The 69,212-nt window shown below is 33.1% G+C and overlaps 11 protein-coding genes and 1 long non-coding RNA gene across 18 annotated transcripts in view; 3 read left to right on the forward strand and 9 right to left on the reverse strand.

Moving 5' to 3' along the window:
* Window positions 1-2,051: 2,051 nt before the first annotated feature.
* Window positions 2,052-9,917, reverse strand: PIG-L (phosphatidylinositol glycan anchor biosynthesis class L). Its single transcript, XM_040721770.2, has 2 exons — window positions 9,563-9,917; window positions 2,052-3,163 (listed from the first exon to the last, which is right to left on the reverse strand). Exon 2 carries the CDS (start codon window positions 2,905-2,907, stop codon window positions 2,140-2,142), a length of 768 nt encoding a protein of 255 aa, XP_040577704.1. The 5' UTR covers window positions 2,908-3,163; window positions 9,563-9,917; the 3' UTR covers window positions 2,052-2,139.
* LOC121126442 (gamma-aminobutyric acid receptor subunit beta) lies at window positions 4,760-14,288 on the forward strand. 3 transcript variants are annotated; one of them, XM_040721768.2, is made up of 9 exons: window positions 4,760-4,900; window positions 12,608-12,708; window positions 12,766-12,830; window positions 12,877-13,082; window positions 13,177-13,259; window positions 13,321-13,449; window positions 13,504-13,782; window positions 13,859-13,938; window positions 14,026-14,288. In XM_040721768.2, the coding sequence occupies exons 2-9, from the start codon at window positions 12,657-12,659 to the stop codon at window positions 14,131-14,133; spliced, it is 1,002 nt and encodes a 333-aa protein (XP_040577702.1). In that variant the 5' UTR covers window positions 4,760-4,900; window positions 12,608-12,656; the 3' UTR covers window positions 14,134-14,288. The 3 variants fall into 3 exon arrangements, with proteins under 3 accessions (XP_040577702.1, XP_040577701.1, XP_040577703.1); XM_040721767.2 differs by lacking the exon at window positions 4,760-4,900 and adding an exon at window positions 12,380-12,551; XM_040721769.2 differs by lacking the exons at window positions 4,760-4,900; window positions 14,026-14,288 and adding an exon at window positions 12,391-12,551 and having other exon boundaries at window positions 13,827-13,938.
* On the reverse strand, window positions 13,944-16,717 carry LOC121126440 (zinc finger Y-chromosomal protein). Its single transcript, XM_040721765.2, has 6 exons — window positions 16,460-16,717; window positions 15,737-16,359; window positions 15,146-15,679; window positions 14,845-15,093; window positions 14,605-14,786; window positions 13,944-14,539 (listed from the first exon to the last, which is right to left on the reverse strand). The coding sequence occupies exons 2-6, from the start codon at window positions 16,196-16,198 to the stop codon at window positions 14,314-14,316; spliced, it is 1,653 nt and encodes a 550-aa protein (XP_040577699.1). The 5' UTR covers window positions 16,199-16,359; window positions 16,460-16,717; the 3' UTR covers window positions 13,944-14,313.
* A 1,009-nt stretch (window positions 16,718-17,726) lies between these two features.
* Window positions 17,727-18,184, reverse strand: LOC139906635 (uncharacterized). The gene is made up of 3 exons (XR_011782275.1): window positions 18,047-18,184; window positions 17,947-18,003; window positions 17,727-17,866 (listed from the first exon to the last, which is right to left on the reverse strand). It is a non-coding gene; the product is annotated as an uncharacterized lncRNA (long non-coding RNA).
* A 1,120-nt stretch (window positions 18,185-19,304) lies between these two features.
* Window positions 19,305-21,565, forward strand: frj (membrane bound O-acyltransferase domain containing farjavit). Its single transcript, XM_040721766.2, is given in 8 exon segments — window positions 19,305-19,658; window positions 19,735-19,861; window positions 19,951-20,047; window positions 20,111-20,262; window positions 20,319-20,369; window positions 20,371-20,510; window positions 20,590-20,772; window positions 21,195-21,565. Coding segments are annotated over 8 exon segments (1,332 nt in total). The 5' UTR covers window positions 19,305-19,434; the 3' UTR covers window positions 21,553-21,565.
* LOC121126445 (calmodulin-like protein 4) lies at window positions 21,563-22,456 on the reverse strand. 2 transcript variants are annotated; one of them, XM_040721776.2, is made up of 3 exons: window positions 22,259-22,456; window positions 21,857-22,202; window positions 21,563-21,763 (listed from the first exon to the last, which is right to left on the reverse strand). In XM_040721776.2, exons 1-3 carry the CDS (start codon window positions 22,259-22,261, stop codon window positions 21,675-21,677), a joined length of 438 nt encoding a protein of 145 aa, XP_040577710.1. In that variant the 5' UTR covers window positions 22,262-22,456; the 3' UTR covers window positions 21,563-21,674. The 2 variants fall into 2 exon arrangements, with proteins under 2 accessions (XP_040577710.1, XP_040577711.1); XM_040721777.2 differs by having other exon boundaries at window positions 21,563-21,813; window positions 22,259-22,400.
* A 587-nt stretch (window positions 22,457-23,043) lies between these two features.
* LOC121126473 (uncharacterized) lies at window positions 23,044-28,595 on the reverse strand. Of its 3 annotated transcripts, XM_071891820.1 has the most exons (5): window positions 28,468-28,595; window positions 28,134-28,413; window positions 27,816-28,081; window positions 27,509-27,753; window positions 23,044-27,164 (listed from the first exon to the last, which is right to left on the reverse strand). In XM_071891820.1, the coding sequence occupies exons 4-5, from the start codon at window positions 27,747-27,749 to the stop codon at window positions 23,482-23,484; spliced, it is 3,924 nt and encodes a 1,307-aa protein (XP_071747921.1). In that variant the 5' UTR covers window positions 27,750-27,753; window positions 27,816-28,081; window positions 28,134-28,413; window positions 28,468-28,595; the 3' UTR covers window positions 23,044-23,481. The 3 variants fall into 3 exon arrangements, with proteins under 3 accessions (XP_071747921.1, XP_071747920.1, XP_040577740.1); XM_071891819.1 differs by having other exon boundaries at window positions 27,816-28,413; window positions 28,468-28,528; XM_040721806.2 differs by having other exon boundaries at window positions 28,134-28,485.
* Window positions 28,596-29,290: 695 nt separating this feature from the next.
* Window positions 29,291-33,452, reverse strand: LOC121125966 (golgin subfamily A member 1). The gene is made up of 6 exons (XM_040721237.2): window positions 33,260-33,452; window positions 32,631-33,196; window positions 32,386-32,561; window positions 32,177-32,314; window positions 30,664-30,990; window positions 29,291-30,588 (listed from the first exon to the last, which is right to left on the reverse strand). Exons 2-6 carry the CDS (start codon window positions 32,857-32,859, stop codon window positions 29,599-29,601), a joined length of 1,860 nt encoding a protein of 619 aa, XP_040577171.1. The 5' UTR covers window positions 32,860-33,196; window positions 33,260-33,452; the 3' UTR covers window positions 29,291-29,598.
* A 1,199-nt stretch (window positions 33,453-34,651) lies between these two features.
* On the reverse strand, window positions 34,652-37,227 carry LOC121126217 (uncharacterized). Of its 2 annotated transcripts, none has more exons than XM_040721529.2 (6): window positions 36,684-37,227; window positions 36,028-36,580; window positions 35,599-35,975; window positions 35,259-35,547; window positions 34,947-35,204; window positions 34,652-34,880 (listed from the first exon to the last, which is right to left on the reverse strand). In XM_040721529.2, the coding sequence occupies exons 2-6, from the start codon at window positions 36,439-36,441 to the stop codon at window positions 34,782-34,784; spliced, it is 1,437 nt and encodes a 478-aa protein (XP_040577463.1). In that variant the 5' UTR covers window positions 36,442-36,580; window positions 36,684-37,227; the 3' UTR covers window positions 34,652-34,781. The 2 variants fall into 2 exon arrangements, with proteins under 2 accessions (XP_040577463.1, XP_040577464.1); XM_040721530.2 differs by having other exon boundaries at window positions 34,652-34,896.
* A 4,313-nt stretch (window positions 37,228-41,540) lies between these two features.
* Window positions 41,541-47,838, reverse strand: LOC121126334 (targeting protein for Xklp2 homolog). The gene is made up of 7 exons (XM_040721663.2): window positions 47,662-47,838; window positions 47,292-47,606; window positions 45,658-45,953; window positions 45,195-45,604; window positions 43,755-44,268; window positions 43,345-43,602; window positions 41,541-41,876 (listed from the first exon to the last, which is right to left on the reverse strand). The coding sequence occupies exons 1-7, from the start codon at window positions 47,750-47,752 to the stop codon at window positions 41,712-41,714; spliced, it is 2,049 nt and encodes a 682-aa protein (XP_040577597.1). The 5' UTR covers window positions 47,753-47,838; the 3' UTR covers window positions 41,541-41,711.
* Window positions 47,839-51,196: 3,358 nt separating this feature from the next.
* On the reverse strand, window positions 51,197-58,442 carry LOC121125950 (TLC domain-containing protein 3A). Its single transcript, XM_040721220.2, has 3 exons — window positions 57,309-58,442; window positions 56,831-57,232; window positions 51,197-53,011 (listed from the first exon to the last, which is right to left on the reverse strand). Exons 1-3 carry the CDS (start codon window positions 57,425-57,427, stop codon window positions 52,621-52,623), a joined length of 912 nt encoding a protein of 303 aa, XP_040577154.1. The 5' UTR covers window positions 57,428-58,442; the 3' UTR covers window positions 51,197-52,620.
* A 7,544-nt stretch (window positions 58,443-65,986) lies between these two features.
* Window positions 65,987-69,212, forward strand: part of capu (formin protein cappuccino) — a 4,639-nt gene continuing 1,413 nt past the window's right edge. The window contains exons 1-2 of the mRNA XM_040721031.2: window positions 65,987-66,150; window positions 66,271-69,212. The exon at window positions 66,271-69,212 is cut by the window's right edge and continues 1,413 nt beyond it. Of these exons, the coding sequence (XP_040576965.1) occupies window positions 66,324-69,212 (2,889 nt within the window). The 5' untranslated portion in view covers window positions 65,987-66,150; window positions 66,271-66,323. The remainder of the gene's footprint in view (window positions 66,151-66,270) is intronic.

Consider the following 69,212-nt stretch of genomic DNA (forward strand, 5'->3'; position numbering starts at 1 on the left):
CATACATTTCACGCTTATTTTTCTGAATTTATAATCAAATTCTAAGTCGTGAACGTTACCACAAACAATTTTCGGAATTTTCAATATTTATAATAAATAAACAGATAATAAAGTTAATATATATTATTCATATAGTCTAGAACACCTGAAAACGAGTTAGCTCCATTTTTGGGACCATCGAGCTCAATTATTATGTGGCATAGTGGTAATTACTCGGTAAGACGTTCACACGCTATTCGAAACATGTCTAAAGCTCAAGAGTTTCTTAATTAGTTCTACCATACCACTATGAGCCCTTGTGTTTACAACAACTTAATATCCTCCAATATAGTGCAATGTTTGTTAGATTCCATATTCGGATAAAAATGAAAATGTAGAACTAGCCCTTGATTTGGCATGTTTTCCTTCGGGAGCAAGATGACCAATATATTACCTTCTTGATTCTAATGTTAAAGTTACACGTTCTTGTGTTTCTTTCGAAGAATATATTTTTCCAATATTATCCGACACAATAATATTTTTCATGTCCAACGGGCTATTAAAAAAATACAATCAATTGCCTTATTTGAATCTAATTTTAGCTCTTGATTTTCTTCAATATATTTTGAAATTTCTCAACCAATTTTACCTTCTGATATTATTTTACTTTTTTGGTCTGGTGTAATAACTTTGTAATCAATTAAAAGCCTTGTAGCAATGGGAGCGGAAGCTCGTACGGTTATGCCATATCTAATGATTATGTGAATAAACTATCGATAGTAGTGATTGAAAAACTGACATCAATCATAAGTATGTATGTAGATCATTATAGGTCGTATAAAGAGTTACATAGGACAGTTTTCGTTGTTCAAAATTATAAATTTGTATAATAGGGTGACTTATTTGGCATAAATGAAAAATAAAAGTATATTTGATAAAAATATATTATACACTTAGTATTAAAAAAACGAGATTTGAGTAGTAAAAATGAAGAGAAACATCAAAATAAAGGCGCGTAATACGCGGTACTAAAATATAATATTTATTTATTGATGTCATTTTTGGAACTAAAATACTCATATATTTATATCACTTGATTTTGAAGGTCATTGCCGATGTGCGAGCCTCACTCTCCTCTTATACCTTTAACATTGGTGATCAGAGATTCAAATAATATTAAACACCTGTATTTTGATCATTAAAAAAAATGGTTTGGTAAACCTGACAATTTGAAGAATGTTTGGGAAAATAGCAGCTTAGCTGTCATGAAGTTTCATTAAATTAACTTCACATATCTATGAGATTAAGGAGTCACTAAGGAGAGATTATTCCCTAACTCCACTACGTACCTAGCAATGATATAGGCAGGAATTACTCCGTTGTCGATCTTCAATACTATTACGATTCCAACAAGGATTTACACTTAAAACTCCATAAAAAATATTCATAGATACTCTACGCCTTTCATGCTTAGTGATTGTTATATAATTACTGTGTTCTCTCCAAGAATAAAAGAATAATAATAATGATAGCATTGGTAAATCAAAAATTATTTTGAGCCAGCAATTACAGAGAGCGTGATCTTCAAATTTCATATTTTTTAAACCTCTGTTGACGATGTACACAATCCTTGGTTTCAAGTAGTGCTGTGTCAGTCCTTATTTATTCAGTCCAGGCCAGCCTTAGGACCAATCCTTCGGACTGCAAAAACTAAAACTGATTTTTAAAAAGAAATAAAGATGTGTGACGTCATGACTGCAGTCCTTTGTGCTAAATAGGAACCGACACAAACTTAGTTTCAAGATCAATTTGAATAAGAGTTCTTGGATTCCAAGAAAACAACTTATTTGTACGCATTTAATATAAAAAAATGACATTAATAGAGTAGACTTAGTTAATTTCTACTAATGATTAATCATACGTGGATTTGGAACAATAATACACTTCTTTGAGCATCAAACATGACAATGAAACCATTAGGACTAAAACATCAATTTGTGTAACAATGAGCATTCACAAACTATATAGACAGCACAGATCTATAATGTATACAGATTATATAAGGCTCCAAGGAATTATCATTATTTTATTTGAATATAAATTAAGTTTTCGTGTGAGTCTTTTCGTCTCTTTCATCACAATTTCAACATAAAACTTTTATTATTTAAGAATATCATATGTATTAATAAGGATATAACGAGAGAAAATCATATAGATCTTCCGAAACCAAACATACTGAGACCCATAACACATCATTGCTTTTTGAATGTTAATCCAATCCTTTGGACTTGCTATAAAGGAAATGGGTGAGAGAGCATAGCTCATGGGGAGATCAAAAATTCCCGAATATTTGCGTAAAATATTAACACTATTTAAAACAAGTATGCGAGTATTGTTAGAACGAAAGGATTGGCTCCTCTCTTCACTCGTGAGAAGTAGGAGAGCATTGTATATAGAGGAGTGATTCTTGTGTCCTGAGACTCCGAAGCGGTCGAATGACAGAATGACTCCTATGTCCTGCGATTCAACATACTGATAAATAATATCTGCAACAAGTTCTTCACTCCAACGGGCCTTGGGATTATCCTGGAGTTTTGTGTAGTTGAGAAGTGTTATATTATCCTTGGATATAGACAAGGCCTCTGCAGCTTTATATAGCTCCATCTTACGAAGATTTCCTTCACCACGGAAGTTACCCCGACTCAGAACCAACAAGTGCACATTCATTTCGTGGTCGCGTGTGAGATTTGCAATGGTAGGCCCAAAGAACATAACTTCGTCATCGGGGTGAGCAATAACTATAAGAGCACGTGATGAAGGAGGGATTACCTTGGATTTGGATCCGTATAAGCTAATGAGAATATATAGTAGGAAGCAAAGGGCGGCAAAAGTATGGAGAATGAGGAGAAGTGTCAGTTCTTCATCCATGTTTGATCGATGTCCTCTTAGTCTTCAAGTATTTTGTATTTATATTTGTTATTGTGGTGTCGAAATAACCGATGGGTTGATTTAATCGACTCTGTTTCCTTCTAGATAAGAAACAAAATTTAAAAAGTCTTTAGCTTTGAGGAACCCTCATTACGATGTCGTTTTGATTTTTATTAAAAGGGGTCCTTTGATTGATTGCATGGGAATAGAGACTCCGTCTTCTCCAAAAGTGATTTCCTCGAAACGAAGACAATTCCTAGAAGAAACATTTAATTAATACTATGGAATATCATTGAATAGTCATAATTTGGGTTAGTAGTGATGTTAGTAAACAATTATAATTAATTATGTAGAATAATAATCAAATGTCTCTTAATCAAAAGTTTTCTTCCGGCGGAGTTTGTAGCTACATATTATTCAAATTATCCTCATTCATTATCTTTCTTTCAACAACAGACATTAGAATATTTGAATATCTTAATATTTCTATTATATTCATCCCACAAGCCAGGGAGCACTATATTTCTGAAAAAAGAGTGCACTTCTTTTCAGAAAATACATCATCTTTAGTATATCTACGTATAATCTTTTATCCAATCAAACGCCACGTAGATATACTAAAGATGATTGTTTATGTCGGTGTACGGTAACTTCGTATAAAACATAATCGTATAAGGACAATTTGTATAAAACATTTTCATATAAGGACATTTCGCATAAAACCATTTCCTATAAATTTATAAGGAAACGGGGATAGAATACGCCGAATATTGGAGGTGTTTTCAGGTACCACCAAGACTTAAGTAACTTCTAAGAACCCCTCACAACCCCCTTCCCAAATTGTACCCCAAATGTTGGGTTTGTTTTTGGGTACCGTCAAAAAAAACGTACCCAGCGGTACTTGATCAAGTATCAATGGTGGGTTGCATCTCGTTTTGGGAAAAATACCCCTAACATTCGGGGTACAATTGGGGGATGGTGGGGGGGGGCTCCTATTAGTTTCTTCAAGTATCAGTGGTGAGTTGCATCTCATTTTGGGATCCAGCGGTATCCGAAAATACCCCTAACATTCGGGGTACAATTGGGAGATGGCGGGGGACTCTTATTAGTTTCTTCAAGTATCAGTGGTGGGTTGCATCCCGTTTTGGGATACAGCAGTACTTGAAAACACCCCTAACATTCGGAGTAAGGGGCTCTTTGTAGTTACTTAATTATCGTCAGTACCCGAAAACACCCCCAACATTCGGGGTATAAAATGGCAATTCATTAAGTATATCCCCCGAATGTTCCTCATAAATTTATACAAAGTGGTTTTTTACAAAATTGCTTTTATACGAAATGTCCTTATACAAATATGTTTTATACGAAGTTACCTATTACCATTTATGTCAACCTATGTATTTTCTGAAAAGAAGACTCCCTGCAAAAGCTTATTCAAGAATCCCAACCTTTCCATGTCTCTTCAGTTCATATACCATTAATCATTATTAGTGTTGGATCGGATGTATTAATCAATTTGTTTTTATTGCCCCCCCCCCACCCAACTTTGAGTTTATTTTCATATCGGTCTGATCCTTTTTACCATTACACGATCCTGAGGACCGATTAGTTGGTCTATCAGTCCTATGGTCCTAGCTATCTTTTTATTTTCTTCATTCCCAGCTAATTGTTATGGTAATAATATATAATTAAACTAAGAAAATAATAAATTTTAGCCACACACCTCCTACTTCAAACTTCTATCTTTCTATCAATTATATCTTGTCTCTTTGAAAGCGGTTATAATGAAACTAAAATAGTTTAGTTAGTAGCTACGTCATTTCAGCTGTTGCAGTTACCATAAAAGATCGATAAGGACCTGTCCTAGGACTGACAAATTTTAATAGGGCCGGACTGGTAGAACTGCAAGTCTTTTTAGAGCGATCCAAGACTAATCCTTATTCAAGTTGATTGATATATGATTTCAATATGATTCAGGAAGAAATTACTCGAGGTTAAGTGTTTTGAAATTTTTAAAATTCCGTATTCCATATTGGTTTTGGAAATGAAGCTGTTTGAAAGTTGATATTTGTAAAATGTATCAAATATGATACATAAAAGCACTCTTTCCTATACAAAAACAAATAATTGCAATGTGTCACTTGTAACGCTTTTGCTCCAGGGCCACAGTATGTTGTGTACGAGTTGCAACTTGTATAAGAACATTGTACAAGTTGCAATTTCTTTGTCTTAATATTCATTACTTAATTACAACATTGATGATTCTAATTACCAACTATTAACTGATACTATCATTTCTTTGGTATCAATTACATGGTTATTATGTATTTATGAGTAATATAACTGTGGGCATTTGAACTTTATCATGTACCACAGAATATTTATATTTGAGTAATTTGTATTTAAATAGTCATAAATTACAACATTAATATATCGATCATCCATGGAATGTTCAATTGTTGCATTAGCCTCATTCCAAGTACTTTAAGTCCTTAATTTAACGTTATTCATCTCATTTTTGGTAGCAACTGGGACAATATGCTTTTACAAAATTGCAACTTGTACACAAAATATATCCCACAAATTAATGTAAGAATCCTAACCTTTCCATGTTCCTTCAGTTCCTATACAATTCATAAATCATAATATTCAAATTGATTGATTAATTTGATTGAGACAGAAATTACTCAAAGTTAAGTGTTATAAAATTTTTAAAGTTCCATGAAAATAAAAGGATATAAATATATTTATATACAATTGAAATATACATAGATCTAGGGTAACTGTGGAGTTTCTCAAGTTTTGACTCAAAATAATTAAGATCAAATAAATACTGCTGCTGAACAAGACCCTCAAGAAACAAATCCTTTTAAATAGAGCGTTTTCACGAACGTCAGCATTATTGATGTACTTCAATCGAGTTTTATAATAATCAAAGAACTTCTTTCACTAATATTAAGGAAACAAATGAACTTTGTGATGTAAAAATGGGACAAACAAATAAAAGGACTTAAACCTTACTGTTTATCTAAATTGTATCCCTCTATTGCATAGTTTTATTATATATCTGACCCTAAAATGTATTCAAAATAGGATATTATATCGTTATACAATCTTATTTCCATATTGTAGATCAAAATTAACTATTACAGTGCAAAGAATAATATATTTTTCTATAATTTTCCAGCTTTTCTCATTCCTAGTCGATTATAAACAGTGATATTTGAATAAAATCAAAGTAATGTGTACTAAAAATCCCTCAAATCTAGCCATTTTAAGGTATTTTTAGTAGACATTACTTTGATTTTATTCAAATATCACTGTTTATCATTTGCATCAACTAGTATTCTTTTATTCTTAAAGCAATTTGATTGAAGTTTCAATAAGAGTTATAGGAAATAAATTCATTTCATGAAGTAAAAATATCAACTTTGAGCCGCTAAGATGGGGTTCACTTCAAATATGATGCAATTTATGATGTCAGTGAAAATACTCTTTTAATAAAATCTCAAATAAGTTCATTTTGCTTATAATAAACAAATGAAAAATCTAGATGCTATATATCACCGAACAAAAACCTTATAAAATAGATCTTTTGTTTCAGGATTGAATCCTCTCACATGAAATATAATCATATTTTTAAAGGCAATGTTTATTTTGTAAATGATTTCAAGTAATTTACTTATTTAAAAGTTGGCCAAAACTTAAATACAATGTAAAAATACTTTACATGTGGGAATCCTCGAAAATCAGATTTGATACGAAAGAAAACAAATATCCATGCGTGAGCAAGACGTCAAATACTATTCGAATTAAATAATGTGACACATATAAGACTTTTCTTTATTCAGTTTTGTGAGTGATTCCCAATCTTTTAATTACTTCGGAGCCTCTAGGGGGATTTTTAAATTGACCCGAAATATTTACCTCCGCCAACGAAGTTGAATAGACTCAGAGGTTATGATTTTACCTATGTTTGTTTGTCTGCTGATCTCCAGTAGTATGGCTAAAGTTACGGATGGATTTAGATTTAACTTGGTACTCTACCGAGTGCTTATTCCATTTGAGTCTAAACTCTTTTGTATACCTTTTATTAGACAAGACATTTATTGTAGACCTTGATAAATTCACGGAGCCCTGGTTGGAAATCCCTGATTTATGCGATGAACAGCAAAACTTGAATATATTATTTGGGAGTACACATTGAGCATAAACTTCGAGGAGACTAATCGGAACTATGGGATTTTATAATGTATTTATGACTTTGTTGCTCCTTAGGGAGCCATTACTTTTTCGTCGTTGTATACCTACTATGCAATAGTATAGTACTTATATACATCACACGTCAAATATACATATGTGTACCGTCAACACAAAAACAAGCTAGAATGATTTTTAAAGAGTGGATTGATTACATTTGTATTCTTATACGAGTGATCGTCATTTTATATCAACAAATTATACATATTAACCCTTTGGGTGTACCGCACATTGCACTAAAAAGTATCCCAAATTGATCGTCACAATTAAAAAATGACAAATTGATAGATTTTATATTAAAAGAGACATATCGGGGCCAATAACTCCTCCCACAAATTTGAATACAAAGTCTATAATTGACTCAAATATGTCTATGAAATATTGGGATGTATGTATATAAGAAGTAAAAATTAATTGGGATTTTCTCTAGATTTTTGTTTAAAATTGTTTTTAGGTTGATGCATCAAATATATATGTATGTGACCTATCTATGTACATTTACAATCTTCATATTTACCAACCACAAAAATAATCTTAACCTACTTTAAAAAAGACTTTAAGACTGAGTTTCAAAAACACTCGTCATTTTTAACCAAAAATAATATTTAAAAAATTAAAATTATCACTTAGATTCGAATCCTATAGATGGTTCATACAGTCGTGTTCCAATGTACAACACATTGTTACCCCACTCATTTTGCATCTCCAAATGTTAATATGGGTTTTATGAGGAATTAAAATATTGATTCTTAGTAACTCTTTGGGTGTACCGCAAATTTCACTGAGGAGTAGCCAAAATTGATTGACCCAATAAAAGAATGAGAAATTGATGGATTTATGGTTGAAAGGAGCCATATCGGGGCAAATATAAGTCTTTTAAATCAAATAAAGTTTCTAAACTACAGTTAAATATTTGGGGTATCATAAATCATCCCACAAATTTGAATAGTAAGCATATAATGGGCTCAAATATGTCTATGAAATATTAGGATCTATGTATATATTTAGTAATAACAAATCTGGATTTTATCCTCTTTTTTTTTTGTTTTTTGTTCAAGATTGTTTTTATATTGACGCACAATATATATGATTCTCCTTGTCGAGCCGCTATTTTATGGTGAAACGACGGGCAATATATACATTCAACATTTATGATATGTAAAACCCATTCAAGAAATGTTTTCTAATCATTATGTGGAGTAAATTAAAAATATAAAGAGCAAAATGAAGTATTAATTAAATGAATGATTTCAATGTTAACATGGGCCCTACTATTCACAAACACGTTTAGCAGTCCATTGATAACATATAAATCCATATAAATCCATTTAAAACCAATTATAAAATATATAAGTAATATTTAATAAATTCAAATCCATTTTGTCAAAAAAATATTTTGATTCCTCATAAAGCCCATATTAACATTTGGAGATCAATTCCATAAATGTGTTCCTCGTCGTTTCCCCAATCTCCGATTAAATATTACGAAATGAAAGATGGCTATTGGATTATGATAATTCATTCAATATACAATATGAATCTAAGGATCATCCAGGATTTATAGATGCAATATTTATTTCATTGTTCGCCATAGAAAAAAAAACATGTACTTCATTTTGAGTTCCGTTTAACAAATGTACTCCTTTAAGTCAAATGAAGCAATAAGGATTAACATAAGTTTAAAATGAATTCCTTTTTCTTTTTGCAATTTTGAAATCCATGGGCTTTCAATTGCATCCAATGGATAATATGTTAATCATTAAGATATAATATACTAAAGGATTAAATATAATTAATCCATGAAGATTAGTCATTAAATTAAGTATTAGAAGACATCCATTGCCATTAACAGAAAATATTATCTAAGCAATATCCATACTATTAACTATTATAAGAAGTAATTATCATTCCCATATTGATATAAAAATGATTAGTCTATTTATAATCCCTGCTTTTCTTTCTTATTGCCTATGAAGGCAGCTCCTTAGCTAGGTGCAGTGCCGCCAGTGTCACTTATTAATGGCCAATAAATCAGCTGACATTAAAAAAATAAAGATTCCTCATTAATTAGGGATGATTTGCTAATTGGCTCAAAACCTTAAAATGGATGGCCTTTAACCAATTAGAAAGCGAATAGGGAGGGATGAGACTCATTTATAGGGTTATAATAGCCAATAGGGCGCCTATGAATTCCATCCCCTTCCAATGATATTGAGAGATCTAAAAGTATCATTCAAATAAGTGTCATGATGTTTTAACTCATTTACAAGGATGAGTATTTGAATATAAAATACTTTTGAAGGAGCTATTTATCATTACATGCTACATATTAATTAATAATAGTAGTACTAATACAAACGATACATGAATATATTCTATCATAAACTTTCCTTACCCAAATGCAAGTAGTTCAACGTCAAATCCCAACTATTAGTTGATGTTTGTTTATTAGCACAATCTTGACGTCATGTTGATCCTTTGACTAAATTCAATAGTACTCCACTCCTCCTAATAGAAAATCCACGTATCCTCATGTAATGTGAGAGAAGCAGGATTCTGGATATCCTTCATAGAGAAGTCGTAGATAGAAGAGTGTTTCTTACAAGTATTACTATTAGTGGATGGACAATAGTAACACTACATAGTAAAATAATAAAAGAAAAAAGAAAGAGGAAAGGGATGTTTTGACTTTCTCAACTAAACCACGTGAGCGTGGTACGTCATACATCTACTTATTTTACGTACATCTCTCTTTTTTTATATTGTAGATTGTAATGTAATTTTTAGGACGTATATTGTATGTATGTGATGCGTCAACATAAAAACAGTCTTGAACAAAGATTCAGAAAAAAGAAGATCATACTAATAACATTTTTTGACGTCACTTATTTTATTCAAATTTGTGGGATGACGACCAAAAATTTTAGTAATTGTTTGGATCCTTTAATAAATGAAATGACTTATAATAGCCGGTTCAATTCTTTCCATTGTAATAGTTAATATTTGTCTACAGTATTGGAAATAAGATTGTATAAGGATGTAATAGCATATTTTTAATAGATTTTAGGGTCAGATATATAACAAAACTAGGCAAAAGAGGGATATGTTTTCGATAGAGGATAATGATTTAAGTCCTTTTATTTATTGGTCCGTTATGACATCCAATAGTTTATTATTTTTCTTAATGTTAGTGAAAAAAGGGTTTCATTCATATAAAACTTGGCTGTATGACCCCCCAAAATGGCCCACATCAACAATGTTGATGTAACGTGAAAACATTCTAAACACAAAAAGTTAAATAAAAAAATTAACTAGTATGAATATGTGGAGTACAAGTTTCAACTTGTACACCAGATAATATAATATATTCTTTAGTACACGTAGAATAAAGACACTAATTATCTACTCTTTAAATACACGTAAAATAAGGACGTGAGAGCATTAGAACATATTAAAATTTCTATAAAATGGCCACATAAGGATTTTTCTATTCCTTATACAATATATTTTATTACTAATACTTTTTGAGTTTGATCGAGGAACCATTGGGAGGAAATCTTGGGTAGTAAAAAACCAGTCGGGATAGTAGAGAGTGACCTGTATCTAGCTCGTTATACCGCATATACACAAGCCATTTTGGGTTCAAATCATAAGTATTATTACCTTGTGTCAACGTCTCAACCGTTGAATAGAGAGTGAGAACAAATATAATGGGTGATTTTTGAAGACACATTTCATAATATTTCACTTCCTTTGTAGTTTGCAAATGTTGCTTTTTCTAAGGGCGGAACATAATTATCCGTTCCAGAATCAACAAAGCTATTTAACATATTCCGTAAACGCTTTGTATTCTCCTTTCTGATTGGGCAAAACAGTATTGTGTAGGGGTTGTTTCCCTTCGAATCTAAGCCAATAATATATCCGTATGTATACATAGCACATTGTTAGTTTATATTTTGTGTAATTCTGGGGTAGTTAATTTTTCATAGGGCCAGCAAAATAAATAAATTAACTAGCCCTTTTGGCTAATGCCTAATTTTAAGGAACGTTGAGCCCTGCCTAGTTATAATATTAATATTACTAATAAAAGCATAAAAACACATCACAAGTACAACATCGATACAAAAAAAAAATATACATATAAAAAATGGCGTTTTATTAAAGCGGTCAATCCATATTTAGCATCGTTTTTGATATGTAATTCTGTAAAATGTATACTATTTTATCCCCAAGGAAATGGATTTTCTCTTATATCGTTGACTTTGATATTAGAACTTTTGATATTTATCCTCTTAACTAGCAAAATAATACTAATAGTACATAATTAAGATGATTTTGATGTGACCAGGACGGGTGCATGGGTTTGGAATTTTTTTGAAAAAAAATCTACAATTTTTTTTTTCTTAATTTCAAAAATAAATTGTTATTCATAAAAAACTTAATTTTTTGTAAAAAAATAAATTTCTAAAATCCATAGCTTCTTACAGAAAATTAATTTTTCTGGAAAAAAATTTAAAAAATGAAATTACGAATATTAAATTTTTTGGAACAAAAACTCCAAAATAAATTGTTATTCATAAAAAATTTAATTTTTGTAAAAAATAAATTTCTAAAATCCATAGGAAAAAATTTTAAAAAAATTAATTTTAAAAATCCATAATTACTCAGAAAAATTTAATTTTTGGAAAAAAATTCAAAACTGAAATTACTAATATTTAATTTTTTGGAAAAAAAAATCAAAAATCCACTGCTTCTTACAAAAATTAAATTTTTGCGAGAAAATTCAAAAATTAAATTTTGCAAAAAAATTCAAAAATTAAATTTCAATTTTTTCTTCTGCTGCATAAGTTGCCTGAATAAGGATATAATTTCTCGTAAAATGCAAAAATTCCTTAATTTGGGGGGGGCTACAGCCCACCCCTTGCGAACGCCCCTAATGAGTACACTGGCAATAATTAGAATTGCCAACTATTATAAACTATATTAAGTTAAATTTTTATATGTAACACATCCTTTGGGATTTAAACAGTAATCATTATTTAAGGACGAAAAAAATCCATCTGAAAAAACATTAGTTGATTTAGTTTTTTTTTTAATTTAGAAAAGTTGCTTGAATAATATGTATGATGTGTCAACTGTCAAGCAATTTGTTTTATTTAATATACTCGAATATTAATATTATATACAGACAATATATGACCCTCTTCATTCAAATTCCGGTTTTCATCGTGTTCTCATCCTTAACGCAACACTATTAATTTTGTGAAGTACAGTCTACGCTCTACATTTCCTTAAGATTGTATTAAAATTGAGAACTCCTTATTTTTTAAAATGAAAAGGATATATTTTGGAATAATTTCCTCACTATTGTTTGTTCAAATTGGGTAGTCCAAATCTATTCAGTTATTATTAATGTATGCTATTCATTATTTCTGTTTAGGCAAATAAGCGGTGAAAGAATTTATCAAACGTATACTCATGCTACAAAAATGATCGATAGTATAGAAACTTATATAGATCATAATATCAGACCACATTATGGTAAGTTCAAAACGTTTCTAAGAAGCCTATTGTATGTTTTATATTATTAAAATTTAGACCAAAAAGAGGACGTTGAAGTTTTATTCGATATCAAAAGTCTCTATATTAATGAAACTTCACAAGTAAGTTACTTCTTTATTATAAGAGGTTTGTCAATGCCCTTAATAGACAATGACCCTAGACTTGTCTCTTCTTGAAACTTGGGTGGATCCAAGGATTGCGAATCTTGGAATGAATACAACACTCATTCTAGACAGGTTAATTCATGTTTGGAATCCTAACCCACATTTTATTAATGGTCGTGTGCTTCCCAAAAAAATCCCTCGAATAAGTATGAGGATTCAACCTGATGGAAGAGTTAGAAAGAACAGCAGGTACTTAAGGATTACGTCGTATAATTTGATATCTAAATGTTACCATTCTTTTAATTGCTCAAAAATTAAACTCTATATTACTATTTTTTAATAGATATCTTCTTGAATGTCATTGTAATATGGATTGGACTTATTTCCCAATGGATCAACAAAAGTGTAGCGTTGTGATACAAGGCTGTAAGGATTATTTACTCTCCCCTTATTTTTTCACGAATTCACGAGTTCAATATACCTTTAGCAACATTGGAGCCAGAAAATATACATTACTACACGAATCAAAAGAATCTATCTATTGGAAGAACATTAATGATCGAATTTGGAGTAATTCATACATCCATCAAATCAATTGATAATCCATATACAACTGGTAAGTTACATGAGAGATATATAATATGTCGAATCTAAAATTGCTACACTTTAGATCCATCTACCCTCCTGGTTTTGCAATTTACACTTAATCGTATGCCCAACTATTATATAATTAATTATTATTTACCTTCCATCATGATTGTGAGTTTTTCCTGGGTGTCCTTTTGGAGTTGCTCTGTCTCTAATAGTGTGGGATGCATTCTGTTTTCCTTCCTATCCTTTATCTTCGTAATGTTTAAAACGAACAAGGAAGCACTGTTTAATCACTATTTACGAGCCATTGATATCTTTAGCATCGTATCTCTTGGTTTAATTCTGTTGTCATTCTGGGGTAAGTTATCGATGACGTTTCTTTGGTAGTTTAAATGAGTTTAGGATATCTTTCTTTGCTTGCTATCCCTGGGTAGATATATTCAGAAAAAACGTGAATAAACGCAGAGACATTCTGAGAAGGCAAATGGACTGTGATAAAGTGTGGACAAAGCCTGTAAGTTCCTTTTTATTAATTTTATTCTCAGTATTATTTCCAAACATTACTTATTAAATTAAAAAATACATTACTTTATCCCTTTAGGAAACCCTTAAGAGATTCACTCTGGAATGTCGTACCGTATTTCCAACATTTTATATTGGATTCTTAATTATATATTGGGGTACACTTACCATAAACAGAAGTTTGTAGTTTTATTTATCAACATGGATCAATGGATCATATGTACTATTCATAAAAAATGTCACTTTCTAAATACCGTAACGAATAAGGATATAATTTCGTTTGTATATAACCATCTATTGTAATTGTTTTTAAAGTGAATTATAAAGTACATAATATATTAATTGGTTAAATATATAATTAACAAGATTAAAGGTAAAAAGGCTTGGGAATAAAATCAGAAATATTTTCTTTAGGCATCAAAACATTTGAATTTTCTCGAGCGTGAACTTTTAATTTATGATAGTTGAGGGATGACCAGAGTCGAAATTTAATTTTACAAATACCACAACTATAAGGGAGACGGCCCGTATGAAGAGTTCGATGCTCACTTAAATTTGATGGAGAACCGAAGCGTTTATCACAGTCATTACATCTATAAAGATCATATGGGCATAATTATTTATGATTCGAAGGTTTCGATTTGAAATGACAACTCACTTGTATGGTTTATCTCCTGTATGAGTTCGATAATGCCTAGTTAAATCCTTACTCGCTCTGAATTTCTTATGGCACACATCGCAATCAAAATTTTTGATTTCCGAATGATTTTTTTTGTGATCCTTTAGATAGGATAGTGATGAAAATTTGACACCACAGACAGAACAATCGAAAGGTTTATCCTAAATATATAATTATTTAACTTGTTAAAAGCACATCAATCATTTTCAACAGAACAACCTTTAAATGAACGTTTCGTAAATGTGATCGCTTCGCTTTATCCGTTTTAAACAATCGATCACAGTAATTACATTGGATTTTTTTATCAGTATGCATGAATGATTTTTCTTCTTCTTGAGTTGGTAAAGTCATTGGTATATTATTCGCATCTTTGGATAAAATTTCAGTATTATTTATTTCAAAAGAGCCTGTATCCATAACCCCTTTAACGAATCTTGAGGTTTCTTTGTGAGAAGTAGGATTTATAAACTAAAGAAAATAAATTTCAGGATAAGTTGGGTTTGAAAAAAAAGGATCTTACCAATTTTTTATTTAGATTCTGAACGCTCTGGGATGTCTTATGAGTACTATTTTGATGATCCAACAAGGTTGAAGAAGAGCTAAAGTTAATCCCACAGTCAGAGCAAATATGAGTAACAAATTCGTCTCCATGAATATTCTTTATATGTGATTTTAGTCTGTAAATAGAAGAATAACGCTTTCCAGGGCATTTTTCACACAAGAAAGGCCTTTCCTCATAGAGTAAATGTGTTTTTTCATGGATTTTGAGTTTGTAAGCCTGAGCAAATGTTTTGGGACATGAAGAACACTTAAAACTTAATTTGTTATCTTGTGGGTGAACTGTACTCATGTGTCTCCAAAAAGATGTGGAATAAAATTTTTTATTACATATGAGACATTCCTTGTCCTTTGCACCCTTATGCCTTTGTAAATGCTCCAGGAGAGAGGCTTTCCGAGTGAAATCTTTTTTACAAATATCACAGGTGAAGTTCTTTTTAAGGATGTGTTGTTCGTTTGTGACTTCTAATTGATCCATCACTTTTTCCCTTGAGGACTGAAGACATAGTTAATGTAAAAATTATATTATGGTTATCTTGAATTATATACTCACAATGGTTTTATCGGCACTGTCTTCCTCCGTATTCCCATAATGGTAATCACAAATATCACAAGTGTCAGACGTTCTCTCTGTCGGATCTCCTCTAGCCGCTATGTGTTCATTTTGAAAATGGAGAATAAGTTCATCCAAAGATAAAAAATCGGTACAACAGATGCAACAGTAATATTCAGAGGGGATTTGTCTTTTCAAAGAAGCAGCATGGGTCCAAATCGAAAGTTCCGAGTTTTGCAATATCACAAAACTTAGTTTTAAGTTATTATAGGTCGTAGAAGAAGTCGATAAATTCAATTCCAATGTCCCAGGCTTTAACTCAGTAGAAAAGCAAACAAAGTCAGAAAAATACTCTGAATTAGAGTCCATCTTTAATTTGATAATTGAATGTTTATCCGGGCTGTTTAGAAAATGTAATTTTAAATCGGCATTAATTTGTCTATCATTTTCTGGCAGTGCCATGGTACTCAAATCGGTCAATTTGAATTATCTCAAGGGATCAGTATTGGGACGGGTCTTTTGAATAATTTCAGTGGGAGGCTCATAAATACAACAACTCAAGTCGGAATCTACTCTGAATATGAAATTTCCTACGTGCTGACCGGAAAAGAGGTGATTGATCCCTGTAGTATAAATTATAATTTATTTTATATTATTAAAAAAATAGGGAAAATATGACGTCATTTACAAGGGAAAATGAAACAATAATTATTATTTATGTACCCGTTGTGATTGTATCTTCAAAATGGTTTTTTAAAGACACAAGTCCTTATTTAACAAAGTTAAACACATATTGAGAGTCACTCTCTATCGAAATAATGACGCAAAATGTATTAAGGAACTGTTGAAATCAAGGTATTGAAATGTCTATAAGAATTTTGAAATCCTCATTCCCGTAAAATTATTTGTTATAATTTAATAATTATTAATCGAATATTATTAATAATTGTTTTTTTTTCTATACGCTGCTAGCTGAAATACAATAATAGGGACTCCTAATAGAAATGGACTTGAATCAAAAAGTCAGTAGCAACCTTCAAATAGATTAAATATTAATTAATTATTTATGCATATTGGTTGTTGTCTATAAGTTAAAATCAGAAATACACACTATATTGAGGTCTACATGAACAAATACTAAATTATTTACCATTAGATACATATTACACTATCAAAATGACTTAGCAATGTTTGATGGGCCAATATTTATCGAAGAAAGTTTTATCACCTATACTTGTAAGATTAATTAACAGTAATTTATATTAAATGACTATGAGTCATGAATAAATTCATTTATAATACTGTCTGAGCTATTATTTGTAGAAAAACACCTAAATAAGTTGTCTAGGTTGAGTGATTATTTATAGTATTAACGTTACTTTTTAAATGAAGTTATGCTATACCCTAGGGAAGACCAAAACAGTTTAATCAATATTTTCGATACCACGAGCGAGTGAGTTATTTGATTAGTTCAGGTGCTTAAACTTTATAATATGTTGATAATAATGGTAATAAAAAATATTTTATGATTCTCTATTGTATTATAATTATTTAAATGTAAATATTTGAGTACTTTGTTCGATAAGTAATATTTTATGTCCTTTTTTTCTTATGTAACAAATGTGCAACAAAATCAATTAGAGGAACTTTTAGTAAACTAGATATTTTTTGCACATGTGCAACAACTCTCTTTTTTGTTTCAAATATGAATCAAATGCATGTAAGGGAGCTCAAACCTGTATTGTTGTTAAGCACATACATTTATAATGAATTCATTTATAAAAATAAGTCGTTATCTTCCCTTCCCAAGAAACCGAAATGACACCTATCCCTAGGATGAAAATCATGACAGTCGTTGAATATTTGTAGAGAAGCTTAGTCTCAGGTTCCATTTAAAGAGAGCCTTAGTATTGTTACGGAGATGTGCCCAACAAAATGTAAATGTATCTTGAAAAAACAGTATATGCCAGCAAACCCTCAGAAATGGGGCATAAAACTTTTTCTATTATGTGGTGCCTGAGGATAATTCTATAATTTCGAGGTATATACTGGGAAAGAAAACAATCCTTTGGGAAGAAAAGACGATGAACCGGATTTAGGAGAATCCTCAAATATTGGGGTGCGGCTGAGCTAAAAAATTCCAAGAAATATTAGATACAATTTGTACTTTGACAATTATTTAAATCATTGAATTTATTAGTGTGGCTTACCAAACAAGGTACATTTTCATTTGGCATGCTCAGGTATAATAGGTTGCAAACTACAAACTGAGAAAGATATGAAATGATATTGAAGAGTTTATTTTTTTACCAAGATGGTTACAAGCTTCGATTGTGTCGATGTATCTTGCGTGCACTGGTATGATAATTGATAATAAAGTTGTATTGTTGCTCTCATCTCTGACTGGTGAAACTTCTGTTTCAAAGTTTTGATCCGTCAAAGATGCAAAATGCCTGGAAGTCATTTAATGACTCATGTACATTGCAGGATATATGTTGCGTAGCACTTTGCTTTAATAAAGAACCCAATTGTTTTCGTACATTTTAACGAAATATTTAAGAATATATTATTTATGATATTATATGAGCAATAAGGTGTTTTCTTTTCATGCAGACAGGGTAAAATGTCTAATTCAATCCAAGATAGACAAACTTATCTTGATTCAATCAATATCTTTTTGTTTTATATAAATATATATTTTGACCAAATATGGCATCATGTGCAACATCATTTAATTTTGTTCAATTATTACATATTTTTTCCCCAAAAATCATTTATTCTACTTTATATTACTCTGATTAAATGTTCTTCACACGACAAAAAAAAGCATTTAAGGGTTAGCATAATATCTAGTAAAAGACCAATCATAACTGCTGCACTAAACTTCTCAAAATTAGAATATATATTCTAGATCTGCCTTTACCCATATTTTGCCATAAGATAATTTCATCCTGAGGAAGAAAAAATATATATTAAAAAGCAAAAATCCTTGATTTTTGGGGGAGGGAGGGCTACAGCCCCTTCCCTGCAACGCCCCTGAATTATGTTAATGCAGTGATCCGTCTAATGACACTCAGATTATCAAGGAATCCATCTGGGCCAGAGGTTTCCAACAAGAGAAGAATTATGAATATTCCGCGGAGGAACAGAGATGTGTCTCGTTCTTGACTAAAAAGTCTAGTGGCTCATTAAGAACAAACTCAAAGCCTTATTGAAACTATAGGCTATCAAATCTTCAAAAACCAGTAGATTTCTTAGTAAGTAAGAAGTAATGATGGTATTAGTGTTCTTACAATTTTTGTATTTCGATATTCACTATGACTAACTTGATAATTTTTTCTTATTCCACTAATAAGTGGAAGTCATTAGCAGAATGCTTACATCTTCCGTTCATTTTTTTTTTGTTCAACCTTCAATCCGGCTTTAATGTCAATCTACTTTGATCTTACCCAAGATAGTTACACAAATTATAACAATCCTCTCTAAGTAACTGGATCTTACCTAGGCTAGTCTATTCTTTTACAGACCTGAAGATTTAAAAAAAAGTCGAATGACGTCATACTATTAAAAATATCTACAGTAGAAAAGTCAAAATTCAGTCTCACGTTATCAAATATTTTTTGGTTTGTCATTTTCATTTTGCACCCAACAATGAGGCAAAGTACATAATATATCAAATATAACATCTAATAACTACCATGATCCGGATCGAAAGTGACTATTTATATTTACTACTCCTCGTCCTCTCTGTTTTTTACGGAAAAGTTCTCCGCTCACTCTATTGGGACAAACCGTTAGCACGAAAATGGGCTTCAACATGTGCAGGATTTGTTGCGGATCTTATTGTATCTGGACCCTATTTAGCCCATCAACTTCTATCCATATTTTTTCAAACACTTTTATTACGTTTCTGTCCTAAAAAGTAAGCTTTAAAAAGTGTTCAGTGTTTATTTAAATATATTAATTGATAAATACAAACTTTGCTTATATTTTTACAGGTCTTTGGGACTCGTCAGTTTCATATTTAATTTTCTATACCTATTCTTCTTCCGTCTAGAAGATTATTTGGGAATCCCAATCCATCCTCCCATCTCGAATGCTATTCAAATGATTCTATCCCTCAAAGTACGGAAAAATACTTATTAGAAACTCCTTAAATTATTTATAACATTACATTAACACAGTGTATCCTTTTTACCCCACAAACCTTATAGATGATTGGTTTGGCATTTGACCATCAAGAGGGAAGCATTAATCCCTCCATCATGGATATATTTCACTTCTCATTTTCTCATGCAACGATTTTAACTGGTAATTTTCATTAAAAATGAAGAGGATTGCTATTATTACTCCACTATTTAATGTATCATCTAGGTCCCTATGTTCGATTCCGAACATTCAATGACTGCTATAAAATGGAGTACTTTAAATCAATCAACTGTGATAAAAGAGTTATGGATCGTATCTATTATTTCCCCATATTTATAAGCGTTTACTTTATTATCGGATATATATTTCCATTCTCTGTGAGGCTTTATTAACTTCTTATATATTAAATAATTAATCCCTGATAATATTTTAGGCTGTTCTCAAAGACGATTTCTATGAAACCTCCTCCGTATTTTATCGTATTTTTTTATTTCACTCCAACTTTTACGACATTTCGAATGCGGTTTTACATTGGATTCATTCTTGCGGAATGTTCTTGTATCATGTATGGACTAGGAGCCTATCCGTCTTCAAGGTTAAATAAACCTGGCCATGGACCTTCAAAGTAAGTTTTCCTATTTACATATTAACATCAAATATGTGTGTATAATTTTTATTATTTTACTTTGATTGTTATCTTGAAGAGAGGCCATGGATTCAATTAAGTATAAGGACGAGGATTTTGACTTTCTAACCATCAAAAATATCGATCCCTGGCAAACTGAGGTTGCTCTTACCGTCAGAGATGCGCTCCGTCAGTGGAATATGACTGTTCAAAGCTGGCTTGTACACTATGTCTATAAGAAGTGCCCTGTCAAATATTTAAGGTTTTTTTTATTTTTTTCATAATGACTAGTGATGGGACGATTCCAAAATAAAAAAAATTCTGAAAAAAACTTAAATTATATGATTTGATATTTTAATTTTTTTTTTTAATTTAAAACTATTCACAAAAAAAAAAATTTTTTTTTTGGGAAAAAAATTTCAAAAACTCATGGCTATTCTCAAAAAATTTAAAAAATCCACAGGTTTTCACAAAAAATTAAATTTTCTAGTAAAAAGCAAAAATTCCTTAATTTGGTGGGGACTATTTTTTCATAACTTAGAAAAGTAATAAACAAAAACAAATAAGAATCGGAATTGCAAATTAAGCATTATTTTCCCCGATTCCGTTAATCGTCCTATCACTACTAATAACACCTATTATTATTTATTTTTTTGTGCGTGTGTGTGTAATTATATTTTATAGGACTTTATCCGTAATGATCGTATCCTCTGCATGGCACGGTGTTCATTTTGGATATTACTTGTCTCTTGGATCAATTCCCTTGTTTTTATTTGTCGAGGATTTCTACGATAAGATCCTTCGTGCCCGACTACCCAATAATTACAAAAAATATTACGATATAGTTGGATGGTTTCTTAGAGTTCAGGCGTTCTCATATCTCTCAATGGCTTTTCAGCTCCTTCATATCAACGCCACCCTCAATTACTGGAGATCAATTTACTTTATTGGACATGTTTTTTGTATAGTTGCCTATATTTTTGGGATATTTATTGTTCAACCTCTATCTAACAAGTTTTTAATAAGCTCTAGAGCATCATAGGGATCAAAAATTACGTTTAATAGTACCTTTATTTATTAAAATATATTATGTAAAATAATTATCAACAGTAGAAAAATTTAAAAGTTAAATAACATCTTTGGTTTTTTTATGTTGTAGAAAGGTTAGTTTCTTGCGTAGACAGATTTTACGAAATTTTCATAGTTAATTTTACTATTGGATGTAACATTGGTTTCATGGAATAATTTATCCACTGTAAGACCAATCAAATGTTGAGATGTGAGAAAGTAAAAATAATACATACTATTGGAGAAATTATATATTAATAATTATTTATAATGCATACCCTCTTGTGTAGTTAATTTCTCTCCCCAGTCCATTAAAATATGTTTTAAATCCTTTCCCAAAATAGTTTTTTTCTTCTTCACATCCATATCTCGAAAAGCGTCCAAGATTTCCTTTGGAATATCTTCCTTTGAGGAATGTTTATGCACCACTTCCAAAAAGTCCGCAAAATTCATTTTCCCATTTTTCGCTTTCATATATTCCTTCAGCTCCAAAAGGGTAGGACTCATTCCCAGGGATCGCATTATTAGTCCCAGTTCGTCCACAGTATTGATGAGTCCACTACGAGAATATAGATAGAAGCACTCTCTGTACTCATCAATATCCTGCTCCTTAAAATACCTAGCCTGAATTAATGATGGGTTAATTAAGTACTTTGCAACTTATGCATAAATATATTTACCATTCTCTTTCGTTTTCACTCAGTGAGACTACACATAGGAGAAAACAGCATATGTGCTTCAAATACCTGCTCTACCTGCCAATGTTCGTATTTAATAATATTACAGTGTATAACCTCGTAGACATTAATGACCCCAGTGACAGAGAAGCCTTAGATGTGGAATGACATGCGTATTTATCTCTTTGATCATAACTAAGTAAGGGAGCGGCTTCATGGCGTGCATGAAATCATGACACACTCAACTACTCGATTAGATAGTTTGTTTATTCAATGATTAGTCTATACATACACCAAGTATTGACTACTTTGTATGTATACTATTAATAGCCCTTAGGTAAATGACGAAGAGAAAGACTGCAAAGAGAGAGAGAGGGAGTCAAGGGGCGTCCGCAAGATAATATATATATTTTTTTGGGGGGGTTTAGCTTTTAAAAATTTTTAGAGACAAAATCCAAAAATTAAATTCTATAGAAAATAGTTTCAAAAAATCAATAGCTATTCACAGATTTTTTTTTTTTTAACAAAAATTAAATTTCTCATACTTAATTTGTTTAAATCCATAGCTATTCACAGAAAGTTGCATTGCTTAGGAAAAAAAGTTTAAAATATTAAATTTAGTAGAAAAAAATTACAAAAATCCATAGCTTCTCACAAAAAATTACATTTTTGAGAAAATGAAATTTCTAGTAAGACGCAAAAATTCCTAAATTTGGAGGGGCTACAGCCCCACCAGCTAACTCCTGCGAGCGCCCCTAGAGTCAACCATAACCAAAATGAGAATAATGTTTAGGTATTATTATAGAGAAAACTCCAAATGTATTTGATTTCAATAATAATGCGATTGACAACAGAAAAAAAAAGTTAACCAAAAAGTGACGTGAGCTTCAATGTTTTATATATAATATAATTAATTATACATGTCTATGGACTTGAACGAAACAGAAAAGAAAGGGAAACAAGGGTGGAATTATTTGTATAGGTAAAGAAAGTTACAAGAGAGCAAAAAGTCATTTTCCATACTTTACTTTAGGAGTCGTTTTTTGTGTGTGTTTTTGAGGGAAATCTACGCTCTTCATGTATGTATGCAAGTCAATTTATCTACATACATACCAAAATTAAATTATAAAAAAAAAGTTGTAATTAGAATAATGATAATAGTAATATTGTACAACAAATATATATATATCAATATATGTGTGTGATTGACGATATAAACATGTATATTAGTCCTTCGAAAGAGAAGACGACGCTGAGAAGGCTTTCGAAGAGGAAAATCGACCTTCTGGACTATTCGCAAAGTCAACATCCTTAGACAATTTATCTTTGATAACACTTTTGGTTTTCACTTCTACGGACTGAACGACATCCGGACTTGCAGCAATTTGATCAACATCCACAAGAGTAACAACTCCTGTTTCAGAGAGAGCCTCATTTAAACTCTCTGCTATAACGTTCTCTAAATCCGCACCTCGATCCGGTTTCTTTGAAGCAGTGAGCTTTCTCCTTTTTGCTGACTGAGAACTTAGATATGCATCTGAGAATGGTGCCTGAACGAAGGATTCTTGGATGCACTCCACAAAATTCGAGGGTCTTGAAGTGGAAGGTGTAGCATTTGAAGAGGATGAGGGAAGCGTGGATTTTCGGGGATTACTACTACGTTGTTGTCGTGAAATATCTCGAGTAATGATGGGAACCCATTCGGTAGGCAAGGATTTGTGCCATGTTTCAGACCCAATGACCATGTCGGGACCTTGGGCCATTTTTAATAATTCTGAGGGGAATTTCTGATTTGGATCAATTGGCAATACATTTTCCGGAGAGGATTCCTTATCCACTGACATTTCTGCAAGATTAGACTTTGGAAGCTCTTCTTCAACTTCCATTCTTTCCGGAGAGGAAGGGGGTGTCTCAAAGCGCTCCTCCTCAGTTGTATTGTCTTGATTATTTTCAGACTGTTTGGAAATTCTCTTGTTTCGCTCAGATTTACGACGATCCGCATCTTGACCTTTTTTGATAATATATCTGCTTACGTCTTCCTGGCTATTAGCTCCCAAACCCCCTATGTAATTCCTCAAATGACCCGTAGCAATACTCATCAATTGGTCCCTAGCCACAGGGCCAAGTCCATGTCCACACAAGGCTCCAAGTTGGCTTTGTACAACGCGTTCGATGGAAGCAGGGCCATCTGTAAATGAATGCATACCAAGGGCCGTCAGCCCTACAAAGAGATTGCTGACCTGTCTTGATATATCACGACCAAAAGAATCAAGGTTGTCCTGCCGGAGAACAATTTGAACGAGTGTAACGAGTCTTTCACTCATAAAATTATGTAACGTTTCAGCAAAATCAATATCTGGACTAACAGAAGCTAAATTTGAAATTTCTTCTACTTGTGGATAATACGAATCTAAAAAGCCTTGAACAGACTCTTCTATATTATCACTTTGACTCAATTGACCACGTACGAAATTAGCGAGAGGCTCTCTGAATTGATTAATAATTCTATCCCCACCTCCAAATATCCACGTAACAAGATCTCTGAATGTCAAATGACGAATAATTGTCATAAGCAAATCTGTAATGACACTTTCTCCTTCCACATAATTGTAGTCAGGAAGAGATCTCAAAAACTGTTCCATGGTCTCATTTCCCGTCGAGACGGTATTTACAGATGAATTCCCTTCAGCAGCCTGCAAATCCAATGCTCCAACAAAATAGCGTAATATTCCTTGAATGATATTAAACATGACTTGGTCATCATTGTATTGTGGAACGGCGGTATTATTAGGAGGGGCGTTCACGTTGATTACTTGATTGAAAAATAGATCCCGTATTCCTTGAGCTAAGGCCATTCGACGAAGATCCGGTGTCTCGCCAGATTCTCTTTCTTGACGATTATTAGTGGATGCCTGTGTATTGTTCGCTGTTGACGGATTCTCTGTTCCAGTTCTCCTCTCTTCAGAGTTTGTTGAGGCTGAAGATGCGGTAGATGAGGGAGAAGCATTGTTGGCACTAGAATGCGGAGGAACCGAGGAGCTACGCTGTTGAGCACCATGATGAATTTGAAATCCAGCTGGATGGCGTGTTCGACGACGAATTGGATGATGGTCAAATGTGGACCATCTTCCACTCACCCCTGCAGGCATTCCTCCAGACTGTCCCTCTAGTATGTGATGGGAATTGCACTGAAGAAATGGGTCGAAATTATTCATGTGGCCCATTTGAGTAGCAGGATTTATGCCACTCATTGGGGTGGCAGCGTAATGAACATGAGGACTAGATCTTGTTCTAGTGGATGTTGTAGGTTGTGTCCCGGAATTCATGTCTGAGGATCTCTGACTACTAGTACCGCTTGTACTACTGCCATTGGTGTTCACATTATTTGAATTAGCAGTGGAAGATAAGGATGCTGCTGATGCAGCGGGAGGAGTTGAGCCACCAAGACTACTACTACTTGTGTTGTTTGCTGTTTGCGTGTTACCCGAGACGGCAGCTGCTGCAGCATTTTGAATGCCACCAAGAAGAGTAGCCCTTATCATATTCGAAATAAAATCAGTTTCAGATGCCATGAAAGCACCTCTATTATTTCCCTGGCGTACATTAGGTATTCCAACAATTATAGGCTGAGCTTCTACAGTAAATCCAATTTCACTTCCACCATTTCCAATACTACTGCTGCTGTTATTATCCGTACTTCCACCATTAGTAGATGCAGAAGAAGGGGTTGCAGTCGTTGTAGAGGTTCGTTGCTGTGTTGCCCTTGTAGCTGGAGTAGCTGTTGCAGATATAGCCACATTCTGAAAGGCAGGTCTATGTAGAAGGAAAGGTCGGGCCCGAATAACTCTCGGAGTAGGCGTAGAGAGATTGAAGAGTATATCACTCATTGCATGCTGAGCATGACTCAAAAAGTGCATTGTTTGAGTCACATAGTTATAAAAGACTTGATGCTCACGAACCACATTCTCACTCAACTCTGGATCTGTCCGAAGAAGATTGATCATACGTTCAGTATAAGGCGCTAGTCGAGAGTTGGTACGATTGTACTCTTCCATCACTTCGGCTAAAGCATTAGGAGGAGGATGTTCAATAGTATTACTACCCCCCGTTTGCTCATTGGATGAGGTTGTGCGAGACGATGAATTGGAGGTAGTCGTAGTTGTCGTTGCGGCCGCGGCTCCTCCTGCAGTTGTTGAATTACCAGAACTACCATTACTTGAATTGGGTGTGGCTGAAGGTGCAGTAGCTGAATCATTTGTAAGGGAAGATGAAGTAGATGTGACGGTATTTGGTGTTGTTTCCGTTTCTCCTGTAGATCTTTCCGTTGAGGAATTCTGACTACCTAAGCTTGAATCAAAATTACGATTTTGTTGCTCTAATCTTTGAAAAATTCTTTGGAGAGGAGCAAGACCATCATTTTGAACAATAACTGCTGCGCTTGGTGTGTTATTTCCATTCGTTTCAATTTGTATAGCCATTGTTCCAATCACTGTTTCACCACCATTACCATTGAATGCAAAAAGGCTAGATAAATCTGAGGAATCGCCTCCTCCTCCTCCTACAACAGATGCTGAGGATGCTGATGTTGTGGTAGTAGGAGATCCTGTAGATGAAGTTTGTTCTGAAGAAGAAGGAGCTGAGCCATTGGTGGAAGTTGAAGATTCTTCCCTCCCTGGATTATCTAGAGAATCAATGATCGTATTGGCACGTCGAAGCATCCTCGAAGCCAACTGAAGTCGAATAGTTGCAGAAGATCGAGGGAGTTCAGCCCTGACGGGATTTGTGCCTCCTGCAGCTCTGAAAGGAGGAGCATGATGAACTGTGATGTTCACATCCGGAGTGGGTCCATTGGAAGGACGATTTTGCAACGTGGGCCCAAAGACTCCAACGCCCACACGGCTTGCACCATCTACAAAGAAAATAAAAAGAGTGTTTAATAATCAAAGGAATGGGCTGAAATGGAGCGAAGGGTCTCAAGAAAAAAGGAAAATGTACATTATGTATATGGACTTAGGTCAGATGGAGTAAGACTATCATCTTGATTTATATGCACTCATCAGTCACTGCAACTCCATCAGAACAATAAGAGAAGGGATATTTAACCTTTAAAAAAATAGCTCAGGAGAAAGGAACTGAATGTGCGACTGAGTTCCATACTCGGTCGCTCATAGAAAAGCAAATGTACATTAGGGACATGGATGGGATATAAATATATTTTTAAAAAATGAGCGTAAGGGCGGGACGCACACACACCATTTGTAGATCTTGGTTGTCTGGAGACGAGATGAAGGACTTTTCCGTCAAGTGAATGATCCTTGAGTTTTTTTTCATCGTCCAGTACACGCCCACAATAGATTAGTCTTTGTCTCTCGGCGGGAATATCCACATTTGGACTTATCTTTTCCTTCAATTGACGGATCGTCATCTCAGGGTCCAAACCACTGAAGGGATGATTCCGGGAATCAAGGGTTTTAATCGTTACACTAATCGACATCGTTCTGAAGGGAAAAGGAAAAAAAATCATTCATTCCATCAAGGATCTAGGGACTTCAAATCTTACCTTCTGTCGACTTCTACTCTTCTCAAGACTTCAATCCTCTAGGGAAGAGACGATTCCTTCCCCCCAATTAATCCTTCTCAAGAATACAGCGACGTATTCACCGTTCGATCACACGTATGAGTGTGCAAGTTGAAGTTGAAGTTGATCACTCAGAGACTCTCGTCACATAGATTTTTAATAAGTTAATAAGAATGTTAACTCGGGAAAAAAAGAAAAAGAAGAAAGAAAAGCAAGCACCTTGATCCGAGTTTTCACACAGTCATAGCCTAAATAGGGATCATTCTTTCTCGGGCCATCAAAGACAAATATTATACGTACCTCTCTTTTGACCCACTCACACTCACATCCAATTGGCTATGACGTCACTCTTAATCCCAGCAACCATTCCCTTTCCTTGTGGATTTGTTCTTTATATAATTTGAGTACAAGTTGCGATTTTGTACAAGTTGTAACATGTACAAGGTCATTGTACAAGTTACTAACTGAAAATGAGATTAAAAATGAAGGATATACAGGCCTTGGAATAAGGACCATGCAGTCACTGAATATTCCAGGGATGAATAAGGGTATTTTTGACTAATTCGAAATAAATGTCTTACTATAAGTATTATAAAATAGTTCAAATGCTTAGAGTTATATTACTCATCAATACCTAATAACCATCCAGTTTAAATTGATTAAAATGAAATCAGAGTATCAATCCATGCTTTCTCATTAGAATAACAGAATAATAAGGTATTTTAAAACGAAGAAATTGCAACTTGTACAACGGGGTTATACAAGTTGCAACTTATACGCAACATATATTTCTATGAATGTTGTATTACATACACAGTACTACCATACGTACTACATATAGACAATACTCGCCCAATGATGATGATGAGTAAGGGTCCTAATCGATAATTCAGGCACACGCAAAAAAGTCACAACCCTAATCCGACACTCAATTTTTTAAATTGAATTTTCTTCAATCAAAGTTTATTTTGTTTAAATTGGTAAAAGAAATGCGTTTACATAAAAACAATCTTGAACAAAAAATCAAGAAAAAAAGTAAAGGCCAATTTATTATTTGACTTAATATATTATACACATGCAGCCCAATATTTCATATACATATTTGAGTCATTTAAAGACTTTTTATTCAAATTTCTGGCATGAGTAAAGATACTCAAGTATTTTAACTATAGTTTAAAACCTTTATATGATTTAAGGTACTTATATTGGCTCCGATATGTCCCCTCTCAACCACATAATATATCCATTTCTCTTCTTTTTTTTATGGCGACGATCTATTGTGACTAGATTTAGAGTACAATTTGTGGAACACCCGAAGGATCAATAAGAATAATTTATTGATAGAAATTGAGGCTAATTTGTCAAAGAATACAAATGTAATTACTTCATTTTTCAGATAAATAAAGCTTGATTTTCTATCAAAAATAATGAATCCAGGAAAATAAAATATACTAGACTTTTACTAGTAACGTAATAAAAGGTCAAATTTATTCCATTTCAATTATGATAAATATTATTATATATGTAGGATGCGTCGATGAATCACTCCTTCCATGTTATATTTACTCTCTATAAAAGGAACTCGTTAACAACACCTCGAGATAATTAAACGCTTCCTCTTTGACTAGTCAATGGTAATAAAAATGTGGAACTATTTGTCTTCAACTAAAAATCCTTATAAAAGAATCAACAAAAATGCAGGGCTATATTTTTTTACATATTACAATAACTTTTTAGGTATAAAAATACTTTATCAAATGAGAGGCTAGCTTCGAACGTGGGATAATTTAGGCTTAGATGCAAACCAAGAGTGTTTCCATTCCCAAATTTCATGTAAAACCTTTGACTCTTCCTTAGAAAACTTGAGGATGGTTGATATCACTTTGATCATTTGAAAGGCTTCATCATCCCTCCCCGTAAAGAATTTAAAAATAGCACGTTTAAGATACTGAATATTGACGTCTGTAATAGGAATGTCAATAGAAGAGGAGGAAGAGTCTTTTCTATGCCTAGTGGTTGCTGAACCATTGAGAAAATGAGCATCACTACCACCATGGACGGGGAAAGAAGGCGTACTTCCACTTGAGCGATGGAGCGAGAAGAGATCCAACTCATTAGAGTGATGATGATTACTATTAGATCTAGAGAGCTCTTTTTGTAGAGTTTTCTTCATATCCAACATGCGTTTATCTTGAAGTTTAAACGCGGATTTCTTATTCTCGAGTTCTCCTTCTAATTTTTTGACTTTAGACTTTAATTCCTTGACTAGATCCGAACTCTCAATGGTCCCGGGTAGGTTTTCATCGATCTCCTTTATCCTTCGTTTCAATTTAGTAATGCTAATATCATTTTCTTCCAAGAGCAATGACTTTTCCTTCATCTCCATTTCCAAGGACTCCCTACTCCTTGATAATTCATCCATTTGAGACACGCAATTTTCAAACTCTGTGTTTAATTGAGCAAACTTTTTTCTTTGCTCTGTTAGCTCTAACTTTAAAGAATTTTCAGTAGCTTTGGAATCCTTGAGTAAGACTTCTTTATTCTTGAGTTCTTCTCTCAGATTATCACATTCAGTCTCAAGTCGCTTAAAGGAATTGGCCGTCTCGAGGCTTCGGGATGATTTCGTTTCCAAGTCATTCAAGGTTTTATTTAATTCACTTTTCAATTCTTGGATTTGTCCTTCAAGGCTCATATTTTTGTAGGTTTTAGAATCAGAGGACTCTTCTAGTTCTTTGATTTTAGAATCATAGTTCTCCTGAAAAGTCACAAATGTGACGGTTGATCATGAATTAATCAATTAAAAATATTACATTCCTAAATACCTACTTACTTTCAAGCCTCTAGATTCCTCCTTTAACTTTTTTATTTCGGATTCTCGGTGATTTAACTTCACTTCGAGAGTCTCTTTCTCAGCAATTAGTTTTGCATCCTGAAGTTTCCTTTCAGCAATCAACTTCTTTTCATTCTCGATAGCATCATGTTTCGCAATTTCCAATTCCAGTAAACTACTTTTAAAACCATCGCGTTCATTCTCAACCATATATAATTGGCTCTCTAATATTTTAATCATATCGTTATCATTATTCGATGATTGAGCTAGTTTGTAGGCCTCAAAGTTTTTACGGGATACAGCAAGTTGTTTTTCGAGATCGCTCTTCTATATGTACAATAAATTTAATTACTAGAAAAACCAATGTTATTATGGATATGATAGGGGCGTATGCAGGATCTAAGAATTTTTAGTCATGACCAAGAAAAAATTATCGCATTGGAATAAAAAAAAAATGGAAATGGAAAATAGGGGGAAATGATTATTTAAAGATCATTGGATCAAATTCAAGCCCGGAACAAAAATTTGGATTTTTTTCAAAGAATCCTAATCCCCAAAATATAATCCTGTAGACGCCCCTGGATTATGCCTGTCAACACAAAAAGTAAGCTAGAATGATTGTTTTCTAAATAAGTATGGATTAAATGAATATTATTTGAATAAATAATTATGATTTATTCTATAAAAGTTTCTCGGTCACAGTTAAAGAATAAATATATGATGAATTCGATATTAAAGCCATATTGGAGGCAAAAAAATGATAACAATTTAAATGAAGACTTTAAATAGATCAAGGGTGTCAAAATTAAGTTCCGCAAAGTAATTTTCTTCAGTTTTACAGTTACATCTAGCAAACATAATTTAATACCCTTGATCAAAATAAGTTTGAAAACTCTACCCTAGATTAGTCCAATGTTTTTCAACCGGTGCTCCGATTGAAAATCCTGTAATATGAAAGACTATCTGGTCTTTACGGCAAAATGTAAGAGAGGAAATGGAAAAAAAAAAAAAAATCTAAAAAAATGTTCTATAAAATTACTTCAATGTTAAATTACAAATGATTGAAAAACATTGAACTAGGCCAGTGATTTTGAACATTTTCATTACTACAGAACCCCTAGGCATTTTACTTATATGTTTGTTTGTTTTTAATAAAATTGTAGATTAAATATGAATCACAAATTGTATTAAATCTTTAGGTAAAACTTTCTAAATTGAATGTATATTTTTTCATTTAATGTTTGAACGTAAAAAACCTTCGCATGAAATTTAGGAATTATTGTCAGATTAAAAAAAACAACTTCTTAATAAACTGGCGAAGTCCTAGAGGATGTACTACAGAGCCTCAGCTGGACCTTCACTGCAGAAGGTTATGGTTAGAATTCCTTTTTATTCCCCATCATCTCAGAAATTAGAGTTAAAAAAATACATAACTAGGAACATCTCATTTTCTTGACTTTTGTTCAAGATGAACAACAAGGTTAACAAACCATATAAATAATTATCACATTACCTCTTCAATTAACGTATCGTTATTGGACGTATTAAGATCAATCAAATCCATTTCAAGTTTGGATATTTTTGCTTCCAAATTAGTAATGATGTCATTTTTAACCTTTAGTTCCTCCAAAATGGAGTTTGAATCAAAAGTCTTGGGAGGAAGAATAAAAAAAAAGTACTTATAAGATTTTGGTGAATATAATATATGTAATTAATTATTACCATAGACTCTTTTAATTTGGTATTTTCCTGCAGTAAAGTATGTTTTTCTTCCTTTTCTGATTGTAGAGAATTCTCTGCGATGAGAAGCATATGCTTGATTTTAGCCAGCTCTTGATTTTGAAATCCTTCCAATTGATCATAGTTGTCTCGATATTCCACTAATTGATTTTTAACACCTAATTAATAGATAATTATCAATTAAACTATACACAGTCCATGAAATAGGCTTTAGGAGGGAAACTTACTCTCCAAGTCCTGGGCCTGTGCCTTCAAGGAAGAGTTTTCCTCATTCAAAAGTTGAATTTTCTCCTTCCTTTTTTCTAGTCTCTTGACAAAGACTGAATAATTATGATTAATATACTCTTTCAACCTATGAATCTCTTCCTCCAGTTCCTTTCTATCTTTACTCTCCAGATTGTTCTCATCCGTATCATCATTCTCATCGTTGTTCCTATTTGACTTCAATGGGTCCATTTTAGAGATGTTGTTTGCGAAAAAAAAATTAATCGCTATTGACCTTAATTATTCCATGATCCTACGTGCTAATATATGTCATATATCCGACTAATTTATTTTATAAACTAATTAATAAATAATAACTATTAAAAGTAGCTAAGAGTGTTGCCACAGATCTCCAACTCGCACTATGACGTCAGAGTGAAGTTGTCAGAAATAATGTGTGTTACGTCATTTAGCTATGGTTACGTCAGAAAGTTAGTTACGTCATAATTAAACGTATTGCTAGCTACAGTCTGCATGTGTATAATATTAATAATTAATTAACTACAACCACAACTGAATTTTAGTTTTCCTAGAAACACCAAAAAATAAAAAATAAATAATTCCGTCCGTATTCATTATAATAGTACTTCACATGCTGATCACAAATCTGTTATCCTTGTTTCCATATCAAATTTGTGTTTTGAGAATTTTTGGTGTATTAATATCCTTTTTATGGGTTAGATACAACTTAGGAGTGAGGAAAACAAAAATCAGTAACCCATTTGAAAATTAGTTTATTCTTTGCAAAATTAGTTGTAGTTGTTATGGGAGAATTGATATTTTTTTTTCTTATGGAGAAATTTATCGAGGTTTAGTGCAAAAAAATAAAAATCCGTGATAATAAATTATATTAAATAAAAAAGAGGTAAATAAATTCAAATATAAATAAGTAAACAATGGAGTTTTATATATTATTTCATCAAATCCTCTTATTGATCTTTTCTTCAATAAAATTGAAAACAAATCAATAATTACAGTTGAGTTAAACCTTTTAAAGGCCAATACTCTTTTTTGAATAAAACCCTGATTATTTATGCATCTTTTGCCGTAAAAAAAATTAATAATCGAGGCTTTATTGTTTTTCAAGCAAAAGTCATGAAATATGATGGTGCTTTAACCTTTAAAGGTTGCATTTTCTCAAAATAAGATGACAATATGGATCGTATATTAAGCATAAGCACATGTATGAAATCAACATACATTTTGCAACGAATAAACTAATTTTTATGCGGGTTATAGGTTTTTAGAAGGCTAAAAATATTCCAAAAATTATCGAAACTCAGATTTAAAACGGAAAAATTGATCACAGATTCGGAATTTGCGCTTCATTTACTATTACAATTGAATATGGAATTAAAAAGATTTTTAGAAAAAGTAAAATTTAGTTGACTTGTATAATTATTACTAAGGTAATATATTTATAATGAATTCAAAACCTGTGGGTAATTTTAAAAGTAAGGATATCTCATTATTGAGCATAGCTAAAAAATAAAAAAAGTTTGATCTCATACTCTTTTTATTATATATATTGCACTTTTTTATAACTAAAAAGTAATATTTATATATCTTACATGAAACCTAGCCATATAATGACCAAATTTGGTCATTATTAGTCATATGATATGCAATATCATATTTATAATGGATCATGTATGACAATTCTTCTGTATAAAGAACATTATAGTGATCTAGATTGTCACAATTTATTATTCTACTGAATAATAAAATATCAATCTGAAAAATATTTTAGAGATATGCTTTGATAAAATATGGTTCTTATTTATTTATTTTACTCCAAATATCGAGCTACGAGAAGAAGAATAAAACATGGACTCCTTCATTAGTCTGATAATCTACTACACTTCAATTTATGGATCGAATTTATTTTAAGCAGAAAACAATTTTTCAGAATAAATACTATTTAAAACTAAATTATACTCCATTCGCAATGCCTACAAGTCGATCGTATAACAACTAAAAGTGATTCATATACAATATATATGTATTTTTCATAGGTTCGGACTATATAATTATTAAAGTGACACAACGATAAGTCATTAATTTGCAAAACTACAAGAATGTATTATAAAAAAGTAATATCGTTGACAAATGGGTCATCCTTCTTTTGATAAGCTTCTTGTTTTTGTCCTAATATTAGGATTTTGACCAAAAGTTGTCATCTTGCGGTTTACGGATCTGTTTTTTTCCTCGAGCTATAGATCGTATATACTGTAAAATCTCTAGTAAAATTCAAAAAGATGGATCACTTTTGCACTCACCTTCTTCTCTAGTTCTTGCATCTCCGATCCTTTTTCTTTTTTTCGTAGGTCAAAAGCCTTTCTTTCTTGCACTCGGCGATCACTATGCAGTTCGAAAGCAACAATTTCCACCACAGGCTTAGTAGAAAGTAAAGGAGCAAAAGTCCTTTCTGTTTTTGCAGGCCTGGCTTTAAATTTAGTTAGTTCTTTTTGCTTCTTTTCTTCGAGCTTGAGATTTTCCTCTCGTTTTTTTATTCGAGCCTCAAGACGACTCTCAATCTGGATCAATTTTAATCATTTAAAATTAAATACATAAATAAAGTCCCGCCTTACGTCAAGATTAAAAGGTTCAACTATTGTTGGAATAGTGCATTCTTTTATGGGAAGGTTGATGGGCTTATGAAAATTTGGAATGGACGTGGCTTTGAATTTTCTATCCTTACTCTCCTTCTCTAAAACTTCTTTAAATTTGAGAGCCTTTTTAGCCTCAGACTCTGCAATCTTTGGATCGAATGAAAAAGGCTGTATTTTAGTAACGCTTTTAGTTTTCGGTATATTGGAGCAGGAGGCCTGAGATTGAACACTGTTTACGCTCTCTGAAGAGCAAACCTTTCTTTGGGGTCTGAAAAAGTCGTGTCAAAGGATTTATTTTAGGTAGATAAGTTAATTTTACTTTTTATTTTTGGGTAAAGGAGAAGGTAGAGTTTCATGTGAGGTCTTAGTGTGACGACACTGTCGGCTCTTTTCTTTGGTTAACAATTTTGGGGATTTGGGGTTAATACGAGGTACTGAACTATTAGATCGACTTCTTGTTAGACTTGGATTGATATTTTGAGATCGACCACGATTAGGGAGTGTACGATATCGGTCTGGGGTTGTATTTTCGAGTTTCATAATCATTTCTGCCATAGGAACATAACTTAAAGTGGGTTTATTACGATCCTTATCACCCACTGATGAATCGCGAGTTAGCCGAGAAAATATATTTGATGATCGTTGTTTGATGTTTTTCAAGCCACTAACTTTTGGAGATTCTGTTAATTTGGATTCCTAAAAACAACACAGGTTTAGAACGAATATTACATATACTCAAAAATCAAACCCTTCTATCTTGATAAGACTTGATCATTTTATTAAATGTAAAAGAAGACGCTGGATGGGCCTTTAATGGTTTATTCGTTGTATTTTCTTTCGAAGACTGCGTTTGAATAACTCTTTTGAAGCAATTTCCAAAAGTGTTGGAAGATGACTTTTCCTCTTTTTTGTTGCTATTTCCAATTGAGGTTCTCCTAAATGTTTTACTTATCTTACTTGACACAACCTTTGCAACCTTTCCGTTACTTAAACGTCTTGTGGAGGTTGTCCCAGATACTTGTTCCGAATTAATGTCACTGAAAGTACTACTATTGGCTATCACTTTCGTTAAGGCACGTTTATCCGAAATGTCTTTATTTCTTTTTTTCGAATTGCACATCACTCGACTTTTTTCGTTCAGTTTTTTTGAGTTCCATGACATAACAATATTTGATTTTTGGTTTTTTTAATGCTCTCTACAAATGATTCGTCCTTTTCCTCATCTGTAGGATACGTAAATTCTATCTTGGGAACTTGAATCTTGGAACTGAGGAACATTGATTTACATTCATGGTCAATATCTAATTATAGAAAGGTACATCTATCATGGACGTTCTCATAATGACGTTCTTATTCGAATTCTGTCTAACGAACATGGAGTTAATCATTTATTTAGATAGTTACCAAAATCTTTTTCTTTAAGGCTATCATCCTTGAGGAGCTCAAACTCAACTAATTTAGTATCGTCATATTCACAAGATAGATCCATATTAATTATGATCCTATTTATAATTTAATTATAATTGAACTATCATGAAATTATAATTTCACTGTCAGAATTGAATAAATAAAATGTACTGTCAGTTTGATATCAACCGGCTTATGATTTATGATCTATGCAGGGAGCGCTCTAGAGAAGGAGTATGCACTCTTTTTCATATTTTACAAGTTGACATACAAAAAATATTATTCCAGTTCATTCAATGTATTTTAATTATATAGGATTGCATAAAATTAGATAATCTGCAAAGGTGAAAATCCATTGTGGAATGGACATGCTAAAAAAAAGAAACCGAAAATTTGACGTTTCATTAGATCAGCTACAATCAGCTGCGACAAGAGAGGAAGGAAAAAAGGATATAAGTAAGGCCATTTGTTAGAATTACTCCGATGTCGATCCCAATTCCACTCCGAGTGCAAAAAAGACTTACAATTATAACTCCCCAACAAATCCTCAGGGTTACTCTCGGTCTTTCATGAGCACACACGAATGTACAATCAGGCTTTGAATCTATTAAGAAAAGGATGTTCACTACTCAGGAATTAAATAATAATCACAACTACTAAGGAAAAGAAAACCCGCTTTTTGCAGCGCAAGGAGACTAGAACTGGTGTTTGAGTTAAAAATCAAAAAGGGATTGCTGTCTCAGAAAATAACTAAACGAATAACTACGTTTTCGTAATTTATTCAAAATTTAAAAAGTTATAGGCAAAAAAAGAAATCGGTGAAAATTGCAATTTCGTTTTTTCCGGTGCCAAAAAATGAACTTCATAATAAAATATTTGATTAGTAAATAAAATAAAGTTTGTAGACATATGTCTATAAATTCGTTTGCATATGAATTTGACTCATAAAAGTTGATATTTAACTGAAATATCTGGGTTTTTTTTCGATTAATTTTTCAATTTTTTTTTTCTTATTTGTAAAAAAAGAAATGCCACAAAATGTTACATTTTGCAACTGAAAATTTTCACTCCGGCTGCTGACTTACGTAGTAGTTTCAATTTGCGAAGCATTCTACTATATAATTTTTGCAATATTTGCAAGAAGGAACCAGTTATTGAGGGATATTTTTTCGACAACATTATTCTTCATAACTTTTTGTTTTTGTAAGTATGAAAAAAATAATGATAGTTTTATGTTCCTCTTTACAATGCGAATAAATGCTATCTGCAACTTTTTTTGCAGAATTAGAAAAAAGTTTTTTTGTTATTTTCTTCGGGAATTTCGATTCGGCGATTTTGCGACAAAAATAATCATTTAGACTATTTTTATTGGGTCGACCAACATTAGATCAAATGGTCTTTAACTGCCTTCAGTCCTTAACTGAGTTTTATATATTTACCCCAGCTTACCCTAAGAATTAAGATATGTATAAACTAGAAATGTAGTGCTCGAGTCCGGACTTGTGTCTTTTTTAATGGACCCGGGACGGATATTAATGACTCGAACTTGACTTGGACCATATGGACTCCACTTTTGTACTGTTATAAACATAATATATGTACCCAGGCTGCAAAAACAATATTAAGCTAGAAACATACAAAAAATAAATATTTAGTGACAAACTAAGCTTTCAGAGTAGTTCCCTCAACACAAATCTTACCGCTACGCACTTTTGAACAACTCATGATACAATTCAAATGTATGAGGGACTAATTTACGGTTATTTTCAAGGTTAATACAAATACAAGGTTAGACCATCATGCAATCCGGATTGATAGAATTTTCAATTAGATGTATCGTACTGATTGCGGGGCAAGACAGAGAGATTTTGACAAAACAAGTAATCAATCATATTCTATGACGTCACTATTAAAAAGCATGCGGAAGTCAAACATCAGTCGTACCCGCATTATGGACGGTATAACCCAAGATTAGGGCATCATGTAGTAGGGCTTGCTAGAATTTTCAATTTGATGTGTTGACAATTCAGTATTGTAGCGACAGCTGGGCAACGCAGCCCGATTTTGACAAAACACACAACCAATCGTATTCTTTGATGTCGCTAATGATATAATTTTCAATGAGATGTATCGTACTGACTACGGGGTAAGAGAGATAGATTTTGACAAAACACACAACCAGTCGTATTTTATGACGTCATTATTAAACAGCGTGCTGTAAGTCAAACATGAGTCGTACATGCACTATGATATAACCTTGGATTTTCCAGCAACCTTGGTTATTTTCAAGGTTATACCAGTCCATCATGTAAACGGGCTTGCTAGAATTTTCAATTTGATGTACCGCATCGACTGCTGGGCGAGACGGACAAATTTTGACGTCAAAGATTATAACAGCGCAAGGAATACTCAAACTACTGAAAAGGAAAGAAAAATATTAAGCTCACACACAAGATTATTTGTATAACTTTCGATATTCATTAAACATTCGTCTTTTTTACATTAGTTTAAAAAAAGTTTATATTTCTTATGTAATGATCAAAATATACAAATGAAGTAAAATAATCTGTTAGGTCGAATGAATTTTGTCAATGAGCCTTTTGCTGTATAAAGGATGGCAAATATTTTATCATTTGTAAGCAACAGAAAATTCTTCATCTCAACGTTGAAAATTTTCATATGTTATCCAATATTTCCCAAAATATTGGATAATATGCAGGGTAAATACTCGATTGCTGTAAACTATCATAATAGCATCAACTAAAAATAAAGTGCTTCTCACTTCCACATAAGCTTTTTTTATTGATGAACATTAAGTATTAGATTTCTAGCTAATTATTTTATTTTAAGGGCATATAAGATATATATTTTTAGAGAGATGTGCAGACCTAGCAAGTTTTTGGATATTGATTGTGCTATACATCCGACAATATAAAATATTATTCCTTACTGTTGTTAAAGATCCTCTAGAGAAGGTTATATATCGGGGAGATTTCTCCATAATTTCCTCAATTCGCATATCAAATTGTTCTAACTTTCAGGTATACGATTTTAGATGTGATCTCCTTTTTTCAGCTATATATGTATATAGATGGACTTGAACGACGTGAATGGAGTCAAATAAGAAAATGATTTATGTTTAAGTAGTATCCTTTGGATATTTGTTAAATACAAAGTTTGTCACTGCAGTATAACAGAGTAAATTTACTAATTTCCTATTGTTAGTATAGATATCACAGATTGATAAGACAATGAATAATTCACTTGTTGTTTTTTTTTGGTTTTTTTGCACTAACATTTTAGAGGCAGAAGTCTTAAATTGATGTATATACTATGCAAACTATTTCTTGATTTCTACGGGCAACTCATGTTATTTTAAATTATAAAACCATTCTAGAAGTTTGATTTTGAGAACTGACATATGTAATGTTATATCAAAGCAACAGGAAGGAGCATAGATGAATATTTTCTACCTGTAAATGGTTTGAAGAGATGATACGTTTGATCCATTATGAGCAAATGCTTGGAAGATTACACCAGGTTCATTTCTGCTGAGTTGAAGAAATTAAGAAGTTGTAAACAAATGTTTGCTTCTCTGTGCACGGAGCCCATAAAAGCTCCAATATTGATGGATCCAGTGACAGGAGTTAATTTTAGTATCTGAATTTATACAGTGGCATACTAAGCTCTTATTTAGTTCGATGTTGTTTTACAGAAGATCCTGAAGGAGAATTCTTCTTCCACCTCCAGGCAAGCTGCTATATCTAGCCCTTTCGTATCTGAATGTATGAATTACACTATTGTAACTTTTAAGACACAAGAACCCCAAGAGCAATGATTCCGAAGAGAGTTTGGCATAGATATCTATAATCTTGTGCTGACAAAACAGTCTCTTCCATAAACATTGCATATTCTAGAGCTTTTAAACATTCATTTGGTGCTAGTTGATGTATGTGTTGCCCTTGGAGGTTGTGATGAGAGGTACTATACTGTACTATATTACAGGATTTATCAACTGATTCAGTGATAAAACCTCCCTTTAAATAAAGACATACCCCTGCTTGCATCCAGGACTATAACACTAGTATACACCGATAAATGATTAATAAAGTGAACACTCAGATAAACTCAACGAATTAATTAACTATTGTGAAAGACGTCTTCTTTGATCCACGTTTTTCTTCGTTAAGATGGCCGTTGTGTGTGGGAAAAAAACGAGCGCGATTTTATGATGCACTTTCAGTTGTATCAGTGTTCCTTGAACAACAGCTGCACTCTAACAGTATATACCCTTTGACGTCACTATTAAAAAGGTGGTGGAAGTCGTACATCAGTCGAAAAATGGTTATTTATGACTTATAGTTATGGTATAACATTGGTTAATTCTAAATTGTTACTTTCAAGTGCATTTCCTGTACAAAGTAACAAATTTGTATAAAACCTTTTATGTACGTCGTCAAGTCTAGCTATTTATTGATTTGTATTCGTGATTTTTTCTTAAAAAAGAGTTCCATTAATTAACAGAATTAACATAAATAAGTATGCAGTGGAATTAGTAGTATTGAGCCAATCTCGACTCATCATTACACCCCTAATTGTAATTATATTCAATTTCATGTATATATATTTATTTTAGTATACATTTTTAATCAATTTACATCGAAGAATGGAAATATAATTCTTCATCCACAACTTGTTAAATAATAATAAACTAAAGAGAAGAATGAGCACACGACGCATCAACCATTTTTCCCTTTCTATATTTAGTTTTTTCTTTACATAAATCCCCTCTTTACTAATACTACTCGTAAACAATGCAACTCTATCTGACCAATTACAGGAACATTAAAAAAATTAAGAATTATGATCATGTTTATTTCAATCAAATAGAAAAAGTCATGAAATATTATCAAAGTTAGTCAAAATATAATATTAAAGTTACTTAATAATCATTAGTGAATAAATGTATTTTTCTACAAAATGGGTATAATAATATGGAAACGGAAACACTTGACAGTAGTAGCTTCATTTCTTTAAAACGAAATTTGGACTTTTTGGTTGTGTCATTGGTTTATCTGAAGGGTGAATGACAATTGGGGGGTAGTTACGAATGGGATTGCTTTTATGAACAGCTTCCTTTCTTAGTCTACGAATTTCTTCTTCTTCCTCCATTTTTTTCTGATCTTCTCTCTAAATATAAAAATAAAGTTAGTCACTTTTTCAATGAACAAGATATAACACATGGGCTGAAAAGTCCCAGGCTTAACAAAAATCAAAATTCCCTTTTATTATTATTATTTTTATTCGCTATATGGAGCAGAGTACCAATAACCCTTTTCAAGCCATTGCTTAGCTTGAACAATATTTTTGCCGTTAAGAAACTGCAAAATTAAAGCAAGAGATTGTTCTTGATCCAATGTCTTGGAAATAACAAAATTAGCGTCAACCTTGGCTAGTGTTGGATTGGTCAAAAAAACAAAACATGAGAAGACCGCAGTCCTATCAGTCCGGTCCTAATAAAATTTGCCAGTCCTAGGACCGATCCTTATCAGTATTTTATGGAAAATACAACAGCTGAAATTACATATTTATTACGTCATTAGAGTCGTCAAAGTTTCATCATAATTATTGATAAAAACCGGTGTTGGTAATCTGATGAATGAATTTTCTTTTCCTGATGATTGAATATTAGTGTGTCCTCATACAATACTAACCCAGAGGATTTGATGCAGTTATAATTATAAGTTCTTATTGACTCACAGTAGAATTGAGGATCTACTTGGGAGCAATTCTTTCCAATGGCCTTGTTGATTTCCTTCTCCCCCTTTGTCACAGCTGTTCTAATTAAACGTAATAACAGCTGAGCTGATCTCCTCAATAACATTCTTCAAATTGTCAGGGTTACCATGTTGATTTTCGGTTTGTCTTTTTTAGTATGCCCATACTACATTGATGATTTTCATCATTGATCATAATTTATAACTTCTTTTAAAGAGACAAGTAGTATTGTGCCAGTCCTTATTTCCGACTCAAGATCCTTCCAGTTCAGCTTTGTCCTAAAAACCTATAAAGTTCGGACATAGATGACGTCACTCAACTTTAATTTTTTCTATAATCAATCAATTCTAGTAGAGAAAGTCAGAAGGACCGACGGTCCTCAGACTTGACTGACCAAATAAACAAGGACTGACACGACAATAGAGACAAGATGCCTTAAGTTAAAAGTAGGAGGTGTGTGACTAGAACATATTATTATACTTTCTAGCTATCATTCATTAGTTTCTTAGTTCTTATATTCTTCAATCCTAGTTAGGAATGAAGAAAATTAAATATATAGCTAGGACCGTAGGGCTGAAAGACCCATGCATCGGTCCTTATGACCGTTGAATGGTAAGAAAGATCGGACTGATTAAAAAAAAACACTGAAAAGAAGCAGGGGGCTGACTCGATGATCAGTTCTAGAACCGATCCAACACTACACTAGGCACAATAACTCAAAACCTAAACAACAGAGTGTCATGAAATTTTGAAAACTGTCTTTTCAAGGTTGATACACACGGAAATGAGGTGAATTTAAAAAAAAAAAAAAGCGCCATCTATGTATGTGTGAAGCCCGGGACTTTTCATCCCATGCATAGAGATATTGTCTTCAACTTACCAATCGCTTCAATTCTAAGATTTCAACTTCTTTCTCTTTTATATGCAATTCAAAAACTTCTCGATCCTGAGCTCGACGATCAGTATGTAGTTCGAAATTAGAAATTTCAACAAGAGGTTTGTTAGAAGGAGCAGGAACAAAAGGCATACCAAGTTTTGCAGGTTTTGCCTTAAACTTAGTAGCTTCCTTTTGCTTCCTAGATTCCTGCTCCAGATTTTCTTCCCACTTTTTTAACCGAGCCTCAACTCTTTTTTCGATCTAAAAAAAAGCAGAAAATAAGTATGATTCAATATATTGAAAGCATAATCACACTTACATCTAAATTAAAGGGTTCAATTCTAGTAGGCATAATATGTTCTTTCATCGGAAGATTAATGGGTTTGTCGAAATTTGGAAAAGGATGTGCTTTAAATTCCCTCTCTTTTTTCTCGCTCCAATATTTCGTGTATTTTATCTTTTTTCTTCAATTCCGTGAGGGATATTTTTTCGTCAAAGGAAAAGGGTTGTACAGTGGTGGCCTTTTTAGGCTGGGGTGGTAATGATGTGGGAACGCCAAAGTGAGGAGCGGGACGAGCTTTGAAGGCAGCACATTCAGAGGACACTGAGTTTACACTTTCAGTCGAGTCCGAGTTTTTATTTATCTGTTCTTTTGATTTGACTCTCCCTTTTGTAGCAAAATTTGGTGATAAAGGCTTGACTGAAGGAGTTATTTTCTTCTCAGGAACACCAAGAGGGTGTTGGAAAATGTTCTTGGGCACTGGATTTGCTTTGAATGCTTCACAATGTACTTCCTCAGGCTCTACCTTTTTTTGACGAGACTCAGTCAAATTAAAAGGCTGAGGCTTAGTCCCCGGACGAATCTCCATTTCAGGATATTTACTCGGTTTTATACCTTCTCCAACACCACGTGCCTTGAATTGATGTCTGGAATGAAATCAGATACATTTTTTTTTTTACATAGATCATGGATTATTAAAAGAAACATCTGGATAAACTATTCACTTTTAAAATCTATTAACACCGTTACTGTTTTGATTCAATGGGTTATTTTATTTTATTATTTAAGTTTAAAATGAATTACTTAATGTAAAGTAATCTATAGATTAAAAAATGAGGTTCATCAAGAGACGCTCTTCTATAATAAAAGCGAAATATGATGAACTACAAAAGAAATTACAACTTAATTACTTGTTATGGTCCATGGATAATCCCTTCAAAAATGTATTCCTTCGATGGCATTTAATAAAAAGTCCTTCCCCCATACTCACTAATAAATGAGATATGGGAGTAGAAGTTAGATTTGAAAGGAATAGAAGGAAATTCTATACAAAAATCAGCTATTTCTTCGACAAAATTGAATTTTGACACACAAAATATGAAATTTTGCAACAAAATCTTTCACTTTTCCAGTTTCTTTGATTAATTAACTAAATCAAAAATGAGATTTTTCAATTGATGATGGGATAATTAAGTTCCTGTATCCCCGTTCATGATTCATCCCCTTTAAAAAGAAATCAATTCTCCTCTCTTTTGCAAAAATCTATTAAAGAGGTTGCGTTTCTAGAGTATATCCAGTTATAAAGTAATCTATGCTACAGGGGCTGGATCCCCACCACCCAAATTGAGGAATTCTTGTTTTAAACTATAAAATTAAATATTTGAAATTTTTTGAAAAAAAAAAAAAAAAAAATTTGAGACTAGCTGTAGATTTTTGAAAAAAAAACTTAATCTTTAAAAAAATTTAATTTTGGGATTTTTTTCCAGAAAATAATCCAAAAACCTAGCCCCCAAAAAAAAAAAAATAATAATATATATAATCCTGCAGACGCCCATGATCTACCACCACTCACTTTTTCATTTCCTTTAATTCATTCTCAAGAATCTCTTCAGATGACATGACATGGTTTTGACGACTACGACACTTAGTCATCAGTTGAGGAGACCTTGCTTGTGTAATTCGAAAGGCAACAGAACCAGGGCTGATGGAGCGACTTCTAATTTTAGGAGCTGGGATTCGTCCATTGCTGGGTATAGATCTGAATCTTTCTGGAGTGCATCGTTGCATATTCATTATGGCTTCTGCTGTGGAAACATACTTTATCGACTGAGCTCTTTCTTTACTCAGTCCTCGTTCTTTACTCAGCCCTCTTTCTTTACTCAGACCTCTTTCTTTACTCAGACCTCTAGATATCATAGAAGGTCCACAAGAGAGATTACGTGCATGCTTGGACCTTTGGACTGTCCTTCCCCTTACGGATTCCTATGCACGAGAATGAAAAATGAAATGTGAGTACTTTTTGGATGTGCACCCACCTTGATATTTGTTGGGTTGTTAATTGAAACAGGTCCAGAAATGGTGGCTTTTAATGGACCTTTGGCAGGACGAGTGCTTGTGGTCCCTACTTCTTTTCCTGATTGTTTCTTAAGAAGGGGTCTGTAACGATGTGCCATAGGGAGAGGCTGAGCATCCTTCTTGCATGGATGTGGAAATCCAGGTGAGAGGCGCACGCAAGAACTTCCAGCCTTGGCAGGAGTGATTAGAGACAATTGAGCAGACAAATGTGGGACTCGCTTCCTTAACAACAGTTTCGGCGAACTCGTCACATTTTCTGAATTAATGCAAAAAATATAGGTCTAAACTAGACGTGGACTGATATATCGGATAGAAATCGGACAAAATATATAATATTTGCATCGAACGGGAGAAAATTCTAAGAAATTTAGATATTTGCTCCGACATGATGCGAAAAAAGGAGGGAATAGCGAATTAAATTAATTGTTATAAGTCTGTATGAAAATAATTGATATATTACATATTCTCATGGCTAAGTATATATGTATGTATCTTCTCATCTAGTGATCTCTTTATCACTGAAAAGCTACTAATAAATATTAAATTTTGATTTTAATGAAATATTGTATTCTTAACGATACAAAACAAAAGGTTGTTTTCACGTAATCTTGGGGCTTATGAAGTTTATGTTGTCAAATTTCCAATCATTTTATATTAAAATCCATCAAATGGCTTTAATAATAATAAAAATTAACGGCTGCATTGAGTACTATATGATGACATCAAAAAACATTGATATTTGAATATAATCTAAGAAATATAAACTAAACATCCCTAAAGATGGCTAGATTTGTACAATTGTTATGATTATTTTTGAAAAAATATTGTATAATAAAACTAGGCAATAGAGGAATAGATTTACTATATACAAGAGATATTTGTTGGCATCCTGAATACAAAATAAGACGAATATCTAATAGGTATAGAATAGTGCGTTTCCATAAGTTTTATAACATTTTTGTCATTAATATTGAGGAAAGTAGTCAACTATTCGACGTCAAAATGGAAGGATAATCAGGGGAAAAATCCATCTATTTAATTATATATCAGACTTCCAAAATGTATTAAAATATCTTATTACATCGTTATGGAATCTTATATCCACATTGTAGACAGTCAATTGACCATGACAATGGAAGGAATAAGGTTTTTTTTTCCTTATGATCCTACTTCTTCGTTCCTAATCGATCAAAACAAATCAAATTTGTACAAATCTAGGCATTTTTAGTACATATTTTTTTGATGATATTCAAACATCCATGTTTCCCATTGGCATTCAGCAGTATTCATATAGCCATTGAATAAAGTTTGATCAAGATGTATTCGAACTACAAATATCAAACTATGATCCCCCAAAGTGGCGTTTACTACAATTATGCTACAATTTATGACGTCTGTGAAAAGGATCTATAGAATAGATACTCGAACAGAGTTTGAGAACCACCGCCTCATAAGTAATGAAATATGAATTTCTCGGGTAACGGAACCAAGTAATTATGACAAACAAAAGAAATGCTTTGTGCGGGAAACGTGGGAGTACTTTTTGAATGATATAAGAGCCCATGTCTTTTATTAAAAGACTCGCGCCACTCACCAATGGTTTTGCTCACAGCTTTACGCAGGGCTTTCCGTTCCGGAGTGGAATCCGCTTGTAGTTTGGCGACCTCCTTGAGCATCTCCATGCTGATGGCACCTCTCTTGGAGTTGTTGGCGCCGTTGCTCTCGTTGCTGCCACTATTTGCTGTAGCAGACGCGGACGTATTGGACTTGTCCCAAGACTTACGGATATTCGAATAGACCTTTTTGCTATTCTGTTTCTCTATATTTTCTTTATCGGCTCCTTCAAGCGCTGCTTGTGAGAGGATTTGCTTCTTGGCCTCTTCTTTTACGAGTCTCTCATGATCCACATCTGAAAACACGCGCAATATATTTAAATGAGTAATGAAGGTCCTAAATAAACTTACCAAAGTATCTATCGACGGAAGAATCGTTCTCACAAAGACTTGCCTCGAAGTCAACGTATTTTGGGGCGTTATATTCATAGGCTTCATCCATTTTCCCACTCAACACCAAACAGTAACCACAATTTCAACTGTTCGTTCGGAATTTGAATTTACCCTTCCTTTTTTTTATCACTCTCTCTCTCTTTTCTTTTGTCGCTCCTTCTTCTTTTTGATTGGATCATGTAGTTTCAAATCCACGAATCAAGGGGAAAAAGCTATAAATAATAATGAAATGGGGTGTATTTTTTAGCTCGCCCGTTTTTTTTTTTTTTTTGGAATTGGTAATCCATCTGAAGAAGAAATTTTCTTTTACTCAGCTGTTATTATTATTAAATTATGATTTAACATCCTTTTCTACTACATATATTCAATTATATTGCAATCCTGATTGAATATGACGGTGTCCTCATAAAAGATCTCAGGATTGGCTGCAGAGTTATAATTGCAAGTCCTAACTGGAGTCAGAGTATAATTAAGGATCGACATCAGAGTCATTCTTGCCAATGTTTGGCCTTGTTTATTTCCTTTCTCCTCTCCAACTCGTCACAGCTGTTTGTAGCTAATCTAATAAAATATCATGACAGCTTAGCTACTCTCCTCTCAAACATTCTTCAAATTGTTAGGGTTATCATGTTGATTTTTGGTTTCTTTTTTCTAACATTCGCAAAATACAAAGGATTTTTACCACTAGCTATAAACAATCTAGGTAAAAGATCAAACAGCAAAAAATGTTATAAAAGAAATAGACTTTTTTGTTACCTGAATTTAGAAAAGTACTCCCTGCCTGAATAAATGTTTTTTTACTTGCCAAAGATGTCATCGTTATTCTTTTTTTAACCACACTACGCCATCACGACGTGAAAGGAGTCCCAATGTAAAGTAGCATAGTCAAAGATTAAGGAAGAACTTGTTAGAAAATATATCTGACATTAGACGAGACTACAAGTAGACCCAGACATTACTTATTTTGCCATAGATCTGGAAAATGAGGACTCGGACTTGATCTGAACACTGAAAAAGTGGACACAAATACAGATCTGAATATTAGATTTATTAGATCTTAACTCTTTTCTTTTTTTATATTTTGTAATTACTATTTAGAATGGGTAATACCTCGTGCATGGAAAAAGTCAGGAGAATCTCCATCATCAAAGCTTGCCGCTGGACACTCTTTCAAAAATGCCATCAGGATTGATCTGGGTTGCTTGTCGAGAGTCAGATCCTCAAAACATCCGCTAACAGAGCAGAATCAGCAAATGTTCAATTCTTATTAACTAAATGAAGTGCAGAGCTGGTTACGTGAGGGTTTTTTTTTGGACGAGAAAATTTTCAGCATTGACGCCAACCGTAGAAACGATAAATGGATCTGTTTGGACCCTGATTAGTATCCGACTTGGGTTATTGTTCTGGTGGTCATCAGCACGGAAGGAAAAGTTATGCCCCCCCCCCCTCTTCCAAAAGGGTCAGTAGGTGACCAAGGTGGTCTGCAAAGACGTGGCCATCCCATGGATGAATGAAATCACTGATTGAAAGCCATCTACATTCCAGCAAGACTCAGAACCTGCCCATAAGGCCAAAATTGCCCTAGGTTATTAGGACAAAATGTGCCGGATTTTTGGCCTCCATTCTATTGGCCAGCCAACAGCCCGGACCTCAATTCATGTGATTTTTACTTGTGTGGCAGAGTGGAGAAGATCACCTGCAAGAATAATCATGCCTCAATTGCGGCCTTTAAGGCTTCTATCGTCAATACAATAAAGGACCTGGATCGGTACGAATTAGCTAGGGCATGCAAGGCATTCAGGCACCGTGTAGAGATCATTATCGAGAACGAAGGCTTTCATTATGAATAATCATTTTAAATTTAATGTGGCTTTCAAAAGTATACAAATTATCCTTTCTATCTCTTATACAAGTCTCATAATTAGCCGTTAAAGTTATTCGTGATTTACCTTGTCCACCCTGTACATTTAAGATGTGCGAACAAATTTTTCTATAATATAGATCTTATATGCTAAAAATGAATAACGTTATTTGTATACTGTTGATTTATTGATTGCACTACTGTTTTTATTCATACCATTGAGATTGATTTGAAGTGCTCGGCGTAGTAATCAATCGTTTTCGATCACCAGAATTAAGAAACAAAATTTTTACTTCAAAGACTAGAGTGTTAGTATTTTCGAAGTAACAAGGACAGAGCTTTTCAATTCTGCTCAGACCATGAGCGAGACAAGTGAGATACATCATCATAGGAAAATGTTACTTAAAGTCTGCTTTTATACAATAATATATACCATCGTCCATCTAAAATGAAAACCTTTAGTCTCTCGCCGCAGAAATTGGAACACAAAACGTTGTCAAGACTGTTAACTTCAACACTTGTATTAGTTCTATTGTCAGCCTTCTTAAGATCTTCCAATATATTAAATAAGGTCAACCTATTAACACTGCAATCATGGATCGTAGTTTGTTTAAGACAAGAAGATTATTCATTTCCTACAAGTTCTTTCTTAATCTTTGACAACACTACTTAACTTTGGGACTCCATCGACTTTGTAATGACGTAGCGAGAAGGAGTGAATTTGCCAGTATTAAGTTCCATGAATTTTACAAGATTTGGATGACTATCAATTCAATATGGAGTGGAACATTGTAGGAGACATGCATCTTATTCATATACGATATACAATTAATATTTATATATACAAATTATATAATGAAATATAATTGTTATATTTATTTGATCTTGTTACAAGCCTAATATTTTATTAAAACAACTTAGAATTATTCTTTAGAAGAATAAGTAATATTGGAATTATAGGTACAACATGTCTTAGAATAAATAAAATTAAAAAAATTAGCGGCCTATAATATACGCATTGTATTTCATACAAACGGAAATAATTTTTTATTTTAAATTACAATAAGGAAGACTTTAATCATTAAAATTAATTAATTTTGATTTTTAAATTGGACATCCTTTTTATTTAATTTTTAATCAAACTTCGGTAATATCCATCACAATTATACATTTAAATAATTTGGATATTGAGGATGACGATGGAATTGTTCTCTAGCGTCCTATACAATATTGAATCCGATTCTTGGAAATATTTTGTAATTGAGAAGACGGAGCATAACCTTGAAGATTTGCTGCAGAGTTATAATTGTAAGTCCTTGTTGGATTCAGAGTAGAATTGGGGATCGACATCGGAGTAATTCTAACAAATGTCATTGCTTATTTCCTTTTCTCCTTCCTCCCTTGTCACAACAGATTGTAGCTGATCTAATGAAACGTCATGAGCCTTATTCTTTCTCTCCTTGATAACATTCTTCAAATTTTCAGGGTTACCATGTTGATTTTCGGTTTTTTTTAAACATGCCCATTCCAAAAGGAATTTTCATCACTATTTCTTTCTCTACGGCTAGGACTTACAACCCTAGACTGTAGCAATAAAAATATATAAAGAAGTTGACTAGATAAACTCCGCAATAGGTTTATGTATATATATTATATATTAAAATATTCATGTGCATTTTAATATCCATAATAACTAATTAATAAACAAAGAAAATAAAAATAATAAGCGAATAAAGTAGGAGAGCTACGTGAAATGTTTTAAATATCGTAATATTATTATGTTGAAGTTATATAGGTAATCGTTTGGATAAATGGTAGGTTTAATATAATTTATATGTAATATATTTGAGATTAAGAAAGTTATTATTCATAATGATGACTTACTTAAAATAAGTAGGTAGTGTGTTTACTATATAAAAATTTAAAATATAATAATAATTCATCAATATATAAGCTATCACAAAATAACTTATTTCATTATGGTGTATAATATATATTCTAGTAGATTTATGTAGTCATTTGGTAGGGATTGAAGCGTGATTAAGGGACTTGAAACAAAAAACAATAGAAGATATATACGTTTAAAATTAAAAAAATAGATTCGATGACTGCATCCAGCAATACAAAAATCCATTGTCAACAAAAAGGAAAGGATAATTAATGAAAGAGAACATGCAGTTAGTTCTCTTTTGGTTGTGGGTTGTATAATTGATATAATAAAATTTTCAAATAAAGTTAACCATTTAGATTTGGGGATTATGGGTGTGTGTGGTTGATTACACTAAGAGTCCAATGAGATGTGGTAAGTGACGATTCATATATATATGTTGTGTACAAGTTGCAACTAAAAAAAATGGGATGAATAATTTAAAATGAGGGATTTACAGTTGTTCTTGGGATGAGGATAGCGCAATAATTGAATATTCCATGGACGATCGACATATTAATTGTGTAATTTTTGACTATTTTAATACAAATGACTCAAATATAAATATTCTGTGGTTCCAATGCCCCGAGATATATTATTTATAAATAGTGTTGTGTGGGCCCTTATTTGTTCAGTCGAGTCTAACAACGGTCCTATTGGTCTTTGGGAGTGGTCCTTTGAAACTGTCAGTACTAGAACTGATTAAACGAAGAAATATTGTTGAGTGTCTTCATCAAGGACTAACCTATATAGGTTTTTAAAACTGATATGCAGGACTGAACAAAAAGGGGCTGCAGTCTACAGTTCCAAATAAAGACGGACATAACACTACTTATAAATACATACATACCATGTAATTTTAACAGATCAAAACGAAATGGTAATAGCATCAATTAATAGTTGATAATTAGAATGACTAATGTAGTAATTAAATAATGCATTTTAAGACTAAGAAATTACAACTTATACAAGTTGCAACTTGTACACACACATATATATATATATGCAATGGTAATAATACAAATATCACTTTTCATCATTGAATTAATGACCCGCTTTTGATACACAAGTTGTTAAGACAGACAGAAATATATTACGAATAATTACATATAATTATAATAACTTGTAATTAGACTTTTTCCTTTGGTGTTAAAATCCTGGTAATGACTTTATAAGATCCCCTCAGCATAAGAGAGAACCAGTAGAGTTGTGGTAAGAAAAGTAAAAGCATGGACGAGTTACAAAACAGAGGCACTTTTCCAGTAAATATAAGCTGAGATAGAGTGAGTCCACACTGATTGGCATAAAGCTGATACATATAAGGGAAAACTAGGATGCGGCATATAAAGAAAACGATGTTCATTAGAAGGCCGTTGACGAGGTATAGAATAGAGGATTTGAGTCCAAGATGATAGAGAATAGCTCTTAGACTCACGAATGGAGTGGATGCCTCCATACAAAATCCTAATGCAATAAGACAATCTCCTAAGCTCTGACGGTATGACATGAAGATGGGAAACCTGGATTATAAAAAACATCATTAATACATTCATCAAAAGCATTTAAAATATCGAATATTTGTGCACATCAAGGAAAAAGTCCCAATTTATGTTGTTGGTTTTTTTTCATATATAAGGTGAGGATTTTAAATCCGGAACAAATTACAGACCTCAATATCTTGGTAACCCACAAATCTATGTTTATGAAAGGATGTTCCTCAGATTTAATTGTACCCTTCGAATTTTTTAATCAAAATATGTATTTTGTATAACTATAAAACACATTAAATGGTTGTTTTCTGTTGGAAAAATGATAGAATCATGCCCCAAAATTTCAAAGCATACACCAACAAAATCTCACTATGTAATGAATTCAAACTAGAAAAGACTCATGGATTGACGAACAAGCATAATATGTGGCATGAGCATAATTCAATCATTATTTCAATAGACAACAAATATTTAATGCATTTCATATTAATAAATATTACGAATTTTAACCAAAAATAAACAATAACGACGTATAAATCTCATTTATTTAAACATATTAAGGCAAAATATCCTTGAGGGAAAATTAGGACTTCTTTGTGGGCTTCAATTCTCGAGGCAGTGCCCACTATGGACAATGAGTTCCTCATCAAAGCCTGTGCCAGGTTTAGAGCCAGGTTGAAGGTGTTTGGTTTGAGTGATTGACTTCCCTATGGACCCTTACATGTAATAGCAAAGATTATTAAATTGCTGAATTAATTTTCTAAAATAATTTGTGATATACATTTTCCTTGAATTTTCCGGAAATACGTTTGTACTAGATGTAGATTGTATAAGCAAATTGTACAAATTAAAACCAACAAAATATGATGAACCATTTTAAATGAAGAATCTACAGTACTGTTTGGGATGAGGATAGCGCAATAATTGAATATTCCATGGATGATTGATATATTAATGATGTAATTTTTGACTACTTTAATACAAACGACTCAAATATAAGTATTCTGTGACACATTATTAAGTTCAAATGCTCACAGTTATATTATTCATCAATACATAATAACCATGTAATTTTAAGGAATCAAAATGAAATGATAATATCAATGTATAGTTGATAATTACAATTACAAAATATTGTACTTAAATCATTCATTTCAAGGTAAAGAAATTACAACTTGTACACTAATTATACTTGTATCTCAATTATTCATAGACATATTTGAGTTAATTATAAGCTCTGGTATTCAAACTACTGAGATGAGTTGAGATTTCCGAGATTTTTTTCTATAGTTTAGAAACTTTATTTGATTTAAGAGACTTATATTGTCTCCGATATGTTCCTTTTCAGTAATAAAATGGGTCATCAATTTCTCATTCTTTTATTGTGACGATCAATTTTGGTATATCCAAAGGACTGATGGAAATTGACGGATATTTCTCAATGAAAAAATCAAATGTTATCCACTCTCAATGTTGAGAAAAATTATTCAAAGCTTGCTTTTGCTTTGACGGGCCACAAATGTCGTATGTATTTTTGTACATACATGCTATTATTATAGGCCCCCAAAAAAGGGGCTAGCGACGCCACTGATTAATTTTGACTACTTTAAGAGTGGAATTTGTGGTACACCCCAAGGGACGATGATTCCTTGAAGAATAAAAATGTACTCAATTTTTGATGATGTAAGAGTTTTCATAAAACAAAGTCAAAAAATAAAACAAAGCAATATTATGCACAAAGTCAATGGTAGTAAATTATACATTTATCTGTATTGAGTATTGAGCTTTCCCTTAGAAATAATTTCCATGAATTGTTTTACAGGCCTCTGTGTCATACATATGAATATACTTTAATGTACGCACAATGTTTTAAAACATTAATTATAAATATAAAAGAAAATGTATCAAAAATGGGCAAAGAAAAGCAAGGGTACAAATTAAAATTCCTTAGGTAAAGATAGCAACAGAAACAGGATATTATTAATTTTTGAATGTAAATATATAGCCCAGTCAACACAAAGCAAGCTAGAACGATATTTCTCATAATTTATATAATTATTCAACGACGAATCATCGTTCATTTCTATCAACAAATGATTCTTATTCACCCTTTGTAGTCAAAAAAATTGATCATATCAGTGGCGTCGCTACCCCTTTTCGGGGGCCTATAATTGGCTCCATTATGTTTATGAAATATTAGCCTGTATGTATATATGAAGAACAAAAATACATATTACATTTGTGGTCTGTCAACAAAAAAGCAAGCTTGAATGCTTTTTCTCAACATTAAGACTTCAACGAGGAATCTTCGTCAAATTCGAGCAGCCCTTTGGGAATGCCACAAATTACACACTTAAAGTAGCCGAAAGTGATCTTTACAATAAATAAAAATGAGAAATTGACAGATTTTATGGCTGAAAGGGACCATATTGGAGGCAATATAAGTCTCCTTAATCAAATAAAGGTTCTAAACTATAGATAAAATTCTTGGGTATCGCAACTTATCCAAGTAATTTGAATACCAGACTCTATAATTGACTCTTTATATGTCTATGTAGCATTCGGCTGTATGTATATTTTGTGTACAAGTTGCGATGTCTGTACAAGTTGCGATGTCTGTACGAGTTGCAACTTGTACAAGCACATTATACAATTTGCAATTTATTCGTCTTAAAATGTATTATTTAATTACAACATTAGTAATTCTAATTACCAAACAATATTAATTGATACTATCATTTCATTTTCATCGATTAAAATTACATGGTTATTATGTATTGATGAATAATATAACTGTGAGCATTTGAACTTAATAATCTGTCGCAGAATACTTATATTTGAGTCATTTGTATTAAGATAGTCAAAAATTACATCATCAATATATCAATCATCCATGGAATATTCCATTATTGAGCTTTCCTCATCCCAAGAACTATAAATCCTTCATTTAAAATAATTTATCACATTTTTTGGTTGCGCCTGTACAACTTGTACAAAATCGCAACTCGTACACAACTTATATATAAAATAACCCTATTGATATAAATAACTATATTACGGTGTTGATATTTTTTGGGGCTTAGCCTCCCCCCTCCAAATGATGAAATTTAGCAAAACGCCCCTGATCTTCACAATAAAAGAATAATAAATTGATGGATATTATATGAAAGGAGACATCTCGGGGCAATATAAGTTTCTTAAATAAAATAAAAGTTTTAAAATATAGCTTAAATTATAATGTATCCCAACTCATCCCAGTAATTTGAATAGTATGGCTATAATTGACTCAAATATGTCAACGAAATATAAGTCTGTATGTGTATATGTAATTAAAAAAATGGATATTTCTCCTTAATTTAATATTGTTTTTATGTTAACGCACCACATATGTGTTTTACATTTTGTAACATATTTGAAATTTGTATGTCTCGTAAGATCCTATTGAATTAGGACACGTCCAAGCATTTTAATTCTAACCAACTATGCGTTGATGTTATCATTTTATCCATTTGACTTGATGAAATATAATGCACTATATTATATTATATTGTAGTTTTTATGAGAGATGTCAAAAAGGACGCCCATAATATTTACGTATCGCAAATATTTTCTTCAATTAAACTGTTTCATTTTGGGTTTTTTTGTTGCAGCTTTTACATACATGACAAATATATTTGCCATGTAAAAAAAAAATATATATACTTGTACGAATTCTTGAAACTGTTGAAGACATACAATTGGCATTGCTATATATTTTGTAGATCATGTGAGAAGCCATTGAGTCTCTCTAGACAAAAATGCAAAAACACCTCTAAGACGTATGAATATGTAATTAAATAATTAATTTACCCGAAAAAGGGTATGAGTAGATGATGCATAATCATGATTTTCCGAGCCCTGAAGAATTTCAGCCAATGAGGCATGCTGTTTTCACCCGTTTTAAAGTGAATGATGATTGAAGGCAAACATGAAAATAAGTTCAATCGACTTGAAACAACTTTTTCCTCCTCAGATGTTTTAACTCCCTGAGACGAAGCACTATAGACGAGATACATGGAATAGATGTCATAGAGGAAATAAGAGAGTCCAAAGCACATATAATGTCGAACAATGGGATGGACTTCTGTCATAACAGCATCCCCACAATTTCTGAGAACGCTGAGTCCAACACTGACGCTGAGAAGAGCAAACACTGCTGACACAAGTTTGTTGCATATATCCAAAACATCTCCTGGTGGAAGGGAGCGGTGTCTTTAAAATGGAAAGGGTTAAATATTAGTCATTATATATGCTGCTTTAGGGGCGGGAAGAGCACAAAGATACAAACCTAAAGACATAGTTAGTCAAACGGACGGAGAGGTGAAAAAAGGAGGGGAAGAATATTATTCCAAAGATGGCTTCCAAACTTCCGACGAGAAAGGTTGGAGATGTGGAAAGTATCCCCATATTAGTCGTCTCTGTCTTTCTCACTCAGGGATTTCCTCTTGTTTTTATAATTTATTTTATCAATTATATAAAACAAATATTTGTTAAATTGTTCACGGTCTATTATTTATTTTATTTGTCAACAGGGAGGACCATCATGACTTGAAGGAATTTCCCATCGTCCACTGTCAGAGTCATGATAATCTATCATGGAGGAAGCGTGATGACGTCCTTAGACGATGTATGACCGCTACAGACTAGAACTCGACTCCAATGGCAATAATAATAATTATTATTACCTTTAGGCTTTAAATTTCTTTCTTTAATTTTCAGCAGTGGCGATTTAAACAGTAGTAGCAAAGAGTAGAACTTCCTACTCTCATTTTATGGACTCTCACTCCCTCTTTTTGCTTCACTCCCTCACTCTCTCATATATATGCTAATAGAGTTTGTATTGTAAATCGTAAGTATTTTCGGTATGTTAAAATAAAAGAAAGTGAAAATGAATATGGTAGCCCTGACAATTAATAATTAATATGCTTAATTAAAATTGCTTGAATGAAATAAACTATAAGTAATCCCACTCCGCAATGATATGAGCAGAAATGATCCTTCGATCCTGAATTATACTCAGAGTACAATAAGGACTTATATTTATAACTTTTTATGGTTAATCTCTGCCATTCATGAGCACACAAGCTCGTGATTACACTTTATACTTCAATGTTCCCTCCTCGAGAATGAAAGAAGAATGATAACAGCTTTATAAATTAAAAAAAAAAAAAAATAGATTGTTCTGCTAGCCAACAACAGCAAAAGTCGCACGCAAAAAAATGCTAAGGATTTACAATATCCTTCTCTTTTTCAGCTTTACAAATAATATATATTTCTACAGCTCTTCTAATCGCTAATAAAGATATCAATGTACTGCACTGCCGTAATTTCGCCTTTCATACTATGTTATTTTGTTTTAGTAACTGTATTGTCGGACGTCGACACTCTTATCTATCTACAACAGTCGTATTATAAGCTTACTACGACACAGAGCTTTCCCTTAAATTTCCATCAGGTGTCCTCCCTTGAGCTGCTTCTACTATTACTACAAGAACCCTTAATTTTATTATGGTAAACTTAAAGGGACGTACTTATACACGGAATATAAAGGCACAAATGAATACCAACTATTCATATTGCTTACATAATCTTCCGTGTTACCCACATGAAATACACCATATATATATATATATTATTAAGGTTAATGAAACTTATTGGTTATAAATTGTAATATATTATATTGAGTGTTTTCATTGAGGTCATAAATTGCATCATAATAGAAGGCAACGCCATCTTGGGGGCTCATCGTTGATATTTTTATTACATAAAATGAACAAATTTCCATGAATATTTATCAAATGGCTGTAAGAATCAAAAATACTTAATACTTGCATTGAATATGACTTAATGACTGGGATATTTGAATATTATCAATGTAATATGTACTGAAAATCCCTAAATTAGGTAAATTTGTAGAAACAATATTATGTTTTGGATCGATTGGGGAGGATAAAAGTAGAGTCATTAGAGAAAAATATCTTATTCTTTCCATTATAATATTTAATTTTTATCTACAGTTTGGAAATAAGATTGTATAACGATGTATTAATATATTTTTATTACATATTTGTGTCATATATTTAATAAAACGAGGGAATAGATAGAATATATTTTGGATAGAGGATAAAGGTTTCAGTCCATTTATTTATTGGTCCAATTTTGACATCCAATAGCTCACTATTTTTCTTAATATTAATGAAAAAGAGTTTTCATTGTTATACAACTTGGTCGTTTAAGCCCCCAAAATGGCCTAGATCAACAGTGCTGACGTCACATGAAAATGCTCTATACCTAAATAATAGTGGATATCATATACATTAAGTAATGCCCTTATCTAAACAAACATTTATTTAGCTAAGGGCCCAATATATGATCTAAAAAGAAATTGCTTTTAGTGTTACATATTATGACTGCATCAGAAACAGTAGGAATTATATAAATACAGGCTTATATACAATATAATATATAATACTTCCTTATTTGCCTGGCTTTCTTTTTGTACGTTCCTTTGATATTGATTTATTAGATTTTTAGTAATAATAATAGTACAAAATACTTTAATTAAGTACGTAACTAATATGATATTAGGAAGTCGTCGAAGGGATTTTAAGTTAAAGGATTCAAAGAGGGGAGATGCAGGATTATTTAAAGCCGACGTCATTTAATTACATACTAAAATATCGTTAATGATAAGTTATCACTTTATAAAAAGGCATAAGGGGAGGCTCAAAAGTTGAAGTTTTATCTAATCCAGTGGTTCTCAAACTGTAAGGTTTGTATCATCTATAAAAATGTCGAGATACCAAATACCACTATTATTATGACCAAACTTTTACGAAAAAGATATGGAAACCTGAATACCCGTGTAACCAAAGGTGAACATTCAAGGTGTATGTTAAAAAAAGAAACCGAAAATCAACATGGTATTTGTGTCAATTTGTGGAATGTTTTGGTGGAGAAAAAAAAAATAATCATCATGACGTTTAATTAAACAGGGAGCACTATATACATAGAGAGTGCATTGTCAATATCATTGTTTGTGTCAACCTATGCATTTTCTGAAAAGAAGTACACTCTCCATGTATATAGTACTTACAATTATAACTCCGTAACAAATCCTCAGGGTTACGTTCCGTCTTTTATGAGCACACACGAATGTTCTATCTGGTTTTGAATATAATTGAATCTATTTATGAAAGGATATTCACTACTCAGGAATGAAATAATAATGACAACTGCTAAGGAAAATTGGTAGTATAAGGAAGGAATTTTATTTTCCTTAGCAGTTGTCATTTATTATTTAATTCCTGAACGTTCGTTTGTGCTCATAAAAGACGGGGCGTAACCCTGAGGATTTGTTGTGGAGCTACAATTGTAACTCCTTGTTAGACTCAGAGTTAAATTCGCAATCAACATCAAATTAATTCTTGTAAATGTCCTTGTTTATATCCTTTTTTTTCCTTCTTCCCTTGTCACAGCTGATGTAATGAAAAGTCATGAGCATTAATCTTTCTCTCGTCCATAATATTCTTCAAATTGTTAGGGTTATCATGTTGATTTTCGGTTTCTTTTTTTAATATGTCCATTCCACACTACTAGATTTTCACCTTTGCATATAACATGGAAAGAAAAGTATTTATTAGTTTAAATCAGTGATTCTTAACCTATGGTGAGTTCCTCACTGGGGGAAAATGGAGAGAAGAACCACTGCTTCACCCATTTCAACCAAATTTCAAATCCAAACCATTTCTGTACTGTTGTAATAACAAAAAGAACCAATATATGAGGTATATATGTATGTCACGCTTGGGTAAAAGTGGCAACACTGTTGGGTTAGATATGTCATCAGCAGCTCCCCGTAAACTCACTCTTGTCACGGCTCACCTTGGTGTAACAGGTGGTTAAGAGAGCTCCCATGATTAAGTAATGACTCATACGTCTATATTTTATTTAGTTTGTATGTTGTGATGAATTGTATGTTAGGGGCTAAGATTTGTGAATGCATGGGGAAAAGCGAGGCAAATTCGAGACTAAACGCAGGGCAACGGCCTTTCCAATGTTGGCGAGAATCAGCGAGACTGCTGGTGGCGTCAACGACGTTCTCAAGAACGAAGCCATCTGTTATGTATTGTCTTTTATTTACTTTTAAATCATAACGTAGGGATTTGTTTTAAATAGATAGGTAGGTACCTTGTGTTTTTACGAGTTTGTATATTTTAATAGTCATAGTATGTACATCCTTTTAAATGTAATCCCTTACAGAATATATGTTTTAGTGTATGATTGTACTCCCAATCCAAAGGTGTTCTTATTGACTTTACTCCGGTCCGTTGCTTCCGTCTGTTGGTGGTGTTCGTAGAACATTACACCATCAAAAGTGGAACTGAATATAGAGGCACTAGTCATGCCAAAACAAATGCAAAAGTCTCATTAACCTGTATGGGGTTAGTGTTGCATTTATTGTATTTTTTTTATGAGCGGAATAAATTGAGAAAAAAGATGGCTCACTAAAAAGTGGGGAATCGAAGAAGAAAGGTTAAGAACCCCTGATATAAATAGTCAAACATTCTCCCATATATTTATAAAAATTAGGACCTTGAAATTCATAAATCACATTCTTGTTCAAATCATTTATTCTGATATTAAGCCCATCACATGCCTCTTTATTAGATATAGGTGTACATTGGACTATTTGAAATATAAAAAATACTTTTTATCATAAAAATATGACAAATGGTTGAAAATTGAACCTTATGTCATTGTAGTGATTTCTCAGTTCTTCTACCCCTTTGTAGCGGGCTCGATTGAGCCTTTGCTTACAAGTTTCTAGTACTATAAGCAGTCATGAAAATGCGATGAATTTTTTAGGTGGTCCAGTTTTTTTTGGAATTGGTAATCTGAAGAATGAATTTTCTTTTTATATTCTTCAGTAGTTTTTGTTGCATTATTATTTAATTCCTGAAATGTCCTTGTTTATATCCTTTGACCCTTCCTCCCTTGTCCCCGTTGAAATCAATACCGGTTTTGAATATAATTGAATCTATTTTGTAAAGGATGTTCACTACTCAGGAATTAAATAATAATGACTACTGCTAAGGAAAAGAAAATTCATTCTTGAGATTACCAATTCAAAAAAAAATAAAAAATGTGCCAGAATAAAAGTATAATGATAACATTTTGGGGAATAAAAGAACCATTAATTTTTTGATATAAAATAAAAAATAAGCATGTTCCAACTACAAAAAGACACTCCCTCTTTGACTATCATATTTTTTTTCATCTCTAAATATCATATACAGTATAGAACTGTGTGGAGGTACCTACATTGTTAAATAAGGAGCAACACCTACGTAATAAATTATGATCCGTTCGAGAAGAAGTGTCACTTACCTCCGTGTAATAAATAAATGCCCACATTGACGATATCATACTAAAAGTTGTCATTTACAGCTACGTATATATTTTTAGGGAGTTAAAATCCACTAATATCTTATAAATAAATAAGTAATACACAATTCCATCTGGCAAATAACTTTGGACTTTGAATCTTCTTGTTGCAATGATATTATTTAGATGATTCTAGGGATTCAGTCTCATTGTCTGTCTTAAAAAGAAATATGAGATGAAACGTTACAATATTCTGTAAAATATATGTTTTTTATAGTACATTATAATATTATATTATATAATAATAAAAGCCCTGGAGTCCAGCCTTGACAAAATTACTATTCGAATTGTATGCCTTGTTCTCTACTATATAGATAATACAATTAAATAATACAAGATTAATGCAATTGAAGATAATAGCATGAGTTTCTATAATAGGCAGTGGCGTAATTTAAAGTCCGGAGTAGTACGTAGGGCCTTGAAAGGGGGCTACCGCAGAATTAAAAACAAAAAAAAATAACCCACATTTTCTCATTAAATTTTTTCTAGTACAAAACAATAATTTCTGTATTTGGAAGAATAGATGTTAGTGATGAAAATCGTGTGTATAATGGGCATGTTAATAAAAAGACACCGAAAATCAACATGGTAACCCTGACAATTTTGTCACAAAGATTAATTAGATTAATTACACTCAGCTGTGTAATGGGTAGGAGGAGAAGGAAATAAACAATGTCATAAGCAATAATTACTCCAATGTCAATCCTCAATTCTACTCTGATTCCAACTAGGGCTTACAATTATAACTCCTCCACCAATTCTCAAAGTTAGTCTCCGGCTTTACTGAGCATACACGAATGTTCAAGGAAGTTCAATACTCTAAAGTTAAGTAATATTGAGAGCAGCTAAGGCAAACAAAATTCATTTTTCCGATTACCAATTCCAAATAAAATTGGCCAGCTAGAAAATACGCACGATTGACATCACAACCATTTATACTCATAGTTACACTCTATATTTGGATATTCTCTCCTCAAGAATAAAAGTTTTATTAACGCAGATTTGGAAAATGAAAACACTATATTATTTTTGAAATTTTTTTTCAAAAAACATAATATTTGTGAAAACTTGTGGATTTTTGGAAAATTTAAATTTTCCAAAAATCCACTCCCCCTAAAACTTAACTCTGTGGACGTCCCTGATCCCAGAATCCACAGTTTTTCACAAAAAATTTCAAAAATCCATAGCTATTGTATAAAAAATAATTTTTTGAAATTTTTTTTCTAAAATTGCATTTCAAATTTTTTGGAGAAAAATTTCAAAAATCTAGAGTTGTTAAAAACTAAAAGTTTCTTTAAAAAAATTTAAATTATTAAATTTTTCACAGAAAAATTTCAAAAATTCATAGCTATTTCCAAAAAAATTTGGAAAATTTAATTAAATGTCAGATATTAATTCTTTTATTTAAATATTAGATTTTCTAGTAAGAATAAAAAATTACATTATTTGAGGCTACAGACCCTCCAGTCCTCTCCCTGCGGACGCCCCTGTAGAGGGATGGGGTGAATTTGAGACCATTTTCCTTGAAGGGGGATGCTCGCCTCCTTCAACTCGAGCACTACATACAGCAAAATATTCCATATGGATATTGCAATCAATTATAGTCTTTGTATTCAAATTACTGGAATGTGCTAAGATACCCAAGGATTTTAGCTATGGTTTAAAACTTTTATTTGATTTATAAGACTTGTATTGTCCCCGATTTGGACCTTGTCAAATTTATTGTGACGATCAATTAGGGCCACTTTGAGTGCTATTTGCGACAACCTCAAAGGCTTATTAATATAAATTAGTCGCTGATGATACATTTTATTATGTATTCCACACATAATGTTGATAAAAATCATTCTAGCTTGTTTTTGTGTTGTTGGGCTACATATTATAAGAATTCATCTATTTATTTTTTTGTCGAAAAAAAGTTGTCAAAATGAGCAACTTTATCCGATTAAAATAATTGTTACTTAAAATCAGCGACATCTTTTTTATAGTGTAACGATTCTTAAATAATAACCTACAATTTGTTTAAAAAATGTCCGCAAATCCTTTGTCGAACTCAAGTGACGAAACAATTCTACGCGACAATGTGTCCCCCTTCTCCTCTACTCATATCCAGGACTTGCAAGATTTGTTCGTGACGGTTTTCGATGACTCCTACGATGTTCAAAGATCCTCTTTCATTGGATGCGGGGATGAAGTCTCAAACGAGGCCTCCGTTCTTAACAACAATCTTCTTCTTTGTTCTGATGATATAAATAGTCATATTTTTGCATCTTCAACACCAGATTTTGAAGACTCTGTCGTTAAAGGATCTCCAGGAATGTGTTTGCAAATACTAATGACTGCGACGTTGTTGGGTCTATCCTCTTAATTTCCCATTCCCTTCTTTTCATTTCATTACTAAATAGTTATTATATAAGAGATTCATTTAAATTCTGATTGCAGTTTTTTTTTTTTTTTTCTTGCAAGTGTTCCCCTTTTTTCCGAGGTGGAAAAACTCTCAACGTCCCCTCGATCATCCTTTCCTAAGTTTCTCCTCTACATATTTAGGTCGAACTCCATTCCCTAGAGAAAGAGCCTTTCCATCTGCACCTTTTAATACTCCAGACATTGACAATCTGGAAGAAGTTCTCATTCACGAAACAGCCAAACAAGAAGCCGCTCTTAAAAGCTGCTTAAACAACATAACGTTTTTGGAATCTAATGCAAATGAAGTGGGTTGTACACCACTTGAAGAAGGTGGATCCCTGGATACCCCTCGTAGAACCGTTCCTCAATTATCAGTCTCTGATATTAAAAATGTTCCAAGGAGAGATTTAACTGCTAAATTGGACTCTGTCGAAGACTTGGATTTGAAAAAGGGAGAGGATCTTATTATATACCCTCATGATAAATCCAAAGATATCATTCGTAGAGATAGAATCAATAAATCACTGGATTTACTTAAGAAAATTGTTCCAGGGATTTCCGAGTCTGATGATCAAATTGAAATATTTTCTCAAACAACACGCTATTTGCTCTTCCTACGAAATAAAGTGGGTGCACAATTTGATCGTGACTTTTTGAGTCACTTTTTGCCTTAAATAAGACTTTTGCATTTTGGAATTATATTGCTCACGATATCTTTTCTTTTCGAAATGTCTTATTTTTTTTTATATTATTAAAAAATATTCAATAGTCTTTTTTTTTAACAATTTTAGAACCGACTTATTCACAAAATGTGTGCTGAAATATTACCTCAATGAATTTATTTAAATTAACTAATATTATATAAATTTTATCGGTAAGAATTGCCGAAACAATTGTATTTGAAATGATAGAATAAAAAATTGTGAAATAATGGGAAGTCTTATAAATGATTTATATTTTATACCTAGCTAGAGCTACATGTACTAATTGGATTGTCTTCCCTAGTACTTAGTAGAAATGAATTACTGTATCATGGCCCATGGGTACGTAACTATATTAGAAACTGACGTACAATGAGAGAGACCTGTTGAATGCAGAACAATGTATCTGAATGAGAAATCCCCTTGTCTTTTCTCTTGAGTTGTGGTGAGTGAGTAAGTTGCTCGCTCGCTTACTCATTTAATTTTCTCGTTCCGCGCGCTCACTCTTCCTTGGGCTTCAATTCATTTTTACCTTGTGCTGCCTATTGGCCGGGCTAGGTTAAGACATTGGAAGAGGTAGGCGCCCTTGATTTATCTTATCTCTTCAGTTGAAATTCTCCTTGACTCATAGGATGGCGGCAGTGTGACGTCTTCGTATTGCGAGTTGAATTCCATTCCTCTTCTGTTTTTTTGTAGATTGTTTTGGAGCCAAGATTCCGCCCGGACAGAAAGCGACTAAGGGCGGTCGGATGGAGGAGGAGGAGCAACTTTCATCCTCCTCCTCCTCTAGTAATGATCCGTCTCCTCGGATGCGCCGAGATGTGAGAAATGGGAAGGATGCCTCTCCGCCGCCTCCTCCTCCACCTAAGCGGTCGCCCTTAAGCAACCACAATGTCCGTCCAGCATCTCTGAAAGGAATCCGTCCCCTCTCCACGAAGCGTGAATCTCCTCCCAAGACGCTTCGTTTCAGTCCATGTCGGGACTCTCCTCGCCTGGGATCCCTGCAGCACAGTCCCTCCTCTCCTCCCGTTCTCCTGGATAAGAGAACATCCAAATCCAACTCCTCTCTCCTTGAGCAAAGAAACAACGTGACGGATCTCATGAAACCCTCGAGTAAATTTCAAATTTCGAAACATCAAAAAGTGGACCTCCAGCAGAAAAGGGTGGAGACAAGCGAGAGGCGTCGTAAAGGCTCTCTGGACTCCTCCTCTATGAAGATGAGCAGCCCCAAACTCAAATCTAACTCAGAATTGAAAAAGAATGCGCTTAAAGAAGCGGATACATTTGAAGGATCATTTTTTCTACAGTCCATCTCCTCCTCTCTTCAAGAAGAAAATCACCTGAAACAAAGACTCACTGATGAGGATTTGTCCTCCATTGCACAACATGTGGCAGACTTCTTACTAGCCTTGGGTGTTCTTCATGGAACAAATGGTGCTTTCAAAGAAGATTCCACTTATTCATTCTCAAAGCGCCACTCTCTCAGAAATTCACCCGAAAGGACACTCTCGAATAAATGGAGGAAAAATTCGTCTTCAGCGAGTAGTTCTGTCGAATCTTCTCCCAAATTAGGACTCAAATATACAGAGGCAGAGATGCAGCAAGTCATTTTAGGACTCAAAAGACAGCTTAAGGAATCCATTGAAACCCTCAAAAAAGAGCATGATGAAGAATTGTTTAAATTGCGTGGAGAGCAAGCAGCCACGGAGTCTCTGGAATACTACGTTGATAAGATTACAAACCTAGAATCTGATATTGATCAACTAAAAAGGGCTCAAAGAAACAGGAGTGAGTCTCCTTCTCAAGGCCCTATTAGTTTATCCTCACTTCCTCCTTCTACTGATCGAGATTCTTCGGATATTGAAGTCAAAGGAGAAATCATAGAAGTGACCAAGGTCGTGAAAGGAAGAGTCAACCAAGTCCTTCAAAATGAAGTTAAAATTGAGAACAAATCCTCTCCAACCACATCTCCTAAAATGGTTCATAAAGGAATTCAGGTCACTGTTAGTGCGGAGGAAAATGGAAAAAATGAGCATGCGTTTGATGAAATCCAAATTGTTAGCTCCGCTAAAGCATCACCTCTTCCTTCACCTGCATCTGATCTTTCCAAAGAGATTCATCCTTCTACTCCGACAAAATCTATAGATCTAAATGCATCATTACAGGAGAAGAGTTCTCTACGGAACACCGCCCATGAATCCTGTTCAAATATTTCTTCTTCGGGGGATTTAAGTGGGGAAGTAACTCTAGCTCCAGTACCTCCCCCGCCTCCTCCAATGCCACCTTCTGGTATTGAAATTCTTCCTGAAAAGGAAACTATTCCAAAAACTCATTCTGTACCTTCTGCTCCTCCTATATGTGGATCTGATTCCTCGTTACCAGAATTACGGATTCCTCAGCCGCCTCCTCTACCAGGTTCAGATTTTGAAGCTCCTATCCCACCACCGCCTCCTCCCCCTATGCCAGGATCTGGAGCCATCCCTCCACCTCCTCCTATGCCAGGATCTGGAGCACCACCACCTCCACCCCCTCCTATGCCAGGATTGGGAGCAATACCTCCACCTCCTCCTATGCCAGGATTTGTGGCTCCACCACCTCCTCCCCCTATGCCCGGATCTGTAGCTCCACCACCTCCTCCCCCTATGCCAGGATCTGGAGCCCCACCTCCTCCTCCCCCTATGCCAGGATCTGGAGCCCCACCCCCTCCCCCGATGCCAGGGTCTGGTGGACCACCTCCCCCACCACCTCCTCCTGGTGCAGGGGGACCTCCACCCCCACCGCCGCCCCCTGGAGGTGGTACTCTCCCTGCAGCAACAAATATTCCTCCACCTGTGCCTATTATCCGTAAACCCGTGATACGCCCTAAAAGTTCAATGCGTCCCCTTTACTGGACAAGAATTCAAACATCTAATCAAAATGATGAGTCCCTGTGGAGAGAGTTGGAAGAAGCAACAATAGAAGTGGATGAGTTTGAAGCTCTTTTTTCTCGACCAGAGGCTAAACCCAAGGCAAAAAAAACTCAGAAAAAGGAGGAAGGCTCTAAGGAGAATAGGAAGCTCTCTGTCGCTAAGATATTAGAAGCAAAGCGCAGTCAAAATGTGGGGATTTTTATTAAGTCAAAACATTTGGACATCTCTGAAATTGAAAATACCATCTATAATTTCGATAATTCTGTGATAGATTTTGAGACTCTTGGAGGGATTAAGTCAATTCAAGCAACTGAAGAAGAATTGTCTGCCATTACATTTCATACTCAACAAAGTGAGATTCCTTTAGATGTTCCTGAGCAGTTTTTGTTCGATCTCTCTCAAATATCCAGCTTCAATTACAGATTGGAGTGTTTTATGTTTCAAACAAAATTTGTGGACTCTGTCGCGGATATTGAGAACAGACTAAACAACATGAAACATGTGTGCGATACAATTGTGCATTCTAACTCTATGAAACAAGTTTTAAGTGTTATTTTAGCTTGTGGAAATTACATGAATGGAGGTAATATGCAAAGGGGTCAAGCGGATGGGTTTGCTATAGATATACTTCCTAAAATTAAAGATGTTAAAAGTGCTAAGGATTCCTCGGTCAATCTTCTACAATACATTGTCCGATTTTGTATAGAGAAATTTGACGATAACAAAGGA

This window comes from Lepeophtheirus salmonis, chromosome 11, assembly GCF_016086655.4.
Source record: "Lepeophtheirus salmonis chromosome 11, UVic_Lsal_1.4, whole genome shotgun sequence".
NCBI classification, from domain to species: domain Eukaryota; kingdom Metazoa; phylum Arthropoda; class Copepoda; order Siphonostomatoida; family Caligidae; genus Lepeophtheirus; species Lepeophtheirus salmonis.

Coding starts and splice junctions, on each gene's coding strand:
- PIG-L (XM_040721770.2), bottom strand. CDS start 2,907: ATGGATGAAGAACTGACACTTCTCCTCATTCTCCATACTTTTGCCGCC.
- LOC121126442 (XM_040721767.2), top strand. CDS start 12,499: ATGAAAAGGATATATTTTGGAATAATTTCCTCACTATTGTTTGTTCAA. Junction 13,083..13,176: donor AGAGTTAGAAAGAACAGCAG/GTACTTAAGGAT, acceptor ATTTTTTAATAG/ATATCTTCTTGAATGTCATT. Junction 13,260..13,320: donor TAGCGTTGTGATACAAGGCT/GTAAGGATTATT, acceptor ATATACCTTTAG/CAACATTGGAGCCAGAAAAT.
- LOC121126440 (XM_040721765.2), bottom strand. CDS start 16,198: ATGGCACTGCCAGAAAATGATAGACAAATTAATGCCGATTTAAAATTA. Junction 15,094..15,145: donor AGAATCTAAATAAAAAATTG/GTAAGATCCTTT, acceptor TATTTTCTTTAG/TTTATAAATCCTACTTCTCA. Junction 14,787..14,844: donor TACGAAACGTTCATTTAAAG/GTTGTTCTGTTG, acceptor TTATATATTTAG/GATAAACCTTTCGATTGTTC.
- LOC121126445 (XM_040721776.2), bottom strand. Junction 21,764..21,856: donor GAAATTAACTACACAAGAGG/GTATGCATTATA, acceptor TTGGTCTTACAG/TGGATAAATTATTCCATGAA.
- LOC121126473 (XM_071891820.1), bottom strand. CDS start 27,749: ATGTCGATTAGTGTAACGATTAAAACCCTTGATTCCCGGAATCATCCC. Junction 27,165..27,508: donor ACAACCAAGATCTACAAATG/GTGTGTGTGCGT, acceptor TTTTCTTTGTAG/ATGGTGCAAGCCGTGTGGGC.
- LOC121125966 (XM_040721237.2), bottom strand. CDS start 32,859: ATGGACCCATTGAAGTCAAATAGGAACAACGATGAGAATGATGATACG. Junction 32,315..32,385: donor CCAAATTAAAAGAGTCTATG/GTAATAATTAAT, acceptor CTTCCTCCCAAG/ACTTTTGATTCAAACTCCAT. Junction 30,991..32,176: donor ACGATACGTTAATTGAAGAG/GTAATGTGATAA, acceptor TTGTACATATAG/AAGAGCGATCTCGAAAAACA.
- LOC121126217 (XM_040721529.2), bottom strand. CDS start 36,441: ATGTCATGGAACTCAAAAAAACTGAACGAAAAAAGTCGAGTGATGTGC. Junction 35,548..35,598: donor CCTTTACCCAAAAATAAAAA/GTAAAATTAACT, acceptor CGACTTTTTCAG/ACCCCAAAGAAAGGTTTGCT. Junction 34,881..34,946: donor TGCAAGAACTAGAGAAGAAG/GTGAGTGCAAAA, acceptor TACGATCTATAG/CTCGAGGAAAAAAACAGATC.
- LOC121126334 (XM_040721663.2), bottom strand. CDS start 47,752: ATGGATGAAGCCTATGAATATAACGCCCCAAAATACGTTGACTTCGAG. Junction 47,607..47,661: donor TTCCGTCGATAGATACTTTG/GTAAGTTTATTT, acceptor GCGTGTTTTCAG/ATGTGGATCATGAGAGACTC. Junction 41,877..43,344: donor TCTTAGAATTGAAGCGATTG/GTAAGTTGAAGA, acceptor TTTTATATTTAG/AGAGAAGATCAGAAAAAAAT.
- LOC121125950 (XM_040721220.2), bottom strand. CDS start 57,427: ATGGGGATACTTTCCACATCTCCAACCTTTCTCGTCGGAAGTTTGGAA. Junction 57,233..57,308: donor TTGACTAACTATGTCTTTAG/GTTTGTATCTTT, acceptor TCCATTTTAAAG/ACACCGCTCCCTTCCACCAG. Junction 53,012..56,830: donor CTACTCATACCCTTTTTCGG/GTAAATTAATTA, acceptor TTTATAATCCAG/GTTTCCCATCTTCATGTCAT.